The sequence below is a fragment of the Somniosus microcephalus genome, chromosome 4 (genome assembly GCF_052327205.1).
Source record: "Somniosus microcephalus isolate GS21.2 chromosome 4, FLI_Smic_1.0, whole genome shotgun sequence".
Classification (NCBI taxonomy): Eukaryota; Metazoa; Chordata; class Chondrichthyes; order Squaliformes; family Somniosidae; genus Somniosus; species Somniosus microcephalus.
The window spans coordinates 236,211,972-236,284,060 of NC_140990.1; the positions used below are offsets into that span (position 1 = coordinate 236,211,972).

At 43.1% G+C, this 72,089-nt stretch overlaps 1 protein-coding gene across 3 annotated transcripts; it reads right to left on the reverse strand.

Annotated features, from left to right (window-relative positions):
* Positions 1-28,866: 28,866 nt before the first annotated feature.
* On the reverse strand, positions 28,867-60,493 carry nup35 (nucleoporin 35). 3 transcript variants are annotated; one of them, XM_085985929.1, is made up of 9 exons: positions 60,124-60,493; positions 55,362-55,529; positions 54,632-54,759; positions 53,723-53,777; positions 52,431-52,572; positions 43,720-43,789; positions 34,686-34,814; positions 33,257-33,362; positions 28,867-33,162 (listed from the first exon to the last, which is right to left on the reverse strand). In XM_085985929.1, exons 1-8 carry the CDS (start codon positions 60,134-60,136, stop codon positions 33,270-33,272), a joined length of 798 nt encoding a protein of 265 aa, XP_085842055.1. In that variant the 5' UTR covers positions 60,137-60,493; the 3' UTR covers positions 28,867-33,162; positions 33,257-33,269. The 3 variants fall into 3 exon arrangements, with proteins under 3 accessions (XP_085842055.1, XP_085842052.1, XP_085842054.1); XM_085985926.1 differs by having other exon boundaries at positions 33,257-33,415; positions 60,124-60,489; XM_085985928.1 differs by lacking the exon at positions 60,124-60,493 and adding an exon at positions 59,802-60,075 and having other exon boundaries at positions 33,257-33,415.
* Positions 60,494-72,089: the final 11,596 nt, after the last annotated feature.

Consider the following 72,089-nt stretch of genomic DNA (forward strand, 5'->3'; position numbering starts at 1 on the left):
ACATCAGTCGAGTGCGCAATGCCCCGGTAGTGCCCCGGACCGGATATTGAGTGGCGCCCCCTGCCTTACCACCTGCCACTAGCAATGACAGGTTGAGGGGAGTGTTTTGCAGTCAGAAAGGGACTGGGGGAGCGCTACTTAAAGGCGACCGCTTCCTGCCTTTTTTTGTTGGTGACATTTTTGCACCACGCATTCTGAGAGAGAGAGACTTCTGGAGAGATTCAAAGCTGTGTGAAGGAGTTTTGGGTACTGAGCAACACTTTGCAGGTTCATTTTGATTTGCCCTTCCTTGTATCGATTTAGAAGAGACTGTGTGGGCTGCACTCTGAGCTCTTTCCCTGGGCCTCTCCATTGTTCTTTCCAGCAGATTTGATGTACAGGTCTCTCCAGGCCAAGATTCAAGGCTGCAATGAGCAGGGTGTGGATGGAGAGCAAGATCAACACTCCCCTTTAAGAAATAACAACAGAAAATGCTGGAAAAACTCAGCAGGCCAGGCAACATCCGTGGAGAGAAAATAGAGTCAATGTTTCGGGTCAAACCCTTTGTCGGGTTTGACCCGAAACGTTGACTCTATTTTCTCTCCACGGATGTTGCCTGGCCTGCTGAGTTTTTCCAGCATTTTCTGTTGTTATTTTGGATGTCCAGCATCTGCAGTATTTTGCTACCCTCCCCTTTAAGAACTGGCCGGCAGCATTGTGTCTGTGTTCCTTTGCTGACTGACATCACATGAACTTCGCCAGTGCTCTGAGGTAGTGCCTTGCTCCGCGGCCTTTGCGCCTTAAGACAGGTGTATAGCACCTGATTTAGCGCTCCAATCACCTCCAGGGACAATAAAAGCCAAGTTTGCAGTCGGAGGCAATAATTAGCGCCAGGCACTAATCTTTGCGCCCGGCCGATAATTGCGCCCTAAATGAGGCAATACTGAATTTCTCCCCCCAAGTGTCAATTTTAAGAAGCACACTTCCTATTGATGAGAATGTTCAGAGAAATGTTGTATGATTGTTGAAAGGCAAAGTGGTGTTTTAAAACCCCAAACCGGAACAGATGTGATGGACCTAAAAGGAATAGCAAGAAAACCACATAAATTTTCTGTCTTTTAAACTAATATGTAGCTGTAACGGGAATAGTAGCATAGTGGTAATGTCACTGGACTAATGATCCAGAAATGTAAGTTCAAATCCCAACACGGCAGCTGGGGAATTTAAATTCAGTTAATTAAATAAATCTGGAATAATTACTAATGTCAGTAACTATCGGATTGTCATAAAAACCCATCTGGTTCACTAATGTCCTTTAGGGGAGGAAATCTGCTGTCCTTACCTGGTCTGGCCTATATGTGACTCCAGACCCACAGCAATGTGGTTGACTCTTAACTGCCCTCTGAAATGGCCTAGCAAGTCACTCATGTAAGATTTTGCAAAATTTCGGCATTTCCCCGAAGGCTGTTATTAATAAACGGGACCCTGTGTGGACATTTTAAATCAAAAAAGGGTCCCAAGATGGCGTCTGTGCCTCGTGGCAGAAAGCCTGTGGGATTTTATCATGGACTCTGCAACGCAGACAGCTTGTGGATCGAAACCCAAGCTGCAGTTTTCTATGAAGAGAGACTTTTATTTTGAAACCAGACAGGACTCTGAATTATGTATTAGACCGAACTGGAGATGAATCTAAATTCAGTTTAGGCCTATAGTTAAGGCCATCAAGCAGTCTACATATATAATCGGAAACAGATTAAGAGAGCCATCGAGGCTGGACAGGCCCATCAAGGAACATTCATGACAATACAAGTCAATTATCGGGCCGGTAGATGCAATTACCGGCCATCTAAAAACAGTTAGTATGGATTGCTACCATTATTTAAAATAGCCCGCCAAGGTTAAGACAAAGAACTAACCTGATTTGGCGCGCAGATAAGGGTTTTCAAAAAGAGTATAATTGAAGGCCCCCGGGTAGCAATCGCTCTCTTCTCTTCTCTCTCCACTCTTCGGCCCCTCGCCCTCGTGGCTGTCACTCTTTCTCCGTCCCGCACTTACCCCCTGGCCTTTGCCCGTGCCTTTTGCCACTCCATCTGGAAATTGCCCAGGCACTGCATCGGGCGGACATGGACAATTCAGGCCAGGCGAGGCGGGACGCGATGAGGGGAGGAGGGAAGACCGCCTGAGGAAGACCAACTGAGGAGAGGAACTGAGGAGACGGACTGAGGGTAGGCTTCGAATTATCAGGCCTTCAGCCTCAGCCGACCTGCGAATATCTGCACACCAACTCAAACTGTCGGCTGACGACGAAGAATCATCCCTGCAAGGTAAAGTACCCAAACAGAGACTTTAACTTTGGGGTACTGGAACCTGGACAACGCCCTTGCAGCGCCCGGAGACCATGTGATGATGACAGGCTCCAGAGAGCACCAAGAGCGAACCCCGAACCCCGCCGCTGTTTTGAGTCCAACAAGCCCTTTTGATTGGTGAGCATGAAGTTCTGACCCCTCATAGCTTAATCTAGTTAGGTATAGGGGGTGGGATAAGGATAAGGGGATTGTTAAGATAGTTGTTTGCCCTCAATGTGCCATGTGTTCCCCATTCCCTGTATATGTATAGTTATTCTTTTGTATTTTTGCCTGTAGAAGTGTACACTAGTAATTTTCCATAAGATTGTATCAATATTTCCTCTTCAATAAAACCTTGGTTTTTGTTTACATCCAACCACCTGTCTACTCGAGTCTTCTCTGTACCGTCGCCTTGTACCTAAGTCCGGTGTCTAGAACCCAGGGGCGTGGGGAGCAATTCGAACCACTCATAAACAGTCAGAGGCATAACTGACTGGGCACACGCGCCACCCCACAGGCCACCCCCTACACTCAGGGGAAGGCAGCAGCAGCCAACTTCCTGGCACCGGGGGTGCTTCTGCTGCTCAGGAAGGGAGGAAAAAGAGTGGGAGAGCAATAGTGGTAGGGGATTCTATCGTAAGGGGAACAGATAGGCGTTTCTGTGGCCGTAGACATGACTCCAGGATGGTTTGTTGCCTCCCTGGTGCCAGGGTCAAGGATGTCACTGAACGGCTGCAGGGCATTCTGAAGGGGGAGGGTGAACAGTCAGAGGTCATGGTTCACATTGGGACCAACGACATGGGTAGGAAGAGGGATGAGGCCCTGCAGCAAGAATTTAGGGAGCTAGGTGGCAGATTAAAGAGCAGGACCTCAAAGGTTGTAATCTCTGGATTACTCCCGGTGCCACGTGCTAGTGAGTATAGGAATAGGAGGATAGAGCAGATGAATGCGTGGCTAAAGAGTTGGTGCAGGAGGGAGGGCTTTAGTTTCCTGAATCACTGGGTCTGCTTCTGGGGAAGGTGGGACTTGTACAAGTCGGACGGGTTGCACCTGAACCAGAACGGGACAAATATCCTTGCGGGGAGATTTGCTAGCACTGTTGGCGGGGGTTTAAACTAACTTAGCAGGGGGATGGAATACAGAGTGGAGCTATAATAGGGGGTGATGTACAGCCAAATATAGAGGAAAAAACAAGTCAGCTTGGAAGGCAGAGCAAATATGTAATGGCACAAGGGAGTAGGGCAAGGCTGGATGGCATTTATTTTAACGCAAGGAGTCTTGCGAATAAGGTGGATGAACACATGGGAGTATGATATTGTTGCTATCATGGAGACATGGTTGAGGGAGGGGCAAGATTGGCAGCTCAATATTCCGGGGTATAGAATCGTCAGGCAAGACGGGGGGGGTAAAAGAGGAGGGGGTGTCGCAATATTAATTAAGGAGTCAATTACTGCTGTAAGGAGGGATGATATATTAACAGGTTCCTCTAATGAAGCCATATGGGTAGAACTTGAAAACAAAAAGGGGACAAGCACTTTGCTGGGAGTGTACTATAGGCCCCCAAACAGTCAGGGGTAGATAGAGGAACAGATATGTAGGCAAATCTCAGAGAAATGTGCAAATAATAGGGTAATAATAGTGGGGGATTTCAACTTCCCCAATATTAACTGGGATAGTCAGAGTGTGAAAGGCTTAGAGGGTGCAGAATTCTTAAAGTGCATCCAGGAGAGCTTTTTGAGCCAGCATGTAGAAAGTCCTACAAGAGAGGGGGCGGTACTGGACCTAATTCTAGGGAATGTGGCCGGGCAAGTGGTAGAAGTGTTAGTAGGTGAGCACTTTGGTGACAGTGACCATAATTCGGTGAGATTTAATGTAGCCATGGAAAAGGTCAGAGATGGACCGGAAATAAAGGTTCTAAATTGGGGGAAGGCCGATTTTAATATGATAAGGCAGGATCTGGCCAAAGTGGACTGGGATCAGCTACTTGTAGGAAAATCCACATCGGAGCAATGGGAGTCTTTCAGAAAGGAAATTGAGAGAGTACAATGGCAACATGTTCCCGTAAAGGTCAAGAGTGGGACCAACAAGCCCAGGGAACCTTGGATGTCAAGGGATATACGAGAATGGATTAGGAAAAAAAGGGGGGCTTTTGGCACATACAAAGGACTAAAGACAGAGGAAGCCCTAGAGGAGTATAAAAAGTGCAGGGGAATACTTAAAAAAGAAATTAGGAGAGCGAGGAGGGGCCATGAAATAACACTGGCGAGCAAAATAAAGGAAAATCCTAAGGTGTTTTATAAGTATATTAAGGGCAAGAGGATAACTAGGGAAAGAGTAGGGCCCATCTGTGTGTGGATCCAGAAGATGTAGGTGGGGTTTTAAATGAATTTTTTGCATCTGTGTTCACTATGGAGAAGGACGATGTAGACATAGAAATCGGGCAGGGGGACTGTGATATACTTGAACATATTAGCATCGAGAGGGAGGAGGTACTAGCGGTTTTAGCAGGCTTAAAAGTGGATAAATCCCCAGGCCCGGACGAGATGTATCCCAGGCTGCTGTGTGAGGCAAAGGAGGAGATTGCAGGGGCTCTGATACAAATTTTCAGAACCTCTCTGGCCACAGGGGATGTGCCAGAGGACTGGACAACAGCTAATGTAGTACCATTATTCAAGAAGGGTAGTAGAGATAAACCAGGGAATTACAGGCCAGTGAGCCTAACATCAGTGGTAGGGAAATTATTGGAAAAAATTCTGAGGGACAGAATTAGTCTCCACTTGGAGAGGCAAGGATTAATCAGGGATAGTCAGCATGGCTTTGTCAAGGGAAGATCATGTCTGACCAATTTGATTGAATTTTTCGAGGGGGTGACTAGGTGTGTGGATGAGGGTAGTGCAGTGGATGTGGTATACATGGATTTCAGTAAGGCTTTCGATAAAGTCCCACATAGGAGACTGGTCAAGAAGGTAAGAGGCCATGGGATCCAGGGTGCCTTGGCACATTGGATCCAAAACTGGCTTAGTGGCAGAAGGCAGAGGGTGATGGTCGAAGGTTGTTTTTGTGACTGGAAGCCTGTGTCCAGTGGGGTACCGCAGGGATCGGTGCTGGGTCCCTTGCTGTTTGTGGTCTACATTAATGATTTGGATGTGAATGTAAAAGGTATGATCAGTAAGTTCGCAGATGACACGAAAATTGGTGGGGTGGTAAATAGCGAGGAGGGTAGCCTCAGTCTGCAGGATGATATAGATGGGTTGGTCAGATGGGCGGAACAGTGGCAAATGGAATTTAACCCTGAAAAGTGTGAGGTGATGCATTTTGGAGGGACTAACAAGGCAAGGGAATACACAATGAATGGTAAGACCCTAGGAAAGACAGAGGATCAGAGGGACCTTGGTGTGCATGTACATAGATCCCTGAAGGCAGCAGAACAGGTGGTTAAGGTGGTTAAAAAGGCATATGGGATACTTGCCTTCATTAGCTGAGGCATAGAATAAAGTGTAAAAAGTCACACAACACCAGGTTATAGTCCAACAGCTTTATTTGAAATCACAAGCTTTCGGAGCGCTGCTCCTTCTTCAGGTGAAGTGGAGAAATGCATAAAGACACAGCTTATATAGTCAGAGAATCATGTCAGATGTTTACAGGTAACCCTTCCAACTGCCATTAATCACACCTCGGCAGAGAGATAATCACAGCAGCCTTCGAGACACACGACAACGCAAAATCGTCGAGCAGAAACTGATAGCCAAGTTCCGCACCCATGAGGACGGCCTCAACAGAGATCTTGGGTTCATGTCACGCTACATGTAACCCCACCTGATGCAGGGTCATCCAGACTCGAGTCGACATTGGCTTGTTCTCTCTACATGGATGCGGCCGGGCCTGCTGTGATTTCCAGCCAAAAAAAAAAAATATATATGTTTTTTGTCTGTTTTTTTGTTTTTCATACAGACCCCAGCATCTGCAATATTTGACCCCTTGTGACCCCACCTCATTGTTCTTTGATGTAATGTTTCCCTGACTGACCTGTTTGGACACCATTCACACCTTTGACTGCTGTGATTATCTCTCTGCCGAGGTGTGATTAATGGCAGTTGGAAAGGTTACCTGTAAACATCTGACATGATTCTCTGACTATATAAGCTGTGTCTTTATGCATTTCTCCACTTCACCTGAAGAAGGAGCAGCGCTCCGAAAGCTTGTGATTTCAAATAAAGCTGTTGGACTATAACCTGGTGTTGTGTGACTTTTTACATTTGTCCACCCCAGTCCAACTCCGGCATCTCCACACCATAGAATATAAGAGCAGGGAGGTTATGATGGAGCTGTACAAAACGCTGGTTAGGCCACAGCTGGAATACTGTGTGCAGTTCTGGTCGCCACACTATAGGAAGGATGTGATTGCTTTGGAGAGGGTGCAGAGGAGATTCACCAAGATGTTACATGGGCTGGAGCGCTTCAGCTATGAAGAAAGACTGGACAGGCTGGGATTGTTTTCCTTGGAGCAGAGAAGGCTGAGGGGGGATCTGATTGTGGTGTACAAAATTATGAGGGGCATAGATAGGGTAGATAGAAAGGAACTTTTTCCCTTAGTAGAGGGGTCAATAACAAGGGGGCATAGATTCAAGGTAAGGGGCAGGAGGTTTAGAGGGGATTTGAGGAAGAACTTTTTCACCCAGAGGGTGGTTGGAATCTGGAACTTACTGCCTGAAAGGGTGGTAGAGGCAGGAACCCTCACAACATTCAAGAAGCATTTGGATGAGCACTTGAAATGCCATAGCATACAAGGCTACGGACCAAATGCTGGAAAATGGGATTAGATTAGACAGGGCTTGATGGCGGACGCGGTGGGCCGAAGGGCCTCTTTCTGTGCTGTATAACTCTATGACTCTATGACTCAGTTGTAACAAACGGCTGCAAAACACAATAATAAGAATAAAACCGGACAGAACACCTGGCATCGACCTCGGCACCGGCTATGGACACGGCAATGGCACACCCAGCCCAGTCGATCCTGCAAAGTCCTCCTCACCAACATCTGGGGACTTGTGCCAAAATTGGGAGAGCTGTCCCATAGATTAGTCAAGCAACAGCCATACTCACAGAATCATACCTTTCAGCAATGTCCCAAACTCCTCCATCACCATTGCTGGGTATGTCCTGTCCTACCGGCAGGACAGACCCACCAGGGGTGGTGGCACAGTGATATACAGTCGGGAAGGAATGGCCACAGGAGTTCTCAACATTGACTCTGAACCCCATGCAGTCTCATGGCTTCAGGTCAAGCACGGGCAAGGAAACCTCCTGCTGATTACCACCTACCGCCCCCCCTCAGCTGATGAATCAGTACTCCTCCATGTTGAACAACACTTGGAAGAAGCAATGAGAGTAGCAAGGACTTCAATGTCCATCACCAAGAGTGGCTCGGTAGCACCACTACTGACCAAGCTGGTCAAGTCCTGAGGACATAGCTGCCAGTCTGGGCCTGCGACAGGTGGTGAGAGAACCAACACAAGGGAAAAACCTACTTGACCTTGTCCTCACCAATCTACCTGTCGCAGATGCATCTGTCCATGAAAGTATTGGTAGCAGTGACCACCGCAAAGTCATTGTGGAGACAAAGTCCCATCTTCACACTGAGGACACCCTCCATCATGTTGTGTGGCACTACCACCATGCTAAATGGGATAGATTCAGAACAGATCTAGCAGCTTAAAACTGGGCATCCATGAGGCGCTGTGGGCCATCAGCAGCAGCAGAATTGTATTCCATCACAATCTGTAACCTTGTGGCCCGGCATATCCCTCACTCTACCATTACCATCAAACCAGGGGACCAACCCTGGTTCAATAAGGAGTGCAGAAGAGCATGCCAGGAGCAGCACCAGGCGTACCTAAAAATGAGGTGCCAACCTGGGGAAGCTGCAACACAGGAATACATTCAGTATGCAAGCGTGACTCCGAGATTCCGGTCGCCTGTCATTTTAATTCTCCGCCTCACTCTGACCTCTCTGTCCTCAGCCTCCTACACTGTTCCAATGAAGCTCAAAGGAAGCTCGAGGAACAGCACCTCATCTTTCGATTAGGCACTTTACAGCCTTCTGGACTCAACTTTGAGTTCAACATAACTTCTAACTTATATAGCTTATAACTCATTTGTACATTGCACACTGCATTTTAACTTATACTTATTTATATATAAATATATATATTATACTTATACTACCATATATACTTATTATTACTTCCAGTGGTAATAGAGGCTTTTTGCACTATTCATCATATCCTGCAACTTGCTATACTTATTTGCTTATTTGCTTATTGTTTCTATATTTATACTTGTTTTTACTTTTGCTTTTTATATTTATACTTATATTGTGGGAGTGAGTGGGGAGTAAGCATTCCATTGTACCAGTTACATATGGCAATAAAATAATCTTGAATCTTGAACAATTTCAGATCATAACCTCTGCCCCCATTTTTTCAGATGGCGGCTGTTGATGATTTTGCTATTCCCAATTACACCTATTCGAGCCCCATCTTTTGTTTCTTTACTTGTCCCATTACCATGCCTTTTTGCCTTTCACCATCATCCCTTTTCTCATGAAATCATTTTGCTTGTGTCATTTAATCTCTCCTGCCTTCCACCCTATCACAGACCTTCCCTTTTGTTCTTTCCTCCTTTCCCTACCTCTGCATTTGCTTAAAACCTTTAAAAAGTTAAAATCTTTAACTTTTTCCAGTTCTGACAAAAGGTCATAGATGTTAACTCTGTTTCACTCCCCACAGATGCTGCCTGACCTGCTGAGTATTTCCAGCATTTTCTGTTTTTATTTCAGATCTCCAGCATCCGCAACATTTTGCTTTTGTTATTGAATATTAAATATGCTTGCTTTTCATTGAGTCTATTTGTTATTTGCATTGCCAAACATATAGGTTATTAGATATTGGGGCGTATATTCCGATCCCTATGGGTGGGTACGCGTTGTGTACACACCCGTAGGGACATCGGAAATGCCGGATTCAGGCATGCCAAGCGCATGCGCTGAAAACCGGCATTTCCGATCTGTTAAGAATGCTCTTGACAAATCGGACGTCTGCCCTGGAAAAGGTCCTCTGCGGACGGATAGTTCCGTTTTCTGGAGAACCTCCGCCTGCAGAAAACTCTTAGAAATCTTACGCCTGGTAAAAGCAGGCGTACGGCCTGCTTTTACCAGCATAAGATATGAAAAAAAAATGTTTTAATTCACTCATTTATCATTTAAAAATACTTTTTAAAAAGATAAGTTTATTTTTAGCCCCGTAAAAAACTTTAATTATTTTTTTTTTTAATTTAATTTTAGTTTAAAATATTAAATTTATTGTATTTTCAACTAATTTTAAAAATGTGATTTTAAAAAAAAATTATTTAATGTTTTACACTGTGTTTGGGGTGATCTCCATTCATATATTTGACAGGTCTATCTGTCGAATGTATAAAGGGAGATTCCCTTCTCCTGTTGGCTCCCCATGGCCCACGCGATCCCAGGGACGCTTGCGAACTGCATGCACCCCTGGGATACGTGGGTCCTGCGCATTTCAAGTTGGAGAGGCCCAGGATCGGAAGTGTCTGGACCTCGGGAGCCCTCAGGTAAGTGCATAGATTTTTTCCGGATCAGAGGCCTCCGTATGCAGGAAGCCTCCGATCGGAATATACAGCCCAATATAGCTTTGGAGTCATTAGATTAGTAGATGGATTACCAATAATCTGATTGGCCAAAAGACTAGTATTTGTTGATATGTGTCTTAAACATCTGGGCCTAGAGTTTCCTCCATGGGCGAAACCTGGAAGTTGGAACTGAAATTGAGCCCAAAGCTGCGCCCCCATTTTGCCGGTGTCAAATTGTGCCCAAGTATCTTCCCAATCTAATTAGAATACGGTCGAACGTAAATAAATCCGTGAATCAGCTCGCCGTGGTGGGATTCAAACTCATGCCCTCTATGTTGCTAGTCTAGTACCAGAATCATTACACAATCATACCTCTAAATCAACATTGAGAAGTGTAAGAAGTCACACAACACCAGGTTATAGTCCAACAGTTTTATTTGAAATCACAAGCTTTCGGAGCGCTGCTCCTTCGTCAGGTGAAGTGGAGAGATGCATAAAGTCACAGCTTATATAGTCAGAGAATAATGCCAGATGATTACAGGTAATCTTTCTAACTGCCATTTATCACACCTCGGCAGAGAGATAATCACGGCAATCAAAGGTGTGAATGGTGTCCAAACAGGTTAGTCACCATTCACACCTTTGATTGCTGTGATTATCTCTCTGCCGAGCTGTGATAAATGGCAGTTAGAAAGATTACCTGTAATCATCTGGCATTATTCTCTGACTATATAAGCTGTGACTTTATGCATCTCTCCACTTCACCTGACGAAGGAGCAACGCTCCGAAAGCTTGTGATTTCAAATAAAACTGTTGGACTATAACCTGGTGTTGTGGGACTTCTTACATTTGTCCACCCCAGTCCAACACCGGCATCTCCACACCATAACATTGAGAAGACCAAAGCTATTGAGCGTGAAATTGATCTTTGGCAAAAGCATGAAATGGGCAATAGCAAATCGGCAGCCCGTTTTACACATGGTAAAGAAAATTGGGCATGGCGTAAAACAGGCTGCCGATTCGCTATCACTCATTTTACCCCTGCACCAAAGACTAATTTCACCCTCAATGTTTTCAGCCCATACCACAGACTCCACGTGCTGGATTTTGATACTGGAGGCGTGTAGGAGGCAGGACTACAACTTTTGGGGTTGTAGTCCCGCCTCCATCGAGTTGTGGCCAACCCACTCGATTTTCACTTGATTGACCTTGTTGAGCCCGCCCAGCAACTTTTGACAGCTCGCGGCCATTCTGCTTTCTGTGCCGGTGAGATGAGGGACTCCCGAGACCTGAAGGAAGGAAGGCTGTAAAGGTAATTAAACTTCTTTAAACACTTTACACACACCAAACACACTTACCTCTGCACTCATGCACCCATCACTCACCTGAACACCGGACATCTCGAACCCTTCAAGCCCTTCAGCTCGACGGTCCACCTCGCTAACTTGGCGTGGTTTGGAGCCATTGGGAATCCCACACTTCAGGAATAAAAATAGGGATTAGGCTTAAAACTGCCTGTTAACTACCTGTTAACAGGCAGTTAATTGGCACTAATCCCCTTCCCGCCTCGGAGAGGCGGCTCCCAGCATAGGTCGGGTATCCGCCTCCTTTGAAACTGGCATGGAGGCGGGTTGGGGTGGGATGGGTTCGTGCCCCCCGATTTTGCGATTTTAACCCCCCACACGCCTCCAATCCCACCTCCACGGCCCAATGAAAATCCTGCCCCACATCTTTTCCACTGACTCCATCCCCCCACCCTCCCTCTCACTGGCCACTTGCTCAGTCTGAACCAGACTGTGCAAATCCTTGGTATCCTGTTAGACCCAGAGCTGAGCTTCAATTCTCACATCCTATCTCTCAACAAGACTACCTATTTCGACCTTCACAGCACTGCCTGCATCCACTCCTACCACAGCCCTTCCACTGCTGAAACCTCAACCACACTTTTGTCACCTCTAGACTTGATTATTCTAATGTTCTTCTCACTGGCCTCAACACTCCATAAACTCCAACTAGTCCAAAACACAGCCACTCACGCCTTGTCCTACACCAAGTCCTGCTCACCCATCACCCCCATTCTTGATGCTCATAGGTTAAACCTGGAACCAATGTTTTAAAACAAAATAGAAATATTTTTCACCAAAGTCTCATAGGAACCTGAATTATAGATTTTACATAAAATAGGGACCCGGATTTTCTGTATGATTTCTGCCCAGATAACAGTGGAATTTGAGCAGAATTAAATAAAATAGTGCAAAAGATTGTGGAATTTAAGTGTAAGTGAGTTTTCCCCATAACAAATTTACGCTGTTTTTTTCTGCAATCTTTTAGTCTGGTTCAAAAGTCCATTCACCCGAAGCAATCACCATCCACAAAACTAACCACACTCCAGGGCAGAATTGTACTTGTTCAGGGGCGTTCATCACATTGCGCCCAGAATTTTGCACTCAGACACCTGTTGTCCACATTAATCCATCGTTGATGATTTTCAGTTGCAGTGACCAGCAGTCAATTTATTTTTAATTTATTCATTCACGGGATATGGGTCTTGCTGGCAAGGCCAGTATTTATTGCCAATCACTAATTAGAAACATAGAAACATAGAAGATAGGAGCAGGAGTAGGCCATTTGGCCCCTCGAGCCTGCTCCGCCATTCAATGCAATCATGGCTGATCATTCAAATTCAGTACCCTGTCCCTGCCTTCTCCCCATATCCCTTGATCCCTTTAGCCTTAAGAAATATATCCAACTCTTTCTTGAATATATTTAATGAATTGGCCTCTACTGCCTTCTGTGGTAGACAGTGCCACAGGTTCACCACTCTCTGGGTGAAGAAATTCATCCTCATTTCTGTCCTAAATGGCCTACCTCTTATCCTTAGACTGTGACCCCCGGTTCTGGACTCCCCGACCATCGGGAACATCCTTCCTGCATCTAGCCTGTCCAGTCCTGTCAGAATTTTATAAGTTTCAATGAGATCCCCTCTCATTCTTCTAAACTCCAACGAGTACAAGCCCAATCAACCCAATCTCTCCTCATACGTCATTCCTGCCATCCCAGGTATCAGCCTGGTGAATCTTCGCTGAACTCCTTCCATGGCAAGAACATCCTTCCTCAGATAAGGCGACCAAAACTGCACACAATACTCAAGGTGTGGTCTCACCAAGGCCCTGTACAACTGCAGCAAGGCATCCTTGTTCCTGTACTCAAACCCTCTCGCTCCGAAGGCCAACATACCATTTGCCTTCTTAACCGCCTGCTGCACCTGCATGCTTACCTTCAACGATTGCCCTTGAGAAGGTGGTGGTGAGCCGCCTTCTTGAACTGCTACAGTTTGTGTGATGAAGGTACTCCCACAGTGCTGTTAGGTAGGGAGTTCCAGGATTTTGACCCACGGCTATGAAGGATCGGCAATATATTTCCATGTCAGGGTGGTGTGTGAGTTGGAGGGGATATTGGAGGTGATGGTGTTCCCATGCGCTTGCTGCCCTTGTCCTTCTAGGTGGTAGAGGTCGTGGGTTTGGGAGGTGCTGTCAAAGAAGCCTTAGCGAGTTGCTGCACTGCATCGTGTAGATGGTGCACACTGCAGCCGCAGTGGTGGTGGGAGTGAATGTTTAAGGTGGTGGATGGAGTGTTGTTCAAGTGGACTGCTTTGTCCTGGATGGCGTTGAGCTGGATGGCGTTGAGCTTCTTGAGTGTTGTTGGGGCTGCACTCATCCAGGCAAGTGGAGAGTATTCCATCACACTCCAGACTTGTGCCTTATAGGTGATGAAAAGGTTTTGGAGAGTTCGGAGATGAGTCACTTGCCACAGAATATCCAGCCTCTGACCTGTTCTAGTAGCCAAAATATTAATGTGGCTGGTCTGGTTAAGTTTCTGGTGAATGGTGACCCCTAGGATGTCAATGTCAAGAGGAGATGGTTAGACTCTCTTTTGTTGGTTAAGTGGTCCTGACGGAACCCAAACTGAGAATCGGTAAGCAGGTTGTTGGTGAGTAAGTGCTGCTTGAGAGCACTGTCATTGACTTGTTCCATCACTAGGCTGATGGGGCAGTAATTGGTCGGATTGGATTTGTCCTGCTTTTGTGGACAGGACATACCTAAGCAATTTTTCACTTTGTCGGTTAGTTGCTGGTGTTGTAGCTGTAGTAGAATAGCGTGGCTGGAGGCGCGGCTAGTTCTGGAGCACAAGTCTTCAGCACTACAGCCAGGATGTTGTCGGTCCCATAGCCTTTGCTGTATCCAATGCGCTCAGTCGTTTCTTGATATCACATCATGTGAATCGAATTGGCTGAAGACTGGCTTCTGTGATGGTGGGGACCTCAGAAGGAGGCCGAGATGGCTCATCCACTCGGCATTTCTGGCTGAAGGTGGTTGCAAATGCTTCAGCCTTGTCTTTTGCACTCACAAATTTGTCTCCCCATCATTGAGGATGGGGTTGTTCACGGAGCCTCCTCCTCCCATTAGTTGTTCAATTGTCCACCACCATTGACAACTGGATGTTGCAGGACTGCAGAGCTTTTGGTTCTGGGATTGCTTGGCTCTGTCTATAGTATGCTGCTTCTGCTGCTAAGCATGCATGTAGGCCTGTGTTGTATATTCACCAGGTTGACACCTCATTTTCAATATGGCATGCTCTTCTACACTCCTCAGTGAACCAGGGTTGGTCCCCTGGCTTGGTCGTAATGGTAGACTGAGGGATATGCCGAACCATGAGGTTACAGATTGTGGTGGAATAAAATTCTGCTGTTGATGATGGCCCACAGTGCCTCATGGGTTCCCAGTTTTGAGCTGCTAGATCTGTTCTGAATCTATCCCATTTAGATATAGAAACATAGAAACATAGAAGATAGGAGCAGGAGTAGGCCATTCGGCCGCTCGAGCCTGCTCCGCCATTCAATGAGATCATGGCTGATCATCCAAATTCAGTACCCTGTCCCTGCCTTCTCCCCATATCCCTTGATCCCTTTAGCCTCAAGAAATATATCCAACTCCTTCTTGAATATATTTAATGAACTGGCCTCCACTGCCCTCTGTGGCAGAGAATTCCACAGGTTCACCACTCTCTGGGTGAAGAAATTCCTCCTCATTTCAGTCCTAAATGGCTTGCCCCTTATCCTTAGACTATGACCCCTGGTTCTGGACTCCCCGGCCATCAGAAACACCCTTTCTGCATCTAGCCTGTCCAGACCTGACAGAATTTTATAGGTTTCGATGAGATCCCCTCTTAATCTTCTAAACTCCAGTGAGTATAAGCCCAATTGACACAATCTCTCCTCGTACGTCATTCCTGCCATCCCAGGTATCAGCCTGGTGAATCTTCGCTGCACTCCCTCCATGGCAAGAACGTCCTTCCTCAGGTAAGGTGACCAAAACTGCACACAATACTTAAGGTGCGGTCTCACCAAGGCCCTGTACAACTGCAGCAAGACATCCTTGTTCTTGTACTCGAACCCTCTCGCTACGAAGGCCAACATACCATTTGCCTTCTTAACCGCCTGCTGCACCTGCATGCTTACCTTCAGCGACTGGTGCACAAGAACACCCAGGTCTCTTTGCACTTCCCCTTCTCCCAATCTATTGCCATTCAAATAATAATCTGCCTTCCTGTTTTTGCCACCAAAGTGGATAACCTCACATTTATCCACATTATAGTGCATTTGCCATGTTTCTGCCCAATCACCCAACCTGTCCAAATTGTACTGGAGTTTCATGACATCCTCCTCACAGCTTACCCTCCCACCCAGCTTTGTGTTGTCTGCAAATTTGGAGATATTACATCCAATTCCCTCGTCCAGATCATTAATATATATTGTGAACAGCTGGGGTCCTAGGACCGATCCTTGCGGTACCCCACTAGTCACTGCCTGCCACTCGGAAAACGACCCGTTTATTCCAACTCTTTGCTTTCTGTCTGCCAAGCAGTTCTCTATCCAAGTCAATACCTTGCCCCCAATCCCATGTGCCTTAATTTTGCACGCTAACCTCTTATGCGGGACCTTATCGAAAGCCTTCTGAAAGTCCAAATACACCACAGCCACTGGTTCTCCCTTATCTATTTTACCAGTTACATCCTCAAAAAATTCCAGTAGATTAGTCTAGCATGATTTACCTTTTGTAAATCCATGTTGACTTTGTCCGATCCTGCCACTGCTTTCCAAGTGCTCTGCTATTACATCTTTTATTATGGACTCTAGCATTTTCCCCACTACCGATGTCAGGCTTACCGGTCTATAATTCCCCGCTTTTTCTCTGCCACCTTTTTTGAATAGTGGGGTAACATTAGCTACCCTCCAATCCATGTTCCAGAGTCTATTGAGTTCTGGAAGATGACCAGCAATACATCTACTATTTCTAGGGCCACTTCCTTAAGTACCCTAGGATGTAGATTATCAGGCCCTGGGGATTTATCAGCCTTCAATCCCATCAATTTCCCTAACACCATTTCCCTACAAATACTGATTTCTTTCAGTTCCTCCCTTTCACCAGACCCTATGATCCCCGACATCTCTGGGAGGTTATTTGTGTCCTCCTTTGTGAAGACAGAGCCAAAATATGTATTTAGTTGGTCTGCCATTTCTTTGTTCCCCATTATAAATTCCCCCGATTCTGACTGCAAGGGACCTACGCTTGACTTCACCAATCTTTTTCTCTTTACATATCTATAAAAGCTTTTACAGTCAGTTTTTATGTTCCCTGAAAGCTTACTCTCATATTCTATTTTCCCTTTCTTAATTAATCCCTTTGTCCTCCTTTATTGAATCCTAAACTGCTCCCAATCCTCAGGATTATTGCTTTTTCTGGCCAATTTGTATGTCCTCTCCTTGGATCTTATGCTATCCCTAATTTCCCTTGTTAGCCACGGTTGAGTCACCTTTTTTGTTTTATTTTTATGCCAAACTGGGATGAACAACTTCTGTAGTTCATCCATTCGGTCTTTGAATGTTTGCCATTGCCTATCCACCGTCAACCCTTTGAGTGCCATTCCCCAATCAATCCTACCCAACTCGCTCCTCAGACCATCGTAGTTTCCTTTATTTAAATTGAGGACCCTAGTTTCTGAGTCAACTACTTTATTCTCCATCTTAATGAAGAATTTGATCATATTATGATCACTCCGACCCAAGGGGCCTCATACAACAAGATTGCTAATTAATCTTTTCTCGTTACATAATACCCAGTCTATGATGGCCTGATCTCTGGTTGGTTCCTCGACATATTGGTCCAGGAAACCATCCTGTAAACACTCCAGGAATTCCTCCTCCACAGTATTGTTACTAATTTGGTTAGCCCAATCTATATGTAGATTAAAGTCACCCATGATGACTGCTGTGCCCTTATTGCACGCTTCTTTCATTTCCCTTTTAATGCCATCCCCAACCTCCGCCTTACTGTTTGGAGGTCTATATACCACTCCCACTAATGTTTTTTTCCCCTTAGTATTTCTCAATTCTACCCATATAGATTCCACATCATCAGAGCTAATATCCTTCATTACAATTGTGTTAATCCCTTCTTTAACCAGTAATGCTACCCCTCCTCCCTTTCCTTTTTGCCTATCTTTCCTGAATATCGAATACCCCTGGATGTTGAGTTCCCAGTCTTGGCCATCCTTGAGCCACGTTTCCGTAATCCCAACCAAATCATATTCGTTTACCTCTATTTGCGCAGCCAATTCATCCACCTTATTACAAATGCTCCTCGCATTAAGATACAAAGCCTTCAGGCTTGTTTTTTTAACGCTCTTAGACCTATTAGAATTATTATTTACTGTGGCCACATTTGATTTAAACCGTTGATTTCTCTAACTGCCACTTTTGTTTTTCTCCTTCCTATCTTTTGCTTTTATCCTTGTTTCCCTTTCCTCTGTCTCCCTGCTCAGGTTCCCAACCCCCTTCCATTTTAGTTTAAACCCTCCCCCACAGCACTAGCAAACAATCCCCCTAGGACATTGGTTCCAGCCCTGCCCAGGTGCAGACCGTCCGGTTTGAACTGGTCCCACCTCCCCCAGAACCGGTTCCAATGTCCCAGGAACTTGAATCCCTCCCCTTGGCACCATTCCTCTAGCCACATATTCATCTGAAGTATCCTTCTATTTCTACTCTGACTAGCACGTGGCACTGGTAGCAATCCTGAGATTACTACCTTTGAGGTCCTGCTTTTTAATTTACCTACTAACTCCCTATATTCTGCTTTTAGGACCTCATCCCGCTTTTTACCTATATCGTTGGTGCCTAATATGCACCACGACAACTGGCTATTCACCCTCCCCTTCCAAGATGTTCTGCAGCCACTCGGAGACATCCTTGACCCTTGCACCAGGGAGGCAACACACCATCCTGGAGTCTCATTTGTGGCCGCAGAAATGCCTATTTATTCCCCTTACAATTGAATCCCCTATTACTATAGCTCTACCACTCTTTTTCCTCCCATTCTGTGCAGCAGAGCCACCCCTGGTGCCAGGAAGTTGGCTGCTGCTGCCTTCCTCTGATAAGCCATCCCCCCCAACAGTACTCAAAGTGGTATATCTGTTGAAGAGGGGGATGGCCACAGGGGACCCCTGCACTACCTGCCTGCGCCTAGTACTCTGCCTGTTGGTCACCCGTTCCCTTTCTTCCTGTCCAACCTCTACCTGTGGTGTGTCCAACTCCCTAAACATGCTATTCACGATGTCCCAAGCATCGTGAATGCTCCAGTATGCATCCAATTGCAGCTCCAGTGCCGCAATGCGGTCTGTCAGTAGCTGCAGCTGGGTGCACTTCCTGCACACGTAGTTGTCAGGGACACAGGAAGTGTCCCTGAGTTCCCACATCTCGCAGGAGGAGCAGATCACAGGGCCAGGCTGTCCTGCCATGACTTACCCTTTAATTAATTGAGTTTAAATTAAATCAATCAATCCCACTAATTACACTACAGTTAAATAGTTTACCAACAGTCCCCGCTACACCAGAGAGACCTTAGAAACTATAAAACAGAGTTAAAGTTTAAAAAAGAGAGAAATACTCACCAACCAATCACTTACCTGCTTCCTGCTGACGTCACACTTTGATTACTTTTTACCTCTGTCCCCTGCTGCTGAATTGGTGGGCCTCGCTGAATCCGCCGGTTTTAACTGCCGCCGCACTCGATGCTGCTCTCTCCCAGGTCCAGGCTCTGTGGTCGTGCCACCCACGATGGAGGGTGTCCTCAGTGTGAAGATGGGACTTTGTCTCCACAAGGACTGTGCAGTATTACTACTACCAATATGTCATTCAGGACTCAGCCAGCTCGGTCAGTAGTGGTGCTACCAAACCACTCTTGGTGACGGACATTGAAGTCCCCCACCCAGATTACTTTCACTGCCGTTGCTACTCTCAGTGCTTCTTCCAAGTGGTGTTCAACATGGGGGAGTACTGATTCATCAGTAGTAGAGAGCAGGGAATTATAGACCGGTAAGCCTGACATTGGTAGTGGGGAAAATGCTAGACTCCATTATAAAAGATGTAATAGCACAGCACTTCAAAAATAGTGACAGAATCGGACAAAGTCAACATGGACTTACAAAAGGTGAATCATATTTGTCTAATCAACTGGAATTTTTTGAGGATGTAACTGGTAGAATAGATAAGGGAGAACCAGTGGATGTGGTGTATTTGGACTTTCAGAAGGCTTTCGATAAGGTCCTGCATAAGAGATTGGCATGCAAAGTTAAAGCACATAGGATTGGGGGTAAGGTACTGACTTGGATAGAAAACTGGTTGGCAGACAGGAAGCAAAGAGTTGGAATAAACAGGCCTTTTTCCGAGTGGCAGGCAGCGACTAGTGGGGTACCGCAGGGATCGGTGCTAGGACCCCAGCTATTCACAATATATATAAATGATCTAGACGAGGGAACTAGATGTAATATCTCCAAGTTTGCAGACGACACAAAGCTGGGTGGGCGTGTGTGCTGTGAGGAGGATGCAGAGAAACTCCAGTATGATTTGGACAGGTTGGGTGATTGGACAGATACATGGCAGATGCAGTATAATGTGGATAAATGTGAGGTTATCCACTTTGGTGGCAAAAACAGGAAGACAGATTATTATCTGAACAGCAATAGATTGGGAAAAGGGGAAATGCAACGAGACCTGGGTGTCCTTGTGCACCAGTTGCTGAAGGTAAGCATGCAGGTGCAGCAGGCAGTTAAGAAGGCAAATGGTATGTTGGCCTTCATAGCGAGAGGATTCGAGTACAGGAGCAAGGATGTCTTGCTGCAGTTGTACAGGGCCTTGGTGAGACCACACCTTGAGTATTGTGTGCAGTTTTGGTCGCCTTATCTGAGGAAGGATGTTCTTGCCATGGAGGGAGTGCAGCAAAGATTCACCAGATTGATACCTGGGATGGCAGGAATGATGTATGAAGAGAGATTGGGTCGATTAGGCTTATATTCACTAGAGTTTAGAAGAATGAGAGGGGATCTCATTGAAAGTTATAAAATTCTAACAGGACTAGACAGACTAGATGCAGGAAGGCTGTTCCCGATAGCAGGGGAGTCCAGAACCAGGGGTCACAGTCTAAGGATAAGGGGCAAGCCATTTAGGGCTGAAATGAGGAGGAATTTCTGCACCCAGAGAGTGGTGAACCTGTGGAATTCTCTACCACAGAAGGCAGTTGAGGCCAACTTATTAAATATATTCAAGAAGGAGTTAGATATATTTCTTAAGGCTAAAGGGATCAAGGGATATGGGGAGAAAGCAGGGACAGGGTCCTGAATTCGGATGATCAGCCATGATCTCATTGAATGGCGGAGCAGGCTCGAGGGGCCGATTGGCCTACTCCTGCTCCTATCTTCTATGTTTCTATATGAGGATGAAGGACTGGCAAACAGAATACTTTGCCTCAGTTTTCATAAAGAGTGTGATAATGGGGGTTAAAGCGTAAAAGAGGATGAGGTGGAGCAATCAGATAGGATAACAAGAGATACGGAAGTAGTACTGAAAAAATTGGTGGAACTAAGTGGAAAAAGCATTAGGCCCTGATGGCACATCTCCTCGAATGCCAAGGGAGATCAGGGAGAGCAATGGCTCTGCCACAATCTTTCAAACATCTTTAAATATTGAAGTTATAGAGGACAGAGGATTGCCAATATAACCCTCTACCCTACATTATACCAGGGACTACACTTCAAAAAGTACTTCATCAGCTGTAACATGCTTTGGGACGTCCTGAGGTTGTGAAAGGTGCTATAGAACTACAAGTCTTTCTTTTTCTTTCTTTCTCTGTTCAAAAAGGAAGGGATAAACCAAGTAACTATAGACCAGTTAGATTAACATTAGTAGTGGGTAAGCTTCTAGAGGGTATAGCATAGGATAAAATAAACACCTAGAAAAGCATAGGTTAATTAAGAACAGCCAACATTCATTTGTAAAAGACAAGGATATAAACAGTGGTGTCCCCTAGGGATCAGTATTCAGGCCAATTGCATAAAGAACACTATCAACATTTTCAAAACACAAATGCTTAACTATGAAGAGGGCTGTTACCAATTTAAGATAGCACAGATAAGCTAGTAGATTGGGCAAATAGAAGAAATGTAATTGAGAAATAGGAGGTAATGCATTAAAGGGAAAAAATGAGAGCACATACACACTAAATGGTAATATTTTTAAAAGTAGAGCAGAGTATGGGGTTCAAATTTGCAAAAGCTGTAAAAAGCACATGGATTCTAGGTTTTATAAAGTACAAAAACAGAGGTAATACAAAACCTATATAAATCATTGGCTTGGATGCAATTCAAATACGGTGTCAGGTTTTGGGAACCTTATTTTAGGAAGGATGTCAAGGCCATGGAGAAGATGTAGAAGACATTCACTAAGATGAGAGGCCAAAGAAACCAGGGCTCTATTCATTACAACAAAAGTTGAGGAGATCTGAGAAAAGTGTTCAAAACTCAGAGGTTTTGATAAATGGGGACAAATTATTTTCACTGGTTGGTGAGTTGATAGCTGAAGGCATAAATGTATCACTAAAAGAACAGAGGGAGAGGTTAGGAGAATGTTTTTATGCAGATGGTTGTTAGGACATGAATGCCCTACCAGCAACAGTGGTGGGAGTAGAATCTAGAATAGTTTTTAAAAAGAACGTGCATAAACATTTGAAAATGAAAAAAAAGGAATGCAAAAGGCAACAGGACTAAATGGATAGTTCTTTCAAAGATCCAGCACAGGCACAATGGGCAAATGGCCTCCTTCTATGATTCCACGTACATCCTGGTTAGCTGTTATTTTGAAATCAGTCTCAGAAATCACATAGCAAAGCTGTGCATTCCCAAACCTACAATTTTATTAGTTTATTATTCTCATGCATTGTGAACAAAATGTCTGGACCTTAGTGACTGCAATATGTAGTTTATATTTTACTCGTGTTTTTCTGAAGCTTAGCACAATCTTTAACTTTGACAAAAAGCTGATACAAAATGTTCTGTAGATACCAACTAGTCACTAGGTGGTGCTCACGCCACACAGTACGGTATCAGCAAGTTATATTGCAAATTTTAAAGTGGCATACATTTTAATGCAAATAACTAAAGTAAAAAAATATTTAAAACCTTTGCCATACCATCAAAATATTATATTAATGATGCGTGGTGCAGCTGCTAACAGTGAATATAAAACAAGAATTCACATTCTAGGTTCTCAGTTAGATAGCCTATGCACTATTTCAAATATCTATTCACTTTGAATATCTTTAACACTCTATTACAAATAGACGGTTTTAAATTGCTAAATGTCATTAATGAAACACCAATTTCCCTGTGTATTAACAGATTAAGTCTTTCCTGGTGGGTGCTTTTGTGCAGCATCATCATTTGGAAGGAAATTACTTTGGGGAAAAAAAGTTATGAAATAGTCTATTTCAATTACTTTTACTAGCAGTCCACTGATGTGCAGGATACCATTGTGTTATGAAAATCTCTAGATGAGCTGAACTAGGATAAAAGTTTGCAGCATAACACAAGGATAAAAGTTTGGCTGCAGTCAAGTCCTCATATAGAATATATTGCTCATCTTTCCATACAGAACTTTTTTTCCTCCCCCCCCCGAACGGTTATGGATCATTCTCTTGACCATACAGCTCCTTGAGGTACTGAACCACAGGCGAAAATGAACAAAGGATTTTTTTCACTTCTAGTCTGGCAAACCATGTATTTTTTTTTAACGTTTGGTGACTTTGTGCTCAAGTTCTAAGGAATGGGCCACTTTTGTCACCCAATGCAGCATCGAGCATTCCAAGAGTCTGGTAAATCATATGACTAGGTGAAGGGTCTACTAATATGGTTTAATCCAAGTTTCAGAAGGTCCCGTTCAGACTAGCCTGCTATGGCCTTACACTGTGTAGCCGGTGGCTCCTCATTCCAAACATATTACCCTGCCCCTCCCCAGTCACCAGCTGGCAAAGAAACCACCTAATAAGGCAATAGGTGAAATGGAACAGGAAGTGTGGAAGCAGAATTGCATCATTCGAAAATTCTTGATTGTTCTCACTGACACTCCTGCAGCTCTCCTGCTGATACAAGGTTTTCCTCAGGGTTTCATGTTGGGAGTTAAGTGGACAGTCTTCTGAATGATCGGAGTCATCATAGAAACATTAACCAGCACATGTGAAATCTTGGTTAATTTTTGTAATATAGGAATGTGATTTCTTTCCATGTGTTTTGAAGGAGTGGCTTGAATGTGCCACAGTGGGACATACTGTCGGGTGGTACTCGGGGCATCGCCACAAAATACAGGTGAGGAAGGCCCTTCAGCCCATTAGTTCATCCATTCAGAAAAACTATGCTGTCTCTTCCACCACCATTGTAGCATACAATGATTTAATTTCAGTTTTCTTATTCACAACTCTACCCAGAAGTTCACTGCACATCTTGATCACATTATTTGTACTTCCTTATACCAGTCCTCAATTTGCCTGTTACTAGGTTGTGAAGGGATATTTACTAGTCCTACCCCCTTTGGGGCTATCCCAGATCAGGCGTTCAGATGTTCACTTTCAACTAAAGTTTGAGGTAGCTGAATCCTAAAGATGCTTAAGTAGGTCTAAAGGCCCGGGCTATTTCTCCCTAAATGAAAGGAACAAGCAGAGAATGTTACAGTCCTCCAAATAGCACTTTAAATAAGTTTAGCCACACTAACGTCCCGGATATGATGAGTCTGGAGATCTCCCCTCAGAAATGTAACTTCACCAAAGAGTGTACAGAGATGGAGTTCGCAAGTTATTGATAAAGACTTGAGACAATTTTAAAAAGAGAGATTTATTAAAAGAACGGACATGCAATTTACAATAGGTGAATCAGTCAATTGCAACGTTAACAGTTCTAAAGAGAGAAAAATACGATCTTTTTAACCGAGAATCTTACTTTTAAATCTTAACTTCACGACAGTATTACAATTCTTAAAGTTTTCTATACAGGATATCCATCAATATCAAATACATTTGATCCCCGAGGTACAAAGAGTGGAAGACCACAGAGCCGCCTCTGTAGTCGAGAATCACTTTGCCCGATTAAAGCGATCCTGAAATCTCATTTGGGGCTTCAATATTTATACCCTTTTTCAGTTCTATCCCTCAAGGTTTCTGCTGATCCAAGTTAATTATCACTATTCATCTTTCTGCTGACCTCTTGCAATTCTTACTGCTACATCAGCTTGTAATATTCCAAAATCTGCCACATCTCCAGGTGTTCAGAGTTCACCATATAGGTGGTGTGAAGGGCAGATGTCCCTTATTTGGTCATCTTTACGAGGGCAGATGTTCCTTATCTTATGTGCCATCTTTACAAAGTTTAATTTAGATCACTTATCCAGAGTTGACCATTGTTTTGTTCCCAAAAGGTCAGCAACTCTGAGCCACCCATTCTTCTGTTTCAATAAGGTTATTTATTCAGGGCCAACAACTTGTCCTGTTTCAATAGCCAAAATTCTTTCATAGCTATTTCATAGTTAGGTTTCTAAGTTTCTAAACCCAGTTTGTCATGTTTTAAAGAATTTATAAGGTAGAGTTCCTTATAAGGTACTCTTCAGGGTCAACCACCGTCTTACTTCAACAAGGCCAGAATTCTTTCATAAGATGGTGTATTTTTCTAAAAAGGCTATATAGTATATTTTTCTAAAAAGGTTATATATATTCCTTCAGTTGAACCCATGTTCCCTTGTCCTACTCTTGAAACTAAAGTGCAATTAATATTCCTGACCTACCTTTTCCACCTAGCACACTTCAATAAAGTTACCTTGAACTGAAGAGCCCAAGTTTCTCCACTTTCCTCACCTCCCTCTGAATCGAGAGATCAGCCTCGAGGCTTAAATGGGGATACAAGGGCCTAGAAATTCAGTGGTGCCCCAATCGCCAGGACGCCGGAAGTACTGCCCCGGAAGGAGTCGCGAACGTCCGCCAGAAATTCAGTTTCAGCGCCCCAGACAGAAGCGCCCTGCATCCCTCTTGGGGTGCTGCAACTGAAAAATCGCAGCGCAACGTGCCGCAGCGCCTTCTTAAAGAGGAGGGGCCTGCTGCAGCGTGATCAGCGATCGCGAGTGCCGGCAAAAGAGCCCGGCACGACACAGCCGGCACTCCGCCTGGGGGGGGGGGGGGGGCGCTCAGGAGGCCAGGGACGGCGGCACGAAGAGGTGCAGACAGGCGGCCAGCAAAAAAAATGGCCGCCCGCACACCTCCACCGCCGCAGGTAGCATTAAAGCAGGGGGCGCTACCAAATTTCACAATCGGGGCGGTAGCGGGGCGCTGCACACACCAATTACATCATCGGTAGCAGCGCAGCGCTAACGGCTAGCACCGCCATTAGCGTCCCGCTAAATTTAGCGGGAGGCATGGCCAGTGGCGTTAAACCCACTAAGTGCCCTCTTTCGGCGCCAACGGGTGGCGCAGCCCACTGAATTGCTAGGCCAAGGTCTTCCAGAGTCTGTTAAGCGCCTTGGGACATTTTACTCCGTTAAGACACAATAGGCCGTATTTTGCAACCCCCTACTGGTGCGTACGCGCCCGTAAGGGCCGCGCAATTTCCGGGTTTAGGCATGCGAAGCGCATGTGCTGAAACCCGGCACTTGCGATCTGCCAAGAATCTTCTTGAAAGATCCTCCATATCCCCAGGAAAAGGGCCTCTGCGGGTGGAGAGTTGCGCTATCTCCCCAACTTCTGCCCGCTGAAAGGCCGTGGAATTCTTACGCCTGGTAAAAGCATAAGGCCTGCTTTTACCAGCGTAAGATTTTTTAAAAATAGAAAAATAATGTAACATATACATTAAAAACCCTGTCCAATAAGGTAAGTTTATATTTAGCCCCGTTAAAACATAAAAAATTTCAAAAAATTAAATGTTAATATTTAATTAAATGCCATTAATCTTATATATGTAATTTTTTTTTTTAATTTTCATGTGTTTGTGTATTTTAAGTCATCCCCATTCATACTTATGTGAGTTCCGCGCGTACGGAATGGTCATAAGTATGAATGGGGATTCCCTTCTTTCATTTGTTGGGCAGGCCCACATGATCCCAGGGGTGCTTGCGAACTGCATGCGCCCCTGGGATACGTGGGCCTCTGCGCATTTCTGCCAGGAGGCGCCCAGGATCGCAAATCTCCGTATCTCCCAGACCACCAGGTAAATGTGTAGATTTTTTGATGATCAGTGGCATCCGCCCGCGGGAAGCCTCCAATTGCAAATTCAGGCCCTTTACAAATGCAAGTTGTTGTTGCGGCCCTCCTCTGAAGTGCCTCCACTGCTTGAAGGTCTCATGTTTCAATGGGCACAGTATTCAAGATTTGCTCTGTACCGTTTGAGCATGACTTCCTGACTTTTACTCTGCTGGTATGGTCATTCACAAAATTCACTACTCCCCTTAAGTTGGTTTCATTTGCAACTTTAACCAATTTGCATCAAGTTTCTAAATTCAAGTAATTATGTAAATTAGAAACAGCAACAGTCCTACGACTGATCTGTGGGCTACGCCACTCAGAACTCCACGACCCACCCTGTCATAACTTCCAACTAGTATCCACTCTTCTGTGCTTCAGCTAATTCCATATTAATTCCCAAACTTTACCCCCATCGAGTTTAATTAGAAGTCTTTTCCTGCTATATGCGATGGCCGGTATAATGTTCAACAGACTTTATGGTAAGCACTGCAGTCACTAGGTTTATATCACATATACAAGATGTATTTAGTGTCAGCAGTGTAAAAAGCCTAAACATGTTAAAACACACCTATGAAATGGCAGACATTGTGAATAGCCATAAAATTAAATGAGAAAATGTTTCTGTAGTAATTGTCTGACCAAAAGATGAAAACAATTAAACATTTAACTTCATTAGCTCATGCAGTCATTTGGCTATTGGTCTTAGTCTTTGATCTCACATAACAGTCAGAATCTTGGAGGCTCTGTATTTTATGCACGTTATCCAGTTGCATTAATGTCAATTCCAAGTGGTACCTGTGTATGTAGCTCCACCGCTTTAATACGGATTGAAGGATTGAATAAAACAATCACTGAGCAGCTTACATTAAATCAAACTAGGTGTGCAACAGTACCAATGCCAGTTTAGTTAGCGGATTATTGCCTGGTTGAGTGAACTAGTAAGCACAACTGTTTCAACAGTAACAAGAAATGTTACATTTAAGACACTAACCGACACCGTTGAAATAGACGTTAATGCAAATGGTTAATAATTATCGATTTTTGGCCGCTATAAGCAACTGCCCGTTTTAAACAGGGATGCTTTAAGCTGTATCTCTGCCATTCGCAGGGTCAATGATCAGATTCCCCTTCCTAACCAAACCCCAAAAATGTTTTGACTAAGAGTGCAATGGAACATAAAGGGCCAAATAAGCCATTACCTCAAGCATCTGCAGTCCAATTCTTGTGGCACATGGACCTGGTTCACTGCTTCTAAAGACAGAACTAGTGGATCCTTATGGCCTCTGAGCAAAAGTGACTTTCTGCCAAGTTATGCAAATTTGCAGTGTGGATTTTCATACTGGAAACGGTAGAGCCCAAATCACATGTTACAAGTAGGCCCTTTACAGAGGGAGACATTTTCATTATATGTGGACTGCATTTACATGTGTTCCCAGTGGCCAAAAGACAGTATGCCAACTCACAGCACCGCCCAGTTTTCACTAATTACTTTACTTACCAGGAAACTATATTGGTATATATTTACAGTAATAAGATCAATATTTAAGTTTTATATTACAAATAGTTACTTAGAGACATCATTATTTTTTACAATGTTTTAAATTCATTGCATGAAATAGGAATTTTTCTTTAAAAATATATTTTGGACATTCAAAATAATGTTTAAGAATGAAGGTGCATCTTACAAGTTATAAGGAAGCAACTAGTATTCTAACTTAGTCCACAGATCACCTAATTCAAGTGCATACTAGTCTCAATCTAGATTCTCAGCATCAAACTGCCCTGTATGAAATGCGTTCCTCACTCCCCCTCTTAGTTTACTGGAATTTATGCATACCATACATTTCAAAGTGCTTAGTACTTTCGTGGATAAGATGTTCAATTACTTATTGGATATGCATGTATGAATGCCGCACTGTTGCTTCCTGGAGACAAGGAGCTTAGCCGCTATTTATTGGTTTCACATGTAAACAAGTGGTACTGATATTTTAACTGGGTGAATTCAAGTGTTTTAGTATATTTTCCAATGCAATTAAACTCATTTTATTTTAACATTCGAGTAGATCAATTTTTAAGTCACCAAATGCAAATATGATTTGGCTTAGTTGTAGAAATCCAGGTGCAATGAATGTAATAACCCAATTCCTGAAGCAAAAATTTTTTACCTTGTTCTGCAAAATACTGTTCGTGGTATAAACACTAACTTATAACTAAATCAAATCAAATACAAGATATTGACTTTGCAGAATTAATTTAATTCTTCACAATACAAAATGTCCTGACCAAGTGCAGTGGTATTCATAAAGTCCCGTTTTAAATCTAATAATTTCCATTTTTATAGTACAATTTTTTTGATTACAATTTGAAACCAAAGATTCAGCAGGTGGTTTAATGGTTTCATCCTAGAAAACAACCTGAGAAAACACTTTTTTTTTTAAGAATTCTGCAATAAAAGTATACAGTGTGACTTCAATACTAGGTCAATAAGAATTTTCAAAATTGAGATCGATACAATTGGTTAGGTAAGGATGTCAAGGGATATGGTGAAAAGGTGGGCATGATCAGCCATGATCTGACTGACGGAACAGGCTTGAGAGGCTGAATGGCTGTAACTGTTCCTATGTTCCATTTTATGTACTAGATTTTGATGTTCTTGCAAATCCTATGAATGGTGCTTCTTGTAAAATAAAATTATGGAAACCCTTTGCATTATTACAGGAGCTCAAAGACATAATGGCCCGTATTTTCCGATCGCAGGCCTCCCATGGGCGGGTCTTCCTGTCAAATGTATGAATGGAGATCAATGAAAAAATAGTAAAACTTTAAATACATTTTTAAAAAACATCACATTTTTAAAATGACTTGAAATTACAATAAATACAATAAGTATTTTAAACAAAAATTTAATTTTTTGAAAAAAATTAAAGTATTTTACAGGGCTAAAAATAAACTTACCTTTTTTAAAGTATTTTTAAATGATAAATTGATGAAAACATTTTTTTAATTTTTTTTTTTTTTACTTTTTTCTACTCTTATCCTGGTAAAAGCAGGCCTTACGCCCACAGAAGCCCTTCTCCAGGACAGGTGGAGGATCTGTCAAGACCATTCTTGACAGGTCGGAAAGGCCGGTTTTCAGCACAAGCCCGAAACAGGCATTTCCGATGTCCCTACGGGTGGGTGCACAGCGCGTACTCACCCATAGGGATCGGAATATCCAGCCCAATAAATAGCAACAGATCCTCAGGTAGGAGCAGACAATACCTAGAAAAACTTTCAGAATAAATGTACATTAAAATACTTTTGGAGCAGAAATTAAATTTGCCTGTCTGAAGAAGCAGATTTGATTATACAAGAAACATCTCACGTGGTCATGCAGAGTGCTATAGAGTCTTCCCATACAGGCGTCATCCAATTTCCCCTCCACAGCCCCAGAGTTCTTGACCCATCCGTGTCATAAAGGGAGAAGCAAATCAAGTATACACTTCCCACATGGAGGGAGGAAAGAACTGGATGGAGTCATCTTGAATTACTCTTACTTCCTTCCCAGGAGTTGGCTTAAGAACAGCCTTTACAGGAGGCTTCACTGCCTTTCATCTAATGACTGGATGTCCCCAAAGAACTGTTTTTTTTAAATTAAATATAATGGGGTGGGGAGGCAAAATGTATCTAACTCTAAACAAAATGACAATATAGAAATTGCTTTCATTATAAATTTACATTTTTGAAACCACTGGAATGGTTCCAGTGAGGGCACAAGCCATCTCCTAACCAGGCAATCTTCAGCCACACTTTCTGGCCTCTTCAGCATCACTTGTAGCTCGGGTGCCTGCCACGGCACGGCCATGTAAAACATGAGATGTCCCCCCAAGTCTGGAAAGTCCACCGGGGTTAGTGGTAGAAGTCCTGGGCCATTCACAAAAGAACTGGGCAGGTGCATCCTGCCACCTACCCTGAGATGTGTCCACTTCTGCTCACTGAGGATTTTCTGGGCTGCTATCATTACACAGCAGCTGTTTCTGAAAGTTGTTCATACCTGTAAACATTAATTTCTGTATTCCTTTGATATTATAGTATTTATATAGAAAAAACTAGCTTGTTTTTAAAAATAACTATATAGATTTTGATTCAGGTAGTTTACTAATCCAAAACATATCAAATTAGTTTGGTTAAATATGTTTTTTCCACACCACTGTTGGTTTATAGTCTCAAACAAGATTTTTTAAATGCTAGAATAACTATATTTAGATTAAAGCTCCTACTACTCGGATAGTGTACTCTGCATGTGACAAAAAAGCAGTAACATGCCACCTTGAGTAGTGCATTAAAAAAAGTTATGATTAGTTAAGTTGGAATTTGTTATCAGTGTCATGTCAAGCTCCTCAATTTTTTTGGGGGTAGAAAAGGTTAACTTTAAAAAAAGTTTTTCATTTTTGATAAAAAGATTTCCTGCTCCAAAAATAAATCGCTCAAAATAATGTCAACTCTTTGCCTCCGAGTCCTGCTGGGAAAGTTCCACAGGTGCTGCCAGTCCTCCAGTACTTCAACATGGCCATTCTTTATGTGCTCTTCAACAGCAATGATTTGTAAACTATGTAGCATCAGTTGAGCCCCAACCTGTCCTCACCAATCTCACAAATGTACACGTTCCAGCAGGGTTCGCTGGATAGCAACTACATGTGTGAACCTTCTCACCCCCCACCACCCCCACTCACTACCCAAGAGGCACTGTAGTCAACTCTTCTACTTCCACTGCCCAGCGAAGATCAGCTAACCACATACTAGGAATGAACCTGGAAGCATATTAGGTGAGGAAACAAACTACACTGCAATTACCCACGATTTGTGCCAAATTTATAAAACACATTGGAAACTGAGGATTACTATAGTCATAAATTTATGTGAAACTAGTTTTTAAAATTTACAAAATGATAATATTGTTATACTTGCCCTTTATACAAAGGTATTTTCCTTTTTTAGTCCTGTGTACTATATGGTGGATTGTGACATTCCACAAATCACTTGCAGAAAAAAAACCTGGTATACACATGTAGTAGTCTCTCTATCCCCTATATAATTGCTCATGTACCTACTAACCATCTTTTCAGAGTTACAGCAATATAGAAAGTTACCCCATTACATAACAAACATTCATCAAATGATGCACCAACAAAGCATTTATAAACCAATTAGTGTTTTTAACAATGCTCCATTACCATGCGTGGTTTAAATTGTGTAACTGAGTGTACTGAAAATTTGAACCCAAATATTTCATCTCATGTACTCAGAAGACTTATTCTTTGTGCTTCCACGTGGTCTGCCGCTCATTCTCCACAATAAATTTGACTCTTGGGGAGGGGGGGGGGGGGGGGGGAGGATCCTTGTATTGAAATCTTGAAATAAAATTGATGGTCAGGCTGGATCAGTGATGGGACATGATTTCATGTCATTGATCACTTAATGCATCCAACTTTATTTTCAAACGTGGTAACATTTCCATGACACCATTTTATATACGCAAGGGTGTTATTTTAATTTGTGACTGCTGCTGGACAATGTTTTCTAAAACAGATTTTGGAATATAAAGCATGAACCATTCTAATAAATACACACAATTCTGTAAAATCTAGCTAAATTAGAAAAGTTTCATACACAAACTTCATTACCTATCTGCAAATCCTGATATGCACAATATTTTACTTTTTGAAAAATATTAATCTTTTAAAAACTTGTTTTACAAAAAAGTGAACACCAAAAATTACCATCAACACTTAGGAATCTGCAGTGATAGGGCTCAACATTTAAAATTTGGAACTTTTTGGCATTCAGAAGCAAAAAAAATCAGATTACCCACCAGTCATTTTAGTGCAAGTGGTAATTTGAAGCAACGCGGTCAGCTCCGTATAGAAAAATAAATTCTAGGACAGCACATCATTTATACTACACATGCTCATTGACTTTTCCTACATGTACAAAGATCATTTATTTTTACTCAATAATGTAGATTAAAATTACAATTGGAGACCTCAGGGACAGATTTCAGTTCAGAGAAATAAAGAACATGATCAACAAAGTATTCCACCCCCCAGAAACACATTTTCATACTTGAGAAATGCATGCACCAAAAAATTAAAAAGGCAACAATGACATTTTAATACTTGTTACCAATTTTATGTGGCAAACCACCCTTGTAATCACACTTCCTGTAAACTTATGCATGAAGTCAAACTTTAAAGTGCAAACTATTTACAGGTTACCTGGTCAGAAAGTAGGCCTCAGTAAATGCACACTCTTGTTCCAATAACAGTGGTTATACAACTAACCAAACTGTATTAGTGGTAGTTTTTTGCTGTTAATTACTAGAGCAGTGTGCGTAATTGCACATTAAGAAGTGTTTATCTGTAAATGTTATTTGTCTTCAAAAAATCCATATTCCTCAAGGTTCCTGAATAGCACTACCAACCAAACATATACTCCATGGCTTTGGAAACAAGACTCTCATCCTTTCTAGGGGTCTGTCTGTCAGAAACCACCTAGTGAAGAAAAAGGGAGTATTAATATTAGATTTAGCACAAACCAATCAGCAAATTAAACACCAGCACCAACTTCCAGTGTTCCCACATATACCTGATAGTCACTGCTAGAAGGTTTGTATGTTGCAGCCAAAGGCCTCATTGCAGTTCTTGGTGTGCTTGGCGACTGTATAGGTGTATCCAAAGTGTTGACAGGAGGACTGAAGACCGAGAAGAGAGATCGATAACTTTGATCAAATGTATCCATAACGCTCTGGATAACAACAAAAAACTTGGTATTTGTCACTATTTTCTATCCTCTTTCCCGTCTGTATCTTCAAAATTCCACCATTCAAATGTAAGCAGGTTAGCTACTGGAAGCATTTTTCCTAGGTACCCCTACCAGCAGTGGTCTACTTACTGAAACTTGACTATTTTCCTGCCAGGTGGGGGAAGGGGCTGGGAATAAGAAGGAACACTAAAATATTTTTGTGTCAAAAAGCTCTAAAAATTCAGAAGTGTCATGAGGTGGTATTTGATTTTTCCTTCTTTTCTCCTTGTTCACCTGAACATTTTTCTTATTTTACCTGAACAGTGAACAATGATGAGAACATCAGGGAAACTGGGAGAAGCTCCTGAATCCAAAAAAGCTGAAGTGATATAGTGCACTCTGGGCTATACTGATTACCTACCGTTACTTCAGATCATTTACAAGAGCAAGTTCCAAAGTAATCAGCAGTCTATTTTAGACAAATGTGTAATCAAAATAACCAGAAGAGAGCACGGTTAAGGAGATGACTTCTTTAAAGACAACGGCCAGAATTTTCCTCTTTTAAAAAAAAAAACAGGTGGGTTTGGATCACGGGGGCAGTTAAAAGTGTTAAAAGTGGGATTCCCAAACTGATCCTGCCCACTTCCGGTTATGCCCGAGGCGGGACGGACAACCAACCTGCTCCCAGAGGGCGTTACCATAATTTAAATATTGTAATGATGAGGCTGGAAGCCTCTTTCTCCCCCTCCATTTTGTTTTAACTGCCTCTCCCCACCCCCAACCACTGCCGATTGCCGATCCTCCTTCCACAATCCCTCCCTCGGACCTGCCCCTCGTTTCCAAGTCCTACCTGCCCGCAGCCAGTCAGTCTCTCAATCTGGCTGGCTTGGGTGGGAAGCCAAAGCCTTTCATTCAAATCAGGTGCTGCCGATAAAGTCGGCAGGGCCTGCAGGAAACCCGGACACCACCCCCCAACCCGCCTCCCTTGAGAAAATTCCGGTCAACAACTTGCATTTATATAGCGCCTATAACGTAATAAATCGCCCCAAGGTGCTTTACAGGAGCACTCAGACAAAATCTGACACTAAGCTACAGGAGATATTAGGACAGGTGACCAAAAGTTTAGTCAGAGGTACATTCAAGTGCATCAGCAGGATTTTCCCCAAATTCTCTTCATCTTGGTTTTCATCAATAAATTGTCTGTAACTTCAGTCTAAATTTTCAAAGAGTTGAATGCTTTATACTATCAGCACAACCGATTTCAACAACTCACCTTCTCGATGCACGGTTTCACTCCAACCATGATAGCGTCACCAAAAATCTTTCCATCTTTACTTAGCGCTTTCCTGGCCTGAAGTTTAGACTGATACTGAATATGCATCCAGTTCCCACTGTTTGACATCTGTGGAACATTAAACCCCCCAAAAAATTATATTTAGATCCATTTAAAAAAAAAAAAAAAAAATTTAGCAACAAGGTGTTTTTTCCTCACAGCTTAAATGTAGATTGTGTCCAACAGGGAAATATCCCATATGTCGGAAGCATACTCAGCAAAATTGAAAGATTTGTAAACCAAGCGTTCAAACCTTTGGAATATACACAGTATAAAAAATGTGTAAATAATATCATGCCAAGTTTTATAGTGGCAGGATAGTACTCGTTTTGTTTGTTTCATTATACTAGAGAAAAGCCAATTCAGTTTATCATATTTTATACGTTAATAAAAATCAAGCTCCAGTTTTGAAAATGAAAGATTTTCTGATATTTGAAGCACACTGGCTGAATTACTTTGCTAAAGTAGGTAGATTGAATGGATTCAGTCTAGAGCAAACAGGAAATCATCAATGACTGCATGTAACTAAATGCGGAGATTCTTTTCTTCACCTTGGTTGTGAAAGACAAAGCAGCAATGGTGAGAAAGCACCAAATGTAATCCTAGCTGGTTTGCTACGGTCAGTCATTTACAAAAAACAGCCCCACACAATATATAAAAAGGCCTTTTTTCCTAAATATGAAACACAATTCTACTCGGCAGCAGAAAATACTATTGGAAATCAGCAATAGAAAGATTAATATTTTACATAACTACAGGTAATATCCAATGACTGCAAGATAACACATTAAATATACATATTTGGCTTCATTCATTTCTTTTGCCAGTCGAGAATCTGCATTCTTCTGCATCGTGAAATAGCTTCAGCATTTGATTGACATTCTTCAGAATTAAAAAGGAAATTATTTTGTTTTTTGCTGACACCAGAAGCTCTATTGGCTTTCTGTTGTCAGGGGAAAAAAAACACATTGTTTGTCATTGTGGAACACTGTGCAACACATTCAGCTTTCACAGCAAAGCTCTTTAAACTGACTCTGGAAAATACAGAAACATTTGCTGCATTTTTCAATGGTTGACATGTCAATAGCTTCAGCTTGGATCATGTGAATAAAAACAGTGCAGCAGTCCATTGCAATTAAGCTCACATTATGTTCAGTTCATTGAATAAGAGCACCAGTTTATTAACTGAATGTACAAGAAAAGTTTTCCATATATGAATCCAATTTCTAAATAGTAACTATAAATAGTACTAAGCATAAACATCCACACTTTCAGCTATCAATTGCTCCACATTGCTCATTTACTCAAACTTAAAGAGCATTTTCATTTCATAGAGAGCTACTAGAAAGTGTCCTGATTTTTTATAAAAGGTAGAAGATATTCCAAAGTTGAATCAGCATATCCTCAAAATGTTAGGCTGCTACTGTAATGTATATACCTTTAAAGGGGGGAACGACTTTTTACAGCTCATGTATACTGTAGTACCGGCAGTGACCACACCTGTATATAGCACTGAGTAGTAATCTGTATAGTCAGTTCCACTATGAGCCACGTTGAGTAAACACCTGTTGTACCGTTTCTCCTGCAGTCTGTGTCTTATTATACACAGACACAACATTGGCGACAAGGCAAGTTCGAACCAACCTGCAACTCTGCATCACCTCCCGGGGATTTGTTCCTGGAGATCAGTGGATTGGAGGTCAAGGCCAGAGACTCGGGCGTCGACCACAAGCAACCGCCCAGTCATCCAGCAGAGACTCAAGAATTGCGGGGGAGGCTGTCGAGAGCCAGGCTTGGCTTTCCAGTCGAGGCGGTCCAGCGAAACGGACTGGCAACAGGTAGTGCGCAGACCCTTCCCGGACAGCGGCGGGCTAGAGCCCGACCGAGCGGCACAGCAAAGGGCCGAGCAGCGTCGACGGGGGAGAGACGGCAGAGCGCACAGGGCGCAGCCGGTGTTCAGGGGCCGAGCAGCGTCGGAGGGAGAGACGCGCAGAAACCTGCGAGGCGCGCCATTGCCACGAGGACCACCGAGAGCGGCGTTGGCAGCAGCGCAGGAGAAGCGCGCGAAACCTACAGGGCGCCGCCATTGCCACGAGAATCGCCAGGAGCGGCGTTGGCAGCAGCGGGGGAGGAAGGAAAGCGCGGGAGACGCCATTTTAAGCCACACTCAAAATGCCGAAGAGTGGCAGTATCACCGCATTTGACAATGAAGTCGAAGATTGGACTACATATGTCGAACGAATAGAGGTGTACTGCAAGGCAAATGAGGTGTCAGATGACAAGAAAGCGTCGGTATTGTTAAATTTAATGGGTGCAAAGACGTATGGTTTATTACGAAATCTAGTAACCCCAATGAAGCCAATGGAAAAGAGTTTAAGACATAGTAACGATACTACAGGGACATTTAAACCCCACACCGCTGCTGATAGCAGAAAGATTCCAGTTTCACAAACGGAACCAGCATAAGGATGAAAGCAATGCTGATTACTTAACAGAACTGCGGAAACTATCGAAACACTGCCAGTTTGGAGCGGGACTGGCAGATACCTTAAGGGACAAGTTTGTGTGTGGGCTTCAAAGTGAAGGAACCCAGAAACGGCTTTTATCTGAAAAGGACCATACGCTGAAAAAGGCTTTCAGCATTGCGGTATCATATGAAGCAGCAGCACGGGGCGCTGCAGAGATACAACAGAGACCGCAAGAATATGGCACAAACGAAATGTCATATGGAACAGAGAAGTGCTATCGCTGCGGCAGAACAACACACAACCAGAATGATCGCTGGTTCAAAGACAAAGTGTGCAGACAGTGTGGAAAAGTAGGACACATAGCACGAGTCTGCAGGTCGGGAAAGAAAACCAGCAATAAGAAACCTACCAAAGAAAAGTACAATAAGGTACATAAGATGACGGAGAATAGTTCAGACGAACAAAAGAGTGATAACGACTCCGAAAGCAGGGAACTGAGTTGTCTGAAACTACATAATGTGATCACAATGGAGGATCACCGAACCATTTGGGTCACTCTCAAGATAGCAGGAGTCCAGGTAAAGATGGAATTGGACACAGGATCAGCCCTAACAGTCATAAACCGACGGGACTACGAGCGGCTATTCTCACACATACCCTTGAGAGGCACAAAAATTATTTTGAAGACGTACACGGGCCAAAAAGTCTACCCCAAAGGAAAAATAAGGGTGACCGTTATATATAACGGTAAGGAAACACCAAAACTAGACCTGTATGTATTGCAAGATGGAGGACCACCATTACTGGGACGTGAATGGTTCCGGAAAATACAACTGGATTGGCATTCCATACAGGCACTGACTGTGTCTGACAAAAAGGATGACGACGTCACACCTGGGCGACTGTCAAAGATCCTAACTGACGCGAAAGAAGTGTTCCAGCAAGGACTCGGAAAACTAAAAGGCATGACAGCGACGATTAAAATTGAAGAAAACGCAAGTCCAAAATTTTTTACGGCCAGATCGGTACCTTATGCGATCCACCCAGCCGTCGAAGCAGAGCTGGAGAGTCTGGAATGTTCAGGTGTACTGTCCAAGGTAGACTGGAGCGAGTGGCCAACACCCATCGTCCCGGTGATGAAAAAGTCATTGAGCAGCACGCCTGGGGAACCAAGGAAGGTTCGCATCTGTGGGGACTTTAAGGTAACAGTGAACCCGGTCCATCACACCGTACAATATCCACTTCCGCGGATTGAAGATATTTTTGCCTCGCTATCTGGAGGGAAACGCTTCACTAAGATTGATCAGGCCCAGGTGTATCTGCAAATGGAGGTAGAAGAAGCATCAAAAAAATACCTCTCAATCAACACCCATAAAGGTCTCTACCAATACAACCGGCTGGTATTCGGGGTAGCATCAGCTCCGGCTATTTGGCAGAGGGCAATGGAACAAGTCCTGCAAGGGATCCCAGGGACCCAGTGTTATTTGGACGACATCCTGGTCACGGGCAAAAATGACAGTGATCACCTTGCCAACCTGGAGCAGGTGCTCATTAGATTGCAGGAATATGGGCTCCGAGCTAACTGCCCCAAATGCGAGTTTTTTAGAAAACAGATCTCGTATTGTGGCCACGTTATCGATAAAGAGGGGTTACATAAGTCCCCAGAGAAGATTGAGGCAGTAGTCAAGGCTCCAGCACCGGAAAATGTGTCACAACTGAGGTCGTTCCTCGGGCTGGTAAACTACTACCATAAGTTCTTGCCAAATTTGTCTACGGTATTACACCCACTGAACACCCTACTGCAAACAGGGGTACCATGGAAGTGGAATGACGAACGTAAATGAGCTTTCCAGAAGTGCAAAGAATTGATCACATCAAAAGAGGTATTGGCCCATTACAACCCAGCATTACCAATTCGGTTGGCATGTGATGCGTCATCCTACGGCATTGGAGCGGTGCTGTCGCACAAATTCTCGGACGGCTCAGAGAGGCCAATAGCCTTTGCATCACGATCACTAACCTCAGCCGAGCGTAACTACGCCCAGATCGACAGGGAGGCCCTCAGCCCAGTGTGGGGAGTGAAAAAGTTCAATCACTATCTGCACGGGCAGAAATTCACCTTGCTGACTGACCACCAGCCTCTTGTCTCCATTTTTAATCCGAAGAAGGGTGTTCCGGTGATGACTGCGCAACGACTACAAAGATGGTCACTTTTTCTAGGGGCGCACCACTATGAGATTGAATATAAGGGCACAAAACAGCATGGAAATGCTGATGGGCTATCACGCCTGCCACTGCCTACTGCGGAGGAAGCACCAGCAGTGGATCCTGTCGAAATATTCCATTCGACTATAGTTGAATACCTACCGCTAACTAACGCTTGTATCGAAAAGGAAACCCGAAATGACCCGACACTGTCTTGGGTATATGATTTGACGGTGAAGGGATGGCCAGCACATGGCGACTCACTGTTGCCAGCATTCTCAACAAGGAGAGAACAGCTGTCAGTGTGCCAGGGGACCTTGATGTGTGGATCCCGAGTGGTAATTCCACCCAAGTTAAGGGATAGAGTGCTCAGTGAGCTTCATGAGGGTCATCTGGAAGGGGTGAAAATGAAAAGCCTAGCCAGGGCTTATGTGTGGTGGCCGGGAATCGATAAACAAATCGAGGACCTGACCAAGAGCTGCTCAGGATGCCAGAAAGTCCAAAATGCACCACCACAGGCCCCTCTACACCCATGGGAGTGGCCCTCATCTCCATGGCAACGGGTGCATATTGATTTTGCTGGTCCATTCATGGACTCAATGTTTTTAATAGCCGTGGATGCGCACTCGAAATGGCCTGAGGTCATCAAAATGTCCTCCACCACCACGGAGAAAACTATTGCAGTCCTACAGACCATTTTTGCCAGGAATGGCTTGCCAGAACAGATTTGCTCCGACAACGGACCACAGTTTGTGTCCGAAGAGTTCCGGAGGTTCTTGAAAAAGAATGGGGTAAGGCATTACACATCCGCCCCGTATCATCCAGCCACAAATGGATTGGCTGAGAGGTTCGTACAAACCTTTAAGAAGGCAATAAAGGCTATGTACAATGACAACATTCCGCTGCAGCACAAGGTGGACAATTTCCTGTTCGCCTACCGGAATGCAACACATGCAGTCACCAACCAGGCCCAGCCATGATGTTCTTTAACCGAAGGTTAAGATCTCGCCTGGATTTGCTCAGACCAAACGTACGAAGAGATGTTGAGAGTAAGCAATTCCACCCCATCCAGGAGAAGCCAACAAGGAGCTTCAATGTAGGGCAACCAGTCTTGGCCCGCGACTACCGAACAGAAAAATGGCAGCCAGGAACGATATGCACACGGCAGGGCCCACTAATGTACACAGTGGACGTTGGGGAGAGCATCGTGAGACGCCATGCTGACCAGATCCTAGAGTCAGAGGAACAAGTCAACCCCATGCCTCGCCCATACGTACCTGGTAATGAACCAGACGTACAGGTCGCATCTACCCCGGAAACAGTCGCATCGGAAGCTGATGAACCAACCGACGACAGGGGGCCAGAATCGCCTCCGCACCAAGAGCAAGACACTCGGGAAAGGCGCTATCCAGAAAGGATCAGGAAGCCTCCCCAAAGACTGAATATGTAAATAGACTATTTTCAGCTAATGTTGCATGTTAAAAGTGTTAATTGTAATTAGTTTGATATTTAATTGTTAAATGAGTGTTATGGTACTGTTAATCTAAAAGGGGAGGAATTGTAATGTATATACCTTTAAGGGGGGGGGGAACTACTTTTTACAGCTCATGTATACTGTAGTGCCGGCAGTGACCACACCTGTATATAGCACTGAGTAGTAATCTGTACAGTCAGTTCCACTGTGAGCCACGTTGAGTAAACACCTGTTGTACTGTTTCTCCTGCAGTCTGTGTCTTATTATACACAGACACAACAGCTACCACTGTAACAAAGATAGTCTTTTTCAATATTACAGGAAACTCTTTTTTTTAATCCGGCACCGACAGGACAGGCGTAGTGCCGGTTGATGAAAAAGTCCGATTACAGAGAGGTATACTTACCAAGGTACGAGAGCCCCGTACACGGCCACAGGTGCAGGAGCCCCGGTTACACGGCACTTGTGCAGGAGTTCCAGTTACACGGCCACAGATTCAGGAGTCCCTGTTGCACAGCCACAGATGCAGGAACCCATACAGCATGAAAAATGGTCCAGGGCCCCAAACACCCCTTCCATGTGAAACAGCGATTTACTTGTACTTCTTGCAATTTAATATACTGTATTCGCTGCTCACGATGCAGTCTCCTCTACATTGGGGAGACCAAACACAAATTGGGTGACCGCTTTGCGGAACACCTCCGTTCAGTCCGTAAGGGTGACCCTGAGCTTCCGGTCGCCTGTCACTTTAATTCTCCGCTTCACTCCCACTCTGATCTCTCTGTCCTCGGCCGATTACATTGTTCCAATGAAGCTTAACATAAGCTTGAGGAACAGCACCTCATCTTTCGATTAGGCACTTTACAGCCTGCTGGACTCAACATCGAGTTCAACAATTTCAGATAATAATCCCTGCCCCCATTTTTCATGCTGTATGATTTTTGCCACTCCCATTTGCAACATTTAATCTTTCCTGCCTCTTCCAAAAGTACAGGATGTTCTTTCAATTCCTTCCTCCCCTCCTAACCCCCCCCCCCCCCCGCCATCTCTGCACATCTGTTACATCTCCAGCTTTTTCCAGTTCTGATGAAAGGTCCCAGACCTGAAACGTTAACTCTGTTTCTCTCTCCACGGATGCTGCCTGGCCTGCTGAGTATTTCCAGCATTTTCTGTTGTTATTTCAGATTTCCAGCATCCGCAGTATTTTGCTATTATATAGCAAAACTTACCTGAACCTACTCCTGAATTTTGCCGGTTAAGAGAGATTTCTGGATATTTAGGTGCCGGTTAAAAAAAGAGAGTTTCCTGTACAGGTAGACTATCCTTTATCCGAAAACCTCGGGACCAGCCGAGTTTCGGATAAAGGAGAATTTCGGATTTCGGAAGGTGGGTCGGCGGGGGTCCGCGGGGGGGCGGGGGGGGGGTCGTGCGCACAACTTACGCTGACGCTCAGCGTAAGTCAGTCGGGGTCGGCGGGGTACGCGGGGGGGGGGGGGTCGGCGGTCGGCGGGGGGGTCGGCGGTTGTCGGGGCTGGCGGGTCGTGCGCACGACTTACCCTTTATCCGAACTTCCGCAACCGGAACCCTCTAAAAACCGAAGGTTTTTTCGTTCAGCGTAAGTCGTACGCACGACTTACGCTGAACGAAAAAACCTTTGGTTTTTAGAGGGTTTCGGTTTTCCGAAGTCCGGATAAAGGGTAGTCTACCTGTACTACCACTATTGTCCAAATCAAAATCAAATACTATTACCCCAACAAGATTAAATGCTGAAAACAAGAGACACATACTGAAACTGGATAGTAAAAGTCAATCCCCATATAAACAAAAATTAAAACTCACAAATCATTGAAAACAACTTGCCTAATTGATTCAAATTAACATGATCTCCCTTTTAGTATAAACTGGAGATATACCGGTTAAATTAGAGTAGCTTTAATTTGCATATGAAAACCAAGAATAAGAAGTTTATATATTGTACACAATGGCCTCGAACTTCCACTAGTTTAAATCTGCCAAATCAATGCAAAAGAATCGAGGAATTTTAAACGTAAGTTACAACGAACATAAATTGAGTTTCAGGGATCTTTAACGCTGGTTTCAAAAACATCGTGTTGAAAGCTGGCCCCACCCACAAAACTGGCCTCACCCACCCCCAGATCGAAATAACCAGCATGGCACGTCTCCACCAATTGCACCCACTTGAGAAGGCTCTTAAAATTCAGCTTTGTTTTTGACGCACAGGCACTAGTAAGAGCGTTTTAAAAGCTTTTAAATATTTAATTTACTAAAAAACTGACTAGTGTACTTCAATGAAACCAGTAAATGGTTCAGTATAGTTTAAGTAATTTTCAGTGATTTTAAAATTAGGTTACTCACAAGTGGTGGTCTAGACACTCATTAAAAATGCTTATTTTTTGTGATAAACCCATTTGCACCTGTATTAATAAAACGACACCAGGTTACCAATATATGAAGCAATATTTATTAACTCAAAAAAAATTGTCTATTACGCTGCCCTGGTTCATGGAAGAGTTTAAGTTTGTGATTATGCAAATGAGTTTTGATGGAAACTTGAACCATAACTTCAACTTGGAAAACTAGCACAATTTCACGTGCAATTCACGCCCAGTTTTCTGACTGCACCCAAAGCAGAAACTCTGCCCCACTGGGTTTCAGAACTACGAGTTACCAGAGTTCATGAAACCGTTTATTTCATTTTACACTAAGCAACAAATAGGCCAAAATATTAAACATGTAGGAAAAATACACTCTAGAACAAACTACAGTAAACTTAGAGCAACTGGTTAATCAGTTTTCAGAACCTTACCACATGCTTTAAAATATTTCCATATTGTGCAAACTGTAGGAGGATGTACGAAGCAGATGCTGGAGGAAACCTGCAACGAGATTTATATTAGCATGATTAATCTTATTCCCAATAATGCCAGTGTATAACAGGTTATACCGGCAGTTAAAACCACTAGCGCAGGCACTAACAATTATGACGTTTTTTGCAAGAGCAGAAGACCACTTCTAGCCACTAGAATTTGTGTTTCTTTTTGGAGAAAATGCTCTCAATTTTTCCTCTTGTAGTCAGATACATACTGCAGCCAGGCAGGTGACCTACTTCCAAGTTTATTCCAGTACTACCAACCCAGGTACTGAGTCTCCAACAGACACCTCTCAGCAATTTAAAAATCTCAAGTCATTCATCGATAAGAGTATATCTACAGCCCAAAATATTGCATTTTCTAATATAATGTCAGAGTTAGAATACTGCCAAAATTACAAGTCTCAAATTTAAACTGAATAAATCCTTGGTGAATAGAAGGGTCTGATACTCACATAAAATAATTATGAAACAGATCAATAAATCTACAGAAATCACTGAAGACCGAGTCAATAAACAGCAATTTAAGGCACAGTAGAAGCTGTGATTTTATTTTGTTACAGTAACTTAAATAAGCACTGGAAAAATCTTACATTTCATCCATTCATCCTCCAAAGTACATAAAAACATAAGAAATAGGAGTAGGCCATTTGGCCCCTCAAGCCCGCTCTGCCATTCAATAAGATCATGGCTGATCTTCTACCTCAACACTTTCCTGCACTATCCCCATATCGCTTGATTCCCTTACTAGCCAAAAATCTATCTACAGTATCTCTGTCTTGAATATACTCAATGACTGAGCCTCCACAGCCCGCTGGGGCAGAGAATTCCAAAGATTCACCACCCTCTGAAGAAATTTCTCCTTATCTCAGTCCTAAATGGTCAACCCCTTATTCGGAGACTGTGACCCCTAGTTCTAGACTCCCCAGCCAGGGGAAACATTCTCCCTGCAACCAACATTTCCCAATCTCTCACCATTTAAAAAAACTCTGCTTTTCTATTTTTCCTACCAAAGTGGATAACTTCACATTTCTCCACTTGCCATATTCTTGCCCACTCACTTAGCTTGTCTATATCCCCTTTGCATCCTCCTCACAACTTACATTCCCAGCTTTGTATCTTCAGCAAACTTGGATATATTACTTTGGTCCCCTCATCCAAAATCATTGATATAGATTGTGAATAGCTGAAGCCCAAGCACCGATCCTTGCGGTACCCCACTAGTTACAGCCTGCCAACTCGAAAAAGACCCGGGTATTCCTACTGTTTTCTGTCCATTAACCAATCCTTAATCCATGCTAGTAAATTACCCCAATCCCATGAGCCCTAACTTTGTTTATTAACCTCTTGTGTGGCACCTTATCGCATGACTTCTGAAAATCCAAATACACCACATCCACTGGTTCCCCTTCATCTATTCTGCTGGTTACAACCTCAAAAAATTCTAACAGATTCGTCAAACATGATTTCCCTTTCATAAATCAGTGTTCACTCTGCACAATCCTGTTATTATATTCTAAGTGCCCAGTTAGCACATCCTTAATAATAGATTCTAGCATTTGCCCTACTACTGATGTCAGATGGGTACTCTACAGTCAAGAGGGTAAGGCTAGTCAATTCTGCTCTACGATTTAAAATTGTTGGCTAATCACATAATCCACCCACATCCATAGACAGAAGGGTTGGTTCATCTCCAATATTCCACCAGTAAAGCAGCAGAGGACTGAAAATGCTTAATGAAGTCAATGCAATTGGGATTGATCAGTAGCCCAGGGATTCAACCTCAACAATCTTCCAGTTCGAAGTACTCCTACCATCGAAGTCAGTGGAGTACCGAACATGGATTTTTAGGAGTCATTGCAACCTTATACTTACTAGGTGGCATTAACTGACAAAAAAACTTCACTTGAAAAAGCAAGGTAACAGGTTACCACATAATAGGCTGGTTAGCCAAATTGAAGCCCATGGGGTAAAAGGCGCAGTAGCAGCATGGATACAAAATTGGATAAGCGATAAAATAGAGTTGTGGTGAATGGCTATTCTTCAGACTGGAGGGAGGTATACAGTGGTGTTCAATACTAGGACCACTGCTGTTTTTGATATACATTAATAACTTTGACTTGGGGTACAGGGCACAATTTCAAAATTTGCAGATGATACGAAACATGGAAATGTAGTAAACAGTAGCAGACTTCAAGAGGACATAAGACAGGCTGGTGGAATGAGCAAACACATGGCAGATGAAATTCAACGTAGAAAAGCGTGAGGTGTTACATTTTAGTCGGAAGCAATGTTCCCTCTAATTTCTCTTTTGGGTGCGCGGCCCCTTTAAGGGGCTGGGCAGCCCATTCAAACTTCGGCGCATGCGCAGCTTTTCCACTGGGGAAACTGGCAAGCAACCTGCGCGGGAGCTTCAGACAGCAAGTTTAAAGGGTGTGCAAGAAGAGAGACACCTAGGGGTGTTTGTGCACAAATCTTGGAAGGCGGCAGGACAGGTTAACAAAGCAGTTAATAAAGCACGCGGGATCCTGAGTTTTATAAATAGAGGCAGAGAGTACAAAAGCCAGGAAGTTATGTTAAACCTATGTAAAACACTAGTTCGGCCCCAGCTGTAGTGGCCGGAATTTTCCGGAGGGTCAGTGGGCAGGATCGGTGGCTGGTCAAGTGGGAAATTTGTACTCCAATGAAGCTAGTAAATGGTTCAATATAGGGGCCGAGAATAGAACTTGGGGGCGGGGGGGGGGGAAAAAGAGGAGAAGTGCAACAATATTGGCAAACAACAATGGGAAACAATTAAAACGGTGTTCAACAGAGTGCAGGAAAAATATATTCCACTGAAAGGAAAGAAGAAACTAAACAATAATGAGATTCCATGGATGAATAAAGCCATAAGGGGACAACTGTGGGTAAGGAAAGAGGCATACGTTAAGTACATAGACAGCAGGGGATTGCATGATAAGAGAGAATACGAAAAGATTAGGAGAGAAGTCAAAAAACAATTAGGGAGGCAAAGAGGAACTATGAAATTAAATTATCAAGGAACAACAAACAAAAAATAGTAAAATATTTTACAAGCACATCAATAAAAAAAAGGTAGGTTGGGATGGGAATAGGATCATTAAGGGATAGACAATATAATACCACAGGTAACGCTAGAGATGGCAGAAAAATTTAATTATTTTGCTTCAGTATTTAGCAGGGAGATAGAACAAGTGGACATGACATTGGATGATGAGATTAGTAGAGATAAGTGCATTTAAAATAAGAGGGAAAATATTAAATAAACTAATCAAAGTCAGGATAAAACCCCTGGTCTGGATGGATTGCATCCACGCATTTTAAAAGAATCTAGGGAAGAGCTAGCAGAGGCATTACTACGCATATTTAATAATTAGTTAGAAAAAGGTATAGTGCCAGAGGACTGGCGGATAGCTAACGTAATACTGATATTTAAGAAGGGGGATAGAACATTTCCAGGGAATTATAGACCAGTCAGCTTCACATCAGTGGTAGAAAAAATAATGGAATCCTACTAAAGGAGAAAATAGAACATCTAGAAACCAAAAATATAATAATGAATAGTAGGCATGGATTTCAAACGGAAAAGTCTTGCTTGACCAACCTTATTGAATTTTTTGAAGAGGTAACAGAGAGTAGACAATGATAATGCAGTAGATGTATTTTATCTGGATTTTCAAAAGGCCTTCGATAAGGTATCCCATAATAGACTGATGAATGAACAAGGTCAGAGAATGCGGAGTCAGGGGACAAGTAGCACAATGGATTGCTGGCTGGCTTCAGGACAGAAAGCAGAGGGTAGCTATTCACAGTGGCAGAAGGTGGGAAGTGGTGTTCCACAAGGATCAGTGCTGGGACCACTGCTGTTCACAATTTACATTAACGATTTAGACTTTGGAATCAAAAACACAATTTCTAAATTTGCAGATAACACCAAATTTTTGGGGTGGGGGGGATAGTCAATACTGAGGAGGACTGCAACAAATTACAGGAGGACATTAATAAACTTGCAGAATGGGCATATAATTGGCAAATGAAGTTCAACACAGATAAATGTGAGGTATTACATTTTGGCAGGAAGAATAGGGAGGTCACATCACTTGGAGGGTGCGAGTCTAGGTGGGGTAGAGGAACAAAGGGATCTTGGAGTACAAATTCATTAGAGTTTTTTTTGAGGATGTAACTAGCAGGGTAGATAAAGGGGAACCAGTGGATGTAATATATTTGGATTTCCAAAAGGCATTCGATAAGGTGCCACATAAGGTTATTACACAAGATTAGGGTTCATGGGGTTGGGGGTAATATAGTAGCGTGGATAGAGGATTGGTTAATGGACAGAAAACAGAGAGAGTAGGGATAAACGGATCTTTTTCAGGTTGGCAGGCTGCAACTAGTGGGGTGCCGCAAGGATCAGTGTTGGGGCCTCAGTTATTTACAATCTATATTAATTGACCTAGATGAAGGTACCGAGTGTAATGTATCCAAGTTTGCTGATGATGCAAAGCTAGGTGGGAGAGTAAGCAGTGAGGAGAACACAGAGTCTGCAAAGGGATATAGATAGACTAAGTGAGTGGGCAGTAAGGTGGAATGGAGTATAACGTAGGGAAATGCGAGGTTATTCACTTTGGTAGGAAGAATAGAAAAACAGAATATTTTTAAACGGAGAGAAACTTTTAAATGGGTGTTCAGAGAGATTTGGGTGTCCTCGTGCAAAAAACACAGAAAGCTAGCATGCAGGTACAGCAAGCAATAAGGAAGACAAATGGCATGTTGGCCTTTATTGCAAGGGGGTTGGATGGAGTACAAGAGTAAGGAAGTCTTGCTACAAAGGAAGTCTTGCTACAATTGTACAGGGCCTTAGTGAGACCACACCTGGAGTACTGTGCACAGTTTTGGTCTCCTTATCTAAGGAACGATATACTTGCCTTGGAGGTGGTGCAACAAAGATTCACTAGATTGATTCCTGGGATGAGAGGGCTGTCCTATGGTGAGAGATTGTGTAGAATGGGCCTATACTCTGGAGTTTAAAAGAATGAGAGGTGATCTCATTGAAACATACAAGATTCTGAAGGGGATTGACAGGGTAGATGCGGAGAGGTCGTTTCCCCTGGCTGGAGTGTCTAGAACTAGGGGCCATAGTCTCAGGATAAGGGGTAGGTCATTTAAGACTGAGATGAGGAAGAATTTCTTCACTCAGAGGGTTGTGAATCTTTGGAATTCGCTGCCCCAGAGGGCTGTGAATGCTGAGTCTGAGTATATTCAAGGCTGAGATAGATCGATTTTTGGACTCTAGAGGAATCAAAGGATATGGAGATCGGGCGGGAAAGTGGAGTCGAGGTCATGATCAGACATAATCTTATTGAATGGAGGAGCAGGACGAGGGGCCGTATGGCCTACTCCTGCTCTTATTTCTCATGTTCTTAAATACACAAATCGCTAAAAGTGGCGACACAGGTTAGCAATGCCATAAAAAAGCAAAGTACTAGGATTTATTTCTAGAAGTATAGAATTGAAAAGTAGGGAAGTTATGCTAAACCTGTATCGAACCTTGGTTAGACCATACTTGGCGTACTACGTACAGTTCTGGTCACCATATTATAAAATAAAAAGGATATATATAGAGGCACTGGAAAGGGTGCAGAGAAGATTTACAAGGATGATGCCAGAAATGCGAGGGTATCCATATCAGGAAAGGATGAACAGGCTAGGTCTCTTCTCTTGAAAAAAAAGCTGAGGTGTGACATAATAGAGGTCTAAAAAATTATGAAAAATTTTGATTGGATAGAGAATGTTTCCACTTGTGGGGAAGAGCATGACTCGAGGCCATCAATATAAGATAATCAAGAAATCCAAAAGGGAATTCAGAAGAAACTTCTTTACCCAAAGAGTGGTGAGAATGTGGAACTCATTACCACAGGGAGTGGTAGAAGCAAATAGTATAGATGCATTTAAGGGAAGACTAGACAAGCATGAGGGAAAAGGGAATAGAGGGTTATGGTGATAGATTTAGATGAGGAAAGATGGGAGAAGGCTCGTGTGGAGCATAAACACTGGCATGGAATGGTTGGGCCGAATGGCCGGTTTCTGTGCCGTATATGCTCTGTAATCCTATGTAGTTTAAGTCATTTTCAGTGATTACTCACAGGTGGTGGACTAGACACTCTTATTAAAAATGCTTATTTTTAGTGATAAACCCATTTTCACCTGTATTAATAAAACTACACCAGGTTACCACTTTTAAAAATATGAGTATTTATTACACTGCCTGATTGTGCTGGTTCATGGAAGATTTTAAGTTTGTGATTATGCAAATGAGTTTGGACGGAAACTCGAACCATAACTTCAACTTGGAAAACTAGCGCAATTTCACGTGTAATTTGCACCCAGTTTTCCGACTGCATCTAAAGTGGAAACTCTGCCCCACTGGGTTTCAGAAACACGAGTTACCAGAGTTCATGAAAACGTTGATTTCATTTTACACTAAGCAACAAATTGGCCAAAATATTCAACAATATGTAGGAAAAATACACTCTAGAACAAACTACAATAAACTTACAGCAACTGGAAAGTTTATCAGTCGGGTGGGAAATGGTGATTTTTTTGACAGCGGGTCGGGAGCCCGCTGTCATCCCGCCACAACACGCCTTTCCCAACGGCGTGTCTGTGATCTTGGATCGGACTCGACCCGCAGAGGCGGACGACCCAATTAAAGCAATTACTGGCTTGTTGACAGACCCTTAATAATGGTTAAACAGTAAGGTTAAAACTAATTGCTCACCCACAGGGTCCACACTGCTCCTGGACCCCATCTGTTAACCTGAGGTGGGAGTTGAATGGCCATTGAACCAGCTGATTAGTTGACAGCTGGAAATGTACTATAAAAGTTCCCACCTCACTGCTGTTCACTTTCCAAGCACAGAAGCTGTTGCTTACTCCATTTGGAACAGATTGAGCTTTATGCAGGCTGCAGTGCTGGAGCAAACGCTCCATCCAGTGTCACCTCATTGGAAGAACCTCTCTCACCATTGACAGATCACTTCTGTCATCTCAACTTCACCTGCCATCTATTCCATCAGCATGGGTACCGTTTATACTGTTTCACCTTGGTCCTCAGAATCTGACCAGCAGCACCAACCTTCTCCGCAATCACCTGATGCAGCACAGGCCACAGGGTATCAGCAGCTGAGCACATTGCTGCCCGGGAGGCCAGGGATGGCCTCACCATGGCCAGATTATCTTCACTTGACGCTGTACACCCTGGCTGCTACATGATTCGCCAGGTTGGCACCACCCCACACCAACACCATACAATGCCCAAGCCATTCCTTTTACACTCATCGCCATTGCTTGGGGGGTGGGGGGGGGGGTGGGGGGAGGAGAGAGGAAGAGGAGTCATGGGAGAACCTGGGTGCAGCCCTGCGCCTCTGTGCAGTCATTGCAGCACTTCAATGCTGTAGAACACTGATAGCACAAACTTCAAAAGTAAGGTGGCCATGGTCCCTTTAACGAAGCCGGCTCAAGACATGAATGACGTCACCAGACCTGCTCCATCTAATTGGGCCGGGAAACTCACTGGGCGGGCTTAACAAGCCTCATTGAGGTAAGTTCATTTTAGGCAGCAGGATGGAGGCTGTGACCCGCCGCACCGAACCCGCTGAGGTGAGCAAAATCTCGGCCACTGTGTCCAATTCTGGGCACTACACTTTAGGAAGGATGTGAAGGCTTTGGAGAGGGTACAGAAGAGATTTACTGGAATGGTTCCAGGGATGAGGGATTAGAATTATATGGATAGACAGGAGAAGCAGGGGTTGTTCTCCTTTGAGCAGAGAAGGCCAAGATGACATTTGATAGAAGTGTTTAAAACCATGAAGGGTTTAGGTGGAGTAAATAAAGAGAAACAGTTTCCAATGGCTGAAGGGCAGATAGCCAGAGGGCACAGATTTAAGGTGACTGGCAAAAGAACCGAAGCGACATGAGGAAAAACTTTTTTACGCAACGAGTGGTTGGGGTTGGGGGGGGGGGGGGGGGGGGGGAGAAAAGAGAGAGAATGGGACTAACTGGATTACTCTTCGAGATGACGCAGACTCGATGGTCTGAATGGCCTCCTTTTGCTGTACAGCAGAAGGATGCTGCAGTTTTAAATAAGTCACTACAGACAATGCAATCTTAGAAAAAATGCTAGAGATATCTCCAAAATAAAGGATATGACACAATCAAAATTCCTTGTGAATTAGATTAATTGCTGCAGATACTACATAAACATTGCAATTCACTAATTAGCAAATCAGCCAATATATTTTAAGCTATATATATTTTTCTCAAAAACTGTTACGAGAGTTGCAAACTTAATTACTTCAAGTTTTAAACATAATCAGCAAATAATAAACCAGTTCCAGATTCAGAGCTATTTTATACTGCAGTGTAATAACATCTGGAATTTATTTGGCTTTACAAGTTCTGAAGGATGAGAAGTAATTTAAAATACAATCTGAACACAAATATAGTAAATCATACTCATCGGGAACTAAAATGCAGATCACTGGAAGTTTAACTCAACTTAATACTCATCTGTCTACCCAGAGCAACAAAAGGTTTCAATAATTCTAGGAGAGAATGCAGATGGTACAAACCCAAAAACTGTAATCCATGTGTCGTCTAAATGATCATCTGAAGTGAGAGATTCTCCTTGAGTGTAGAAAGGATCCGCCTGTGCAGGAGAAAGAGTGGCTTTTCTGTGTTGGCCAATAGTGGCTGGACTAAATACACTAGAACCTAAGGTAGAAAGGAATTATTTATCATTCGAGTGCACGCTACAGAACAATCCTTTCATCTTTCTCCCATTCGCAACATGAATTATTTTTGAAGACAGAAATTTAAGATGAATACATTTCTCAATTTTATTCAGCAATACACAGAATTGTGCTTTATGGAATCAACCATCACACATCAGTCGTCTGAAAGCGTAGGCTATAGAGAAATTTGAAGAAAAGGATCTTGGACTTCAACTTAGTGTAAGAAAATCCCACCAATATCATTATCATTTGACCTTCATAAGCAAAATTTCAAGTCCTACATTCTTGTACATTATGTGCACATCAAGTGCATCTCAATTCAGAAATGGCTTGAACACACTTTTATGATGGAGATTTTGCAAACTAATAATACTCAGCAGAAGTATATCTTTGTAAACTTAGTCATTAGATTTATCATTTTGATATTTCACTACCAGATCTGCAACAGTATGGAAGATTTAAGAGAACAATTTATTGAGCAGGACATATCATGTCACTAGTAGCAATGATTTGAAACATTAGGCAGTCAGTCATCCTGAGGGAGGATATTATTTACAATCTCAAACATCTTATGGCATTGAGACACCAGATAGTCCAATGCATCGTTCTATCCCAGTCACATGGCAGCCTTTTGGAAGCCTCCCGGCCCCAAAGTGTAGTCCTCACCCCAGGGTTCCTTTGATGAGCAGCTATTGGAGACCCTTGAAGGATTTGCTGGAGCCCTTTGTAACTGACAGCTCTATGGGCAAAGACTTCATCTCACAGATTTAAGGGGCAGATTTGCAGAGAAGCAGTCTCAGAGTGGGTGTTCCATTTTGCAACCAGCAGCAAAAGGCTGTCCGTGCATTCCGGACTGATCCAGCAGAGCTTTGAAGGGTTAAACTAGTGTAAAGGTCTTCTGTCTTGAGACCCATTAGGTAGAGAAGGCAAATTGTACCTTTATCATTTTCATACGCTGAGTGTAAGGAATTACATATATTGTCTCTGAAAATTGTACACGGTGTTCATATATTTTTAAGTAAAGAAGCCACTTATAGATTTGATGCTGAAGACTGCAAACCAGCAATAGTTATGTTCCTTACCAAGAAACTGCAAATGTACCAAAAGAACTACACCGACAGTAAACATACCTGATCCAGGCGTTAAATTTCCAGAAAGAGGAGTTTGAGCTTTTGAGGCATTAACCTGCAATAAAAAACAAAAACAGTCCAATGAGAAATTACCTTAAAATAATCAATCATCATGATTCACACTTCTGGCAATCTCTTAACTAGATTCACACAGTGCAGACAGATAAAAGACAGGAGAAGAAGAATTCCTTGCAACATCCAGATATATCATAGCAGTGGAAAACAGCATTGCCAGAGGCTTGGAAGCAAGTTGTCCATCCACCTAACCACAGTTAGTATACGCTATGACGAGTCCAGTGCAAAAGGTGGAGGAAACCCAAGAGAAAAGACATGTGCCCGTAAAAAAAATTTCAAATACACAGCAAGAGCATTCAAAAAGTAGTGAACGATCGCATTTGCAGAAAACTACACACCTTTCAGACATTACAGCATCAAATTGCAGTGCTGCAATGCAATTCCATGTTCAATATGCAATAGCCACAACCTAAATATTGCCATTTATGCAAAGAAACAATTACCAAAAATTAAGTGATTAACTATCTAAAAGATTTTTTTCTCTCAATTCCACGTTAAAAATTTAAAAGGAACACTTATTTATATCTTGACATAGTCAATAGAACAAAAAGCTGTAACAAACCAACATTTAGTTGGTGTCAGACAGAATTTCAAATAGCACTAAAACAAAATGACGATTACTTTTCCAATCAATTCCTTCTTAAGGAATCTCACTGCTTCCAACCACATTGAATTTTTAAAGTCATGTAACCTCCTCTTCCAGGCATAACCACAACTCAGGAAGTATGATCCTGCTCGAAGCTCCACTAGGGATAGTCACATTCAATACAATTCTGAAGTACAGAAATATTTTGCTCATAAAAACTACCCTTACACATGTATCTAGCTCCTTACCAGTTGTCGAGAATTTAAGGGTGTGAGTCCAGCTCTTGAGCTTCCCAAATCATCATACAAACTACGAACTGGTGGTGCACCACACTTATCTTTAGAGGTGGGTACAACTGGTTGGGGAGGTGTGCCTCCTGGATTCGAGAGAAAAAAAACATACAACAATGTTTTTCAATTACAAGAAAGCTTTACAACTGCAGATCTTATGATTTTTAACAATTTTTTTTGGCAGTTTTAGTAAAAATATAAAAACTGAGCAACTTAAATATTCTCAGCTTCTTTTCATATTTATAGATGCAGGAGAATAAACCCCATTGCAAAATAAAATCCCATAGATCCGACTCAAAATTGCATTACCATACCCCAAACCACTTCCCCAAATCAATACAAACTTCATCTGGTTTAAGATGCAGAGGTAACCAAAGCGCTAAAGTTTTAATGGAACATGTATATGATTTCAAAACCTAAATCTAATCATTACTACTTAGCCACTCTTACTGTTAATACCAGATTGGAAAATCTGCAGATCACAAAGTAACATACAATGTTGATAACTGCAAATCATAAGTTTCTTCCTTCTTATAAATACATTCTTAATTTACTAAAAATCCAAAAACATCCAAACATGACTAGTATGTATTAAATAAAAACTGAAAATATACTTTCAAGTACAACTGAAAAGCTAGACTAATGTCAGCAGCATCATTCCTATCTGCTGTTACTTCACACCACTTACCTCCAAAGGGAGATCGTATATCCGTTATTCCTGCCAAAGTGCCACCAAAGTTCCGTGGTTGAGGAGTTATCGGGGCTGGTAAATCCCCCATTAGGAAACCAGGTAAAAACTGGGCACCAGCACCAGACTTAGGAGATGTTGGAGAACCCAGTGCCATTGGCTCAGATCCTATAATTAAAAAACTATTATTCCAAGAATGTATACAAAAGTGATTTTTTTTCTTTTAAACATCTGTTTTTAAAAAGTGAAGAATTCTCACTTTTCAAGTATTGATTCAACTTAGATTATGAAGGGGTTTGATAGGGTAGATGTAGAGAAGATGTTTCCACTTGTGAGGGGGGACCAGGGGGGTGGGGGGAGTCCAAAACTAGGGGCCATAAATATAAGATAGTCACGAATAAATCCAATAAAGAATTCAGGAAAAACTACTTTATCCCAAGAGTGGTTACAATGTGGAACTCGCTCCCACATGGAGCGGTTGAAGCGAATAGCAAAGATGCCTTTAAGGGGAAGCTAGATAAGCACACAAGGGAGAAAGAACAAGAAGGATATGCAGATAGGGTTAGATGAAGTTGGGGGGGGGGGGGGCTGGTGCCTAACAGTCACCAGCACAGATCAGTTGGGCCGAATGGCCTGTTTCTATGCTGTAAATTCTTTGTAATTTGCATGTATCTCAGGATACTCATACCAACAGATCCTGGTCTTCCAATTTAGTATATATCCACTAGTCAGACAACAGCACTAATACAGCCCTTTGCAAACTTCTGGGCCCACAAACTTCAAACAGGTAGACTAACATCAAAAATATATATAGTGTAAATGGGACTGAGTTGCCTTATCTTTGAATGCTGGATTGCCAGGATTTGGAGCTGCTGATTGGACACCACTGCTGTATAGAATCTTTGGTGCTATTTGATATTGATCTGCCTCTAGCCAGGGACTTCATTCCGAGTTACTTTTATTCTGATTCCATCTGCAAATTACATCCGTATTGTTGTGATCCAAGCACAAATTTCATATAATTCTGTAAACCAAAGGGCACAGATTTATAGGGCTGGATTTTCATTGAGGCGGCGGGACTCCAACTTTCAGGGTTGTAGTCCCACCTCCATCGAGTTCTAGCCAACCCACGCAATTCTGAGTTGACTGACCTTGTTGAGCCCACCCAGCAAGCTCAGCAGGCCAATTAAGGGCCACCCGGCAATAGGTGACGTCACAGATTGATATTTCATCTGTCAAGACCTTTTGACAGATGAAATATCAGCGTTTCACAGCTGTTTGAAGCTGTCAAACACTGACAATCTGTACTCCAAGTTAATTCCTTCCTCTCAGGATGATTTAGAGATCTCTCCGGAACAGAAAGCTGAATGCTGCAATTCTTGACAGCTCGTGACCATTCTGCCTTCTGCACCGGTGAGATGAAGGACTCCCGAGACCTGACGGAAGGAAGGCTGTAAAGGTAAGTAAAACTTCTTTAAACACTTTAAACACACTTACTTCTGCACTCATGCACCTATCACTCACCTGAACACCAGACATCTCGACCCCTCCAAGCCCTTCAGCCCGACGGCCCGCCACGCTAACTTGGCGTGGTTTGGAGCCGTCGGGAATCCCACACTTCAAGAATGAAAAATAGGGATTCAGCTAAAAACTGCCCGTTAACAGGCAGTTAATTGGCACTAATCCCCTTCCCACCTCGACGCTTGTCAGGTACCCGCCTCCTTTGAAAGTGGCATGGAGGCGGGTTGGGGGCGGGATGGGTTCGTGCCCCCCGAATTTGGGATTTTAACCCCCCCCACACACCTCCAAACCCACCTCCACGGCCCAATGAAAATCCTGCCCAAAGTGATTGGCAAAAGAACCAGAGGCAACATGAGGAAACATTAACTTTTTTACACGAGTGGTTAGGATTTGGAATGCACTGCCTGATGGGGTGGTGGAAACAGATTCAATAGTAGCCTTCAAAAGGGAATTGGATAAATATTTGAAGGAGAAAAAATTGCAGGGATATGGGGAAAGAGTCGAGGAGTGGAACAAATTGGTTGTTCTTCAAAGAAGCCGGCGCAGACTCGATGGGCTGAATGGCCTCCTTCTGTGCTGTACTATTCTATGATTTTATGATTTATTCTTACTGGAAAAAATGTTACCCATGGAGTATTCCAGGGTCAGTCTTGGAGCCAATATTATTTTTAATATGCAGGATATATTACTGACAGGGTATCGTAAACAAAATCTCCAGGTCTGCAGATCAGGCCAAAATACATAATGAAGAACAATGCAACCAGATTCAGAAAGCTTTAGATCTTTTAGGCAACAGACAACAGGTGGCAGATGCATTTCAATATAGGCAAGTGTAAAGTAATTAATATGCAAGCAAGGAACCAAAAGAAGGAGTATGTGTTAAAGGAAATCATGCAGCATGCTGGTCCGGAAAGAGATCTGGGGCATTTGTAAATAATTCTATGCAACTGTCAGCCCAGTACATGGCTACAGTGAAAAAGGCAAATAAGTTAACTTGTCAGTATCAACAGTGGGTAGAAGCCAAATCAAAAGTTATATTGGTCAGACCCGATCTGGAAAGTATTATTGCCTTTGATTCGAAAGTTATAAAAGAGAGCAACTAGGTTGATCCTGTGCATCAGGAAATCAAGTTACAAGGAAAGCTGCACTTGCTTTATTTTGAGGTAGCCCAACTGAAATTGGAGATGAAGGGTTTTTACAAAGCTGACCCAAGCAATTATCCATTAGGGCAAAAGGTTCAACTGCCAAAGAACACATGTTAAAAATGACCATAAGCAATGCCATGGGTGATCAACTGGTATCTTGATAATAAAGAAGGAAATACAAACCTCCTGAATGTACAAAGTCTAGAAAGCAAGTGGTGGGAAAGGAAGTGTTAAAAAGGCTTTCTATTTAGTCTTTCTCTTGCAGTTTGTTTCTTTTGTCAACTTTTTTCCTCTTAGAATTCACCACTTAGCAGCCAGATCATAATGAATGACAGGAAGTTGATTGATAAAATTTGAAAACAAGAGTCAAAGATGTTGTTCCAAAGCATGACTTCATTTTCAGTAACTGATCCCAAGAAACTAACATACTCAGCAATTATAAATCCTTTCCTCCAAACTTCTGCACAAGCATCAACCTGACTTATTCCATTGCATTCTCACAGGCCACAGTGATTAGTCAATTACTACAGATGGGGCAGAGTGGTTAATTCCACTGTGAATCACAATTCAGTTTATACCTTCAAGAAGTCCACTGTGTATCACAAGAGTGACTTAAACTGCTCAAGCACATCAAGGAACATGTGATGTAGATTAAAGCCCGAATATACTTTTTAACCCTACTGATATCTGAAGTTTGTGTGTTTCAACCACATGTTCTACTTGCATAACCACCAGTACTATTTCTCTCCTCCTCCCCCCCCCCCTTACACTTCACCCATTTTGCACACTAGGTGTATGTTGTGGACATGTAACCAATAGCAGTTTGGTTTACATGACCCAAGTTATTCCCATGAAGGACTGCAGTGCAGAGAGGTCATACCTTGATTCCATCAGTCTGCTTTCTATTCAAATTCATCCCAACGAGCTGAACAGGCAGTATGTTTACTCCAGTGGGGTAGTGTACTCCAAGTAGTACTGCCTTTTAATATGTAATATTTTTAAAAACTGACAGCTGACCTATGGTTAGAGCTCTGGTTCACATCCAGGTGACTCTTGAATACCAAACTGCAGCATCAGCTCACTGCCTTTCTTGACCAAAAAGCACCACATGGTTTCTCTTAATTTCACTGACCTTACCATTTCCATTTAATTTTTTTTAGTTTCCGTTTCAGAAACAGTGTTAGTGGGCCACCTATGCCTGGATTTTTAGCACTGTCTCTCGATGTGTCCGCATGTGGCTGGGCTTTACCCATGGGAACCAACCTTTTGCAAAATGGGGTGTTTTCTTCTCCAGCCGGCAAGTACAAAATAGGGTTTTGGAAGCTGAGTGGCCTTTACAGCCAGTTCGTAGCTGTCATGTTAAATACTAGAGAATTGTAACGTTCAGAACCACAAAAGGTCAGAAATCACAGACTGCTAACAAATAAATTGTTATAAGCTGGTTAAATGTTGATCCTGAGAAACCTAAACTTTCCTAAAAGGAAAAGTCCTAAAATAAAACTTGCATTTATATAGCGCCTTTCACGACCACCTGACGTCCCAAAACGCTTTACAGCAAATGAAGTACTTTTTGAAGGGTAGTCACTGTTGTAAGGTAGGAAACTATCGATTCAGTGCCGAAATTCCAACTAAAAAGACTACTTGTGAACTAGGCCCCGATGAATAAACTGCAATCCTCACACCCTTTGACTGTGTGCAATGCAAATGCGAACTCATGATACAGCCGCATAAACAAATGAAAACACCGAGTATTAATTCGCACTGTATGCCCTACCTCAAATGTTCTGGCAACACAGAACATGCGTTTCCACTCGAGAATTGGGTAACTTCCCCGCAGCCATACATTTGGTTAACCAGACACGAGCCGCATCATCAAGTGGCAGCCATAGGATCTGAGCGTGCGCGGACTTTATATGAAGTACTTTCTTCTTCGCCTTTGGCGCTGCTGTTTGTCTGCAAGGCTTGCTTTCCCCCCTCCCCCAGCCCCGCCTGTGCTCTCACAGGCTGAGAGCGCGCTCGACCTTTGCTCAGAGCCTCCCGGGCCCCAGGTCCCGGGCAGCGGAGCGAAGGCTCGTGGCTCCCCGGGCCAACCTTACCTTGGAACTCCATGACAAAGGGCTCGAGAGCGCCGGCACACGTGGACCTGGAGCGCGAACGGCCCCTTCCCAGTGGAGCCGCAAGATTCCGCTCCACCTTCAAAAATGGCAGAAAATCTCCAATTGCAGCAGCGGAGCTGCACGATGGGAGCAGCGTCACTCACTCCTCTCTGTTGTATTTCCTTCCCGGGGCCGCTCGTCAACAGACTTTCAGAGTCGCGCTGTTACAACGACACTTCCTCAATTCGTAATCGTCTCGATTGTAAAACACTTTGTGCTAAATCGTTTTTTTTTGACAATGTCCAAATTTCCCTAAGGGAAAAAAACCTACAGTAACTAGCATTAATGATATGTGGGGGTGGGCTCTACAAATAATAGCTGTCAATATTCCCGTAAATATATGGCGTATTCATAACCAAGAGTGACAGAATGCAAAACGAGTTAATATGATCTCCCATGGTGTTGCTCAGATGATTCAGAAGATATGCTGAAGTGTGATGTGCAAAGTGTGACATGGTGTGATACAAGAAATGTCTGCTATGCCCAAGACTTAATATGATGGCCCAGAATTTGCTGCATAAGTAACAGCAACTTCAAGGTGCACAGCATTATTAAAGCGTAAAAGCAATCTGTGGCAAGGAAGAGATACGCCATTAATTGCGAATCGTCACAAACTGCTGAACAAATTGCGGCAAACTGTCGTTAGTCTCGCAAAACCAGAACTTGCTGTCGAGAAATTGCTGCATTTGTGCTGTAAAAACGAATTAAACTTGATGTGCCATCAATAACTCAAAGACAAGGAATTAAAGGATTCAACTGAAGGCTTTTAATCACTAAGAACATTGCATGTCTTTCCACATCGGATTCGTCTGGCAGAAATGACTCATACAGCTCTTGAGACCTTTATATGACAAAAGACAGGGGCGGAGCTGGTGGTATGCCGATTTTAGGTCGATGGTGGAAAACACCCGGTATTGCGCGATTTGGTTAACCATATCCGCTATGCGGGGCAGAGGGTAGGCGTCTAGCTGGGTGTATAGATTAACCGTCTGGCTATAATCTATCACCATCCGCTTTTCGCTACCCTTAACTACTACTACCTGGGCGCGCCACGGGCTGGTACTGCATTCAATGATACCCTCCCGCTTGAGTCTACTTCCGACGCAATGAACCTTCTGTCCTCCCAGCTGTACCGCCTACTCTTGGTCGCTATGGGTCGACAGTTGGGTGCGAGGTTGGCGAACAGAGAGGGCGGCTTGACCTTCAGGGTAGCCAGACCGCACACTGTGAGGGGCGGCTGGGACCCACCGTAGGTAAGCGTGATACTTTGGTGGTGGCACTGGAAGTCCAGACCCAAGATCACGCTCACACAGAGATCTGGCATTATCAATAGTTTAAAATCTCTGTAATCAGTGCCTTTTACTGACAACATAACCACGCAGAAACCTGTAATTTTTGAGGTATGGGTCTTATCAGCCATGGCGATTTTGCCCTGTGTAGGGACAATCGTTAGTGAAAGTCGTTTTACCAGGCTAGGATAAATAAAGCTTTCGGTGCTCCCGCAGTCAATCAAGCATTTAACCTTGTTCCCGTTTACCTCTATGTCCATCATCGATCTAGACAACGGATGCGGCCTGGATTGATCCACCGTGATCGAGGCCACCAGTGGGTCCTGGAGGTCCGTGTAGTCGGGACAAGATGGTGGACTCCATGAGGGTGGACAAGATGGCGTCCAAGATGGCCGCCCCCACGGCGCGCATGTGGCGGTGGCGGAGTTGGAGGCGGGGTTCCCTCTGCAGACTTTGCTGAAATGTCCTTTCTTCCCGCATTTAAAACAGGTGGTGCCCTTCGCTGGGCACAGATGCCTGGAGTGTTTGTCCTGGCCGCAGAAGTAGCATTTCGGGCCCCGATGCATCGCGGCAGTAGTGGGGCTCCTGGGTGGAGGCTGGGGCTCCGATGGTGCTGGGCTGGCCTGAGACCTGGGAGGTGAAGATGGCTTCCAAGATGGCAGCCCCCACGGTGCGCACGAGGTGGAGTGGGCCGCGTGGCCTGAGGAACAGGATTCAGAGTTCCTCTGGGCCATATCCAGCGATCGCGCTATGCCCATAGCCTGTTTTAAGTCCAGTCCCTCCTTTTCAAACAGTTTCTGCCGAATGTAATTTGAACTGAGGCCCGCAATAAAGGAGTCTCGGATCAGCTCCTCCGTGTACACGATGGCAAACACGGCCTTACAGTTACAGTCTCTGCCCAGTATTTTTAGGCTTAGCATGAAGTCCTCTAGTGACTCACCATGCCGCTGCGTGCGAGTAGTCAGAAGATGCCTGGCGTACACCTCGTTTATTGGCCGCACGTAGTGGGCCTTCAGAATGGTGCAGGCATCCCCGTAGCTGGTGGCATCTCGGATGAGAGGGGAGACCCGATGACTCACCCAGTTTCGCAGGATTCCCAGTTTCACGCCTCCGGTGGCGGTCGCGGCTGCTATGGCGGTGGCTGAGCTTTCGATGAAAAATTCGAAGCATTGGAACCAGTGTCCGAACTGTGTGGCTGCGTCTGAGGCATGGGGGTCCAGATCCAAGCGCTCTGGTTTCAGGAGTCGATCCATCTTGGTGTTTTAGTGATTAAAATTGATGTGCCATCAATAACTCAAAGACAAGGAATTAAAGGATTCAACTGAAGGCTTTTAATCACTAAGAACATTGCATGTATTTCCACATCGGATTCGTCTGGCAGAAATGACTCATACAGCTCTTGAGACCTTTATATGACAAAAGACAGGGGCGGAGCCAATACACACAATCGGAAAAAGGGGGCGGTACACACAATACAATGCAGGTAAAACACAGGGGCTGATGAAGGCATATATTTCATCACAAAACTCACCTCAGAAAGTTAGGCTGCTATTTCACGGCATAAGGACCCTGCTAATGGGGTCATTTATGTTTCCAATGGCCTTGCACTGTGACAAAAGAAAAATACTGCGGATGCTGGAAACCTGAAATAAAAACAAAATGTTGGAAATACTCAGCAGGTCAGGCAGCTTCTGTGGAGAGAGAAATTGTGTTAACATATCAGGTCAATGACCAGAAGCTGACAAAAGGTTATCGACCTGAAATGTTAACTCTGTTTCTCTCTCCACAGATGTTGCCTGATCTGCTGAGTATTTCCAGCATTTTCTGCCTTCCACTTTGAAACCAGTTAGCAATTAATAATAACCGTTCAGCACATGCCACATAAAGCATGCAACCAGGATGCAAGTTAAATTGGGGAAATTATAAAAGGAAGTAAATCCTTCACAGAGAAAAAATGCATTAGGGAATACAACTAAAAGGTAGAACTGAAAAGAAATAGCACAGATTGGAAAGTGCTTTACTGGGTGTGAATGTCGTCGATTGAGAATACATGGACTAGTAACTGGCTGGCAAAGCAAGAAATGTTTCTGACCAGCTAAGAGGAAGATAATCAAATTTGATTTGTTGTGAATTGCTATAAAATATATAGCCTTTGTGTGTAGGCAGCAGCTACCTTCAGTTCCTGAACTTCACAATGGCCGCCTTCTGTGCCGTAAATTTCTATGATTCTATCTGAACCCTGGGCAGGAGGTTCTCTTGTTCCTATGTTTATGTATCATGTTCCATAGGCAAAAAACGTAGAACCACACAATTTCCTGCATGTAATTCGGTAATATTTTAAGAAACTTCATTTAAATAATCAGATGCCCAAACTGCCACTTCAGAGCTTTACTATCCATTCAAATCATTAAATTTCATTGGTTGAGATGAATGTGGGACAAGATACATAAGACAGAGTTCCCTCCCTAAATCTCTATCTCTCCAACTCTCATAAAAAATCTCAGAAATCATTTTTTCAATCAAGTTTTCAATCACAACTCCTAATCTCTACCTTCCTTTTACCTGTCTGTTGCCTTGGGATATTTTTTATATTGAAATCACTAAATAAAGGCAAGTTCTCTCTCTTCATCTGTTATTGTGGTTATGTCTGTGATCTTTGTCTTGCTTTGGGCGGAACGTGGTCAGTTATTGGTGGTGGGTTGTCAGGGGATGGAGGTAAAATGCTTAGAATGTCTTTAGAGTTCGCTGATTTTTTCCCCTCATCCCTGTTAATCACTGTTATGCTGCATATCTGTTATTTGCAACCATCTCTACGTTTACACTGGTCGCCTCACATGCTCCCCTTTGCCTTGATCCCTGCACCATTCGGCACCACGATTAGCTGTATCGAATGGTATCATTAACAGTAGCTTATTAACCCTTGTGTCTGAATGCTTATTCTTACCATAACCAGTACAACCTCCTCTTATCACTCCTATGTCTTTATGCCCTTCTGCATTTCAATCCTTGCTTCACAGCATGATAGTCACACCCTCCACTGTATTACCCCCACAGCTGTCTCCCCTTCCTCCCTGTGCCCTTCCTCTTGTCTCTACATAGGAGTAGGCCATTCAGCACCTCAGGCCTGTTCCACCATTCAATGAGATTGTAGCCGATTTGTACCTAAGCTCCATTTATCTGCCCTTTGCTCCATATCCCTTGATACCTTTACCTAACAAAAAATCTATTAGTGTCAGTCTTGAAAGTTTTAATTGACCCAGCATCCACAGCCTTTTGGGGGAGAGAGTTCCAGATTTCTACGACCCTTTGTGTGAAAAAATGCTTCCTGATTTCACTCCTAAGTGGCCTAGCTCTAATCTTAAAATTATGCCCCCTTCTTCTGGATTCCCCCACCAGAGGAAATAGTTTCTCTGTAGCTACCGTATTGAATGCTTTTATCATTTTAAACACCTCGATTAGATGACCACTCAATCTTCTGTACTCAAGGGAATACAAGCCAAATTTATGCAACCTGTCCTCATAATTTAACCCTATAAGCCCGGTATCATTGTGGAGAATATGCGCTGTACCCCCTTCCAGGCCAATATATCTTTCCTGAGGTGTGATGCCCAGAACTGAACACTTAGGCATTATATAAAGAAGGGAAGGAGGGAGAAATCAAGTAACGACAGACCTGTCAGTTTAACATCAGTTATGGGTAAGTTACTGAAATCTATTATCAGGGACAGAGTGACTGAGCACTTCAACGAGTATGAGCTGATTAAAGAGAATCCGAATGGATTTGTGAAGGTATGTCATGTCTGACAAATCCAGTTTAAATTTTTGAGGAGGTCCCTAGCATGGTGGATAGGAGATTGTCTATGGATGATGTATATATGGACTTCCAGAAGGCATATGATAAGGTATCACACAAGAGATTTTCAAAAATGAAAGCACACAAAATTGGAGGTAACTTGTGACATCGCAGCTGCCTCTCTCCTGTGTCAGCTGTGGCTCAGTGGGTAGCACCTTTGCCTGAGTCAGAAGGTTGTGGGTACAAGTCCCACTCCAGAGACTTGAACACATAAAGCTAGGCTGACACTCCAGTGCAGTGCTGAGGGAGTGCTGCACTGTTGAAGGTGCCGTCTTTCGGATGAGATGTTAAACCGAGGCCCCGTCTGGTCTCAGGTGGACGTAAAAGATCCCATGGCACTATTTCGAAGAAGAACAGGGGAGTTATCCCCGGTGTCCTGGCCAATACTTATCCCTCAACCAACATAACAAAAACATTATCTGGTCATTATCACATTGCTGTTTGTGGGACCTTGCTGTGTGCAAATTGGCTACCGCATTTCCTACATTCCTTCAAAGAGTACTTCATTGGCTGTAAAGCGCTTTGAGACATCCGGTGGTCGTGAAAGGTGCTATATAAATGCAAGTCTTTCTTTCTTTTCTCCTTATTCTTTCCATGCCATGAGCTCTCTCACCCTTGCCCCTCTCCCTGTGGTCATTCAACCTCTGTCTCCATTCCCCTTCCCTGAAACTTTAAACTAAGAGCTTCTATTTTAGCACTGATCTAGGAAACAGTATTTGTGTTTTTAAGATAATTAGCATGCTTTTTTACTGCTTTTCCCACATGGAATATTAAGAAATAAATTGAGTGAATTAGAATAAATTGAGCTTAGAGAGTATGACATGGTGGTCATTACTGAGACATGGCTACAAGCTGGTCATGATTGGGAGTTAAATATTCCAGGTTATAAGGTCTTTAAAAAGGATAGGGAAATTGGAAGAGGAGGAGGAGTAGCCTTATTGATTAAAGTTACAATTATAACATTAGTAAGAGAGGATATAGGTAAGGGAAAGTAATCAGCAGAGACTCTACCGTTATAATTGAGGAATAACAAGAGGACTGGATATTGTCTACAGGCCTCCAGATCAGAACAATGAAGTGGCAGAATGTACTAATTCAGAGATTAGAGAGGTATAAGGCAAAAGCAGAGTTGTCTGCAGTCTTTGACGCTGTTGACCACACTATCCTCCTCCAACGCCTCTCCTCCGTCATCTAGCTGGGTGGGACTGTCCTCGCCTAGTTCCATTCCTATATATCCAGTCATTGCCAGAGAACCACCCACTCCTGCACTGATACCTCTGGAGTCCCCCAAAGATCTATCCTTGGCCTCCTCCTATTTCTCATCTACATGCTGCTCCTCAGCGATGTCATTCGACAACACAACATCAGGTTCCACATGTACGCTGACGACATACAGCTCTACCTCACCACCAGCTCTTTCAACCCCTTCACTGCCTGATTTGTCTCGCTGCTTGTGCGGCATTCAATACTGGATGAACAGCAATTAATAAGGCCATAAACAAAGCACTGGGATTCATTTCCAGAGGCATAGAATTGAAAAGCAGAGAAGTTATGTCAAACTAGTATCAAACCTTGGTTAGACCACACTTGGAGTACTATGAACAATTCTAGGCTCCATATTATAAAAGGATCTGGAGAAGGTGCAAAAAAGATTTTCCAGAATAATACCAGAACTGAGAGGTTATACATATCAGGAAAGATTGAACAGGTTGGGGCTCTTTTCTCTAGAAAGGAGAAGACTGAAGGGTGACCTGTTAGAGGTCTTTAAGATTATGAAAGCGTTTGATAGGGTATACGTAGAGAAGTTTTTTCCACTTGCAAGTGAGACCAGAACCAGGGGCCATAAATATAAGATAGTCACTAATAAATCCAATAGGGAATTCAGGTGAAACTTCTTTACCCAGAGAGTGGTTAGAATGTGGAACTTGCTACCACAAGGTGTATTTGAGACGACTAGCATAGACGTATTCAAGCAGAAGCTAGATAAGCACATGACAGAGAAAGGAATAGAAGGATATGTTGATGGGGTTAGATGTAGAGGGCTGGGAGGAGGCTTGTGTTGAGCATAAGCATCAGCATGGACCAGTTGGGCCAAATGACCTGTTTCTGTGCTGTAAATACTTTGTAATTTCCTCCAACTAAATATTGGGAAGACTGAAGCCATTGACTTCGGTCCCTGCCACCAACTCCATCCCTCTCCCTGAAAATGAACCGTCCATTGGCTACTTTGGTGTCCTATTTGACCCTGGGATGAGCTTCTGACTCCATATCCACTCCATCACTAAGACTGCCTACTTGCACATCCATAACTTCCCCACAACTAATGTTAGAAAGAAAGAAAGACTTGCATTTATATAGCGCCTTTCATGACCAACAGATGGCTAAAAGCGCTTTACAGCCAATGAAGTACTTTTTGGAGTGTGGTCACTGTTATAATGTGGGAAACGCGGCAGCTAATTTGCACACAGCAAGCTCCCACAAACAGCAATGTGATAATGACCAGATAATCTGTATAATCTAGACTAATAGGTCTATAATTTCCTGGTTTCTCGCTCTCACCTTTCTTAAATAATGGAGTTATTTTTGCAATTTTCCAATCTAAAGGGACAATTCCTGAATCGAGAGCTTTGGAAGATTATAGCTAAAGCATCTGCAATTTTCTCACCTACTTCCTTTAAAATCATCGTGTGGAAACCTTCAGGTGTTGGGGTTCGGCAGTCTTCAGTCACCAGGACTGCCTACTTGCACATCCATAACTTCCCCACAACAGATGCACCCCTGCCTCAGCTTATCTGCTGTTGAAACCCTCATCCATGCCTTTGTTACTTCTAGCTTTGACTATTCCAACTCACTCCTGGCCGGCCTCCCATCATCCACCCTCCATAAATATGAGCTCATCCAAAATTCTGCTGCCTGTATCCTAACTTGCACCAAATCCTGTTTACCCATCACCCCTGTGCTCACTGACCTACAATGGCTCCGGGTCCAGCAACGCCTGAATTTTAACATTCTCATCCTTGTTTTTAAACCCCTCCATGGTCTCGCCCCTCCCTACCTCTGTAACCTCCTCCTGCCCTACAACCTTCCGAGACCCTCCAATTCTGGCTTCTTGCACATCCCCGATTTTAATCCCTCCACAATTGAAGGCCGTGACTTCAGCTGCCTAGGCCCTAAGCTCTGGAATTCCTTCCCTAAACCTCTCCACCTCTCTCTCCTCCTTTAAGACAATCCTTAAAACTTACCTCTTTGTCCAATCTTTTGGTCACCTGTCCTAATATCTCCTTATACGGCTTGGCGTTAAATTTTGTTTGATAACGCTTCTGTGAAGCACCTTGGGACATTTAACTACGTTAAAGATGCTGTATAAATGCAAGTTGTTGTTTTAATGGGAGACTTCAAATTTCATATAGATTGGGAAGAGCAGAGTAGCTCAAGTCAGAAAGGTAGTGAAAGTCTTGAGTGCATTCAAGATAGTTTTTTGGAGCAATATATTCTAGAACCAACAAGAGGACAGGCCATACTAGATTTAGTAATGAGTAATGAGCCAGACTTAGTTAATAATCTAACATTAAGGGAACATTTATCTAACAGTGATCATAATATGATCAAATTCAATGTTAGGTTTGAAAAGGAGAAACGTAACACAGTTACTAAGATTCTAGATTTTGGTAAGGCTGATTTTAACAGGATGAGACAGAAACTGACAATAGCAAACTGGTCAAACTGTTATCGGGTAAAACCACAGATGAACAGTGGGAGGTGTTCAAAAAAGAATGTAACTTAATACAGGACCAATATATACCCCTAAGGGGCAAGAGCTCTACTTATCAAATAAAACAGCCATGGTTGACAAAAGAGGTCAGAGATAACATAAAACCAAAGGAAAGAGCATACAAAAGTGCAAAGAATAGTGTAAATCCAGGGTACTGGGAGAAATATAAAGAACAACAAAGGAAGTCAAAAAAGATAGCAAGAGCTGCAAAAAGGAATACGAAAGGAAACTTATGAAGGATATCAAGATTAATACAAAAAGATTTTGCAATAATCTTAGAAGAAAAAAGGCAGTCAAGGGTAATGTGAGCCCTTTAAAAACAGGTGTGGGTAATATTGCAAATGAAAATAAGGAAATGGCATACTTGTTAAATAATTACTTTGTATCAGTCTTCACAGTAGAGGAAGAGGATAAAATATCTGATAATCCAGGGAAACGAATAATGAATCAAGAACTGGACCACACTAAAGTTAAGATAAGCAAGAAAACAGAATTAGAAAAAAATAATGGCACTAAAGACTGACAAATCCCAACACCTGATGATTTCCACCCCAGGGTTTTAAAGGAAGTAGGTGAGGAAATTGCAAATCTTCCACAGCTCTCCCAATTCAGGAATTGTCCTTTTAGATTGGAAAATTGCAAAAGTAACTCCATTATTTAAGAAAGGTGAGAGAGAGAAACCAGGAAATTATAGACAAGTTAGTCTAACATCTGCTGTGGGGAAGTTATTGGAATCTATAATTAAGGACAAAGTGACTGAGCACTTAGCGAAATTTGAGCTGATTAGAGAGAGAGAGCCAACATAGATTTGTAAAGGGTAAGTCATGTCTAACGAACCTAATTGAATTTTTTGAGAAAGTAACAAAAGTAGTAGACAGGGGAGTGTCTATGGATGTAGTTTATATGGGCTTCCAGAGGGCATTTGATAAGGGTCCACAGAGGAGATTGTTAGCTAAAATTAAAGCTCATGGTATTGAAGGCAAATTATTGACCTGGTTAGGAGATTGGTTAGATGGTAGAAGACAGAGAATAGGGATAATGGGTATGTACTCGAATTGGAACGAAGTGACTAGTGGTGTCCCACAAGGATCTGTGCTGGGGCCTCAACTATTCACTATATTTATTAATGACTTAGATACCACTGTGGAGAGCCATATATCTAAGTTTGCCGATGACACAAAGATTGGTGGCATAGTAACCAGTGTAGATGGGAGCATAACATTTCAAAGAGACATTGATAGATTAAGTGACTGGCCAAAACTATAGCAGATGGATTTCAATGCATTTTGGACCAAAAAAGGATAGATCAGAGTATTTTTAAATGGTGAAAAGCTAGGAACAGTGGAAGCCCTAAGAAATCTAAATGTAGTAGTTAGGTACAAAAAAAATAATCAAAAAGGTTAATGGAATGTTAGCCTTTAAATCTAGAGAGCTAGAATTTAATGGGGAGGAAGTTTTGCTTTGGGTAGACAAAGCCCTGGTTAGACCACATCTGGAGTACGGTGTACAGTTCTGGGCACCGCACCTTAGAAAGGATATATTGGCCTTGGAAGGAGTGCAGCGCAGATTCACCAGAATGTTACCAGGGCTCCAAGGGTTAGATTATGAGGAGAGATTACATAAACTAGGCTTGTATTCCCTGGAATATAGAAGGTTAAGGGGTGATTTAATTGAGGTTTTTAGGATTTTGAAAGGAATCGATAGGGTAGATCGAGAGAGAAACTTTTTCTGCTGGTGGGAGAGTCTAGAACAAGGGGACATAAATTTAAAATCAGAGCCAGGCCATTCAGTAAAGAAGTTAGGAAACACTTCTTCACACAGAGAGTAGTAGAAGTGTGGAACTTTCTCCCACAAAAAGCAGTAAATGCTAGCTCAATTAATAATTTTAAATTTGGGATTGATAGATTTTTGCTAGTCAAGGTTATTAAGGGATATGGAGCCAAGACAGGCGGATGGAGTTAGGATACAGATCAGCCATGATCTTATTGAATGGCAGAACAGACTCGAGGGGCTAAATGGCCTACTCCTGTTCCTATGAAATGGAGGGACAAGAGCCAGGATAGGAGCATATGTGGGTGACTGACTAGAAGCAATTGCCCGAGGCTCACGATGGAAGTGGCAGAGGAGAGGGTATTGGTGGGTGACCTGAGGCAAGATGCCCAAAGGGGATGTCAGCCATGGAGCAAACTTGGGGGCTGAAGGGACCCAGAATCCAGGATAAAAACGGATGTGGGGGAGTGGTCCAAGGGAGATGCCTGAGCCCCAAGAAAAGATGGCAGATGAGAGGAGAAGTAATGGGCGCAGTGTGTGGTTAGGCTGGTTGATATCACAGATGGGCGAGCTTTGCAAATGGCCAGATACGATCTAGCAGTGCTATGGGGAATAGGATGTAATGAGGCAGAAAATAAAGCTGGTAGCTTCTGAAGAACTGAAAGGCTAAGCATACATAGTAATGTAAGTATAAGAAAGAACTTGCATTTATATAGTGCCTTTCACATCCACAGAACATCCCAAAGCACTTCACAGCAATTAAGTTGCGGCCCTTGTCAGGTTTTTCATCTGCGAATCCTTCTACAATGCTACACCCAACTTTCCTGATCTGGTATTGGAAAGTGAAGAATGAATCTGCAGTCAAACAAAGACCAAGATGGAGGTGGGCTTCAATGTCAAAAGCTTGGGCCCTTATCAGACTATCATCTCTGCCAATATTGAAGATCTGTCAGCAGCCAAACAACATCTATTGGCTGATATTTGTACAAGAAACAAGTGTGTCATCCTTTGCCTACAAGAGACAGACCACGGAGCTACACGCATCAAGCCAAGGATACCAAGAATGAGCCTCATGATAAAGCAACCCCATGATCAGCTTGGCAGTATCGTTTTCATCCAAAGCAGAGTTGCTGTTGATAAATCCTCCATGTCAGAACTTGCTAATATTGAAATCCTTAACATCCAGCTTACGGGGATTTTAGTCAGTGCAGTATATAAGACA

Coding starts and splice junctions, on each gene's coding strand:
- nup35 (XM_085985926.1), bottom strand. Junction 53,778..54,631: donor CCTTAAATTCTCGACAACTG/GTAAGGAGCTAG, acceptor TTTTTATTGCAG/GTTAATGCCTCAAAAGCTCA. Junction 34,815..43,719: donor GAAATATTTTAAAGCATGTG/GTAAGGTTCTGA, acceptor AATGTTCCACAG/ATGTCAAACAGTGGGAACTG.